Source organism: Quercus suber, unplaced genomic scaffold (assembly GCF_002906115.3).
Source record: "Quercus suber isolate HL8 unplaced genomic scaffold, Cork oak 2.0 scaffold_288, whole genome shotgun sequence".
NCBI classification, from domain to species: Eukaryota; Viridiplantae; Streptophyta; class Magnoliopsida; order Fagales; family Fagaceae; genus Quercus; species Quercus suber.
Window position 1 is genome coordinate 661,486 of NW_027069744.1, and position 56,157 is coordinate 717,642.

Genomic DNA, 56,157 nt, shown 5'->3' on the forward strand with positions numbered 1-56,157 from the left:
TTGCAATAACCCTTGGATGATTGTGTTATATGTGCAATCAATAGGGGTACAACCATTCCCATCCATTTTCTCAAGCAGCTCACTCTTTTCATCTATTAGTCCCTCTTTGCAAAGCCCTTTAAGCATTATGGTGTAAGTTCGAACATTGGGTTGCAATCCTTTCGTAGGTAGACTATAAAAGAGTTTTCTTGCAACAATAAGTTTCCCAGTATCACACAAACTATCAATCAATATGTTGTAAATCACAATATCATTGACCAACGTTTTGCCTTCCATCCCCTGAAACAATTTTATTGCCTCAACAATTTGTTTGTTTATAAAGTCCATCCATTAAAATAGCATAGGTTTGGGGATTTGGAGGTTGGCCACAAGCTTGCATTTTATGGAATAGCTCTAGTGCAGCCTGGGGTCTCTTCACTCGACAAAACCCACCTATAAGACTGCAATAAAGGACAAAATTGGGAGCCACTCCCTTGTGGGACATTTCAAATTGAAGTTTATAAAAAAAAAAATAGAATATATAAATGATTGGAATAGAATCAAACTGAAGTTTATTCCTTTTTTGACACAAATTTTATGGCCATTTTAGGAGGAGAAATGCTATGTCCACAACACTTTCACAATAAATCTTTAGTGGCAAGTTGTTTTTGGTTATTACGAGTGAGCAAATAAGTAATTTAAGTGGTAAATTTAAATTAAAACCAATAATAAGTTATCACTTATGATTTTTTATGAAAATATTGTTGAAATAGCACTTTTCATTATAGGAGAGCCGGTCCCATTGTTCATGTGTGATATGGTTCCCAAGACCTATTTTGTATCTATCACAATTCCATAGAGAGTAAAGTTCGCCTCCCATCCAATAACTCCTTATGAGGGTCAACCAAATATTCACTTCAAATAAAACCTATTTAATTACAGATTTTATAAAATAAAATAAAAAAGACAAAAAGAAACAAAAATTTTGAAAGGGAAAAAACATCAATAAAATGAAAAGAAATACCACTTCATAAAAAGTAAATAACCACGTCCGACAAATATACATACACCTTATGGATTGACTAGCAAAGTCTAAATAAGTAATTCTTGAAGTGCTTTATCTGCTAGATTTGCAGATAGCAAGTTAACCAACATGGATGCAGTGGTTGCATTTGCTGAAAACCATTGTCAACCATTATCTTAATAAGTTCCATAGCCTTTTCTGTCTCACTCTATTGTAGCAACCCTTGGATGATTGTGTTATATGTTTGATCATTAGGAGAGAAATGGTTCCCATCCATTTTCTCTAGCTGCTAACTTGCTTCATCAATTAGCCCCTCTTTGCAAAACCCTTTGATCATTATATTGTAAGTCGGAACATCAGGTTGCAATCCTTTTGCAAGAAGACTACTAAAGATTTCTCTTGCAGTTGTAAGTTTCCCAGCATTGAACATACCATCAATCAAGATGGTGTAAATAAGTATCTCTGCTTATTTACTCTTGATGGCCCCCAATTTTGATTATGCTGGCTTCTTGGAAACTGCTGACGAGATCATTTGCAGCAACATATATTTGTGTCAAATGCATCTAATTTCCTTTAGATATATCTTAAGTACATGCAAATAATAGTAGTTTGAAAGAGTGTCTATTTGGAATCAAACAAAATGCCTATATATTTTAGTATCAACTATACAGCATGAAGGAAGGAAAAAAAGAAAGAAACTATACAACAGGAATAATTTGAACTGTAAATTTAACGCTCTGTTTATTCCAACGTAAAATATTTTCAAATGTAAAATATTTTACTATAAGTCATTTGCAAGTGTTTGGTGAGTGTTGTGACATAAACATTGCAAGTATAAATCAGCCATCATCACCCACCACCAACCATTGCAAAAACACACCCTATAATCCCATCCCATCGACAACCGTCATCCACCTATCCAAACACCCAACAGCCACTAGAATCACCACCAACCACCAAATCACTACCAACCACTCAAAAAACAGCCATCAAAACCACCACCAAAGATTCAAAAAACTGCCCCCAACTACAAAAAAAACAACCACCAACCACCCAAAAAATAACCACCAACAACCCAAAAATCCATATCAAGAAGACAAAATGACCCACAAAACTAGATTAAAAACCTGAAAAGAAAACCCACGAACAAAGAATTTAATCTAAAAATCCAATAACCCAGTAAAAAAAATGCAAAAACGATTCCGTGAGAGAGACAAGAGGAGGGAGGATGTGTGGAGTCGGTCTGTGGGTGGCGCTAGTCGAGGGTGGATGCAGGTGGACGGGTGGCGCTAGTCGGTGGGTGGTGCCGCCGGTAGGTTTTTGGTGAGATGGATTAAGGGTTGAGAGGAGGAATGTTGGGTTTTGACTGTGAGAGAACTGAGAGTCTGAGAGCGAGGGATAGCGTGAGAGGGAGGGTGAGAGTTATCGGGATGAGAGCTGGTTAGCAATTGTAAAATGTTTTACCTAAATTTTAAGGGTAAAATATTTTACACAAATTTGCTTAGGTTGGTTTGATTTACTGAAAATATTTTATTTTTGACTAAAAATTTTACTGCAAAACAAACATTGTAAAATAAGAAAATATTTGGCGAAACTACACTATTAGTCCCTAAAGTTTACCCTATAAAACCTTCACACAAACTTAAGAAGCAATTCTTGAATGTTCTTATCTACTTGCCTAAATGACAGCAAGTCAACCAATATGGTTGCAATCATCGAATTTGCTAAAAGTCCCTTGTCGACCACTATTTTGAGATGTTTAGTTGCCTTTGACATCTCATTGTGTTGCAATAACCCTTGGATGATTGTGTTATATGTGCAATCAATAGGGGAACAACCGTTCCCATCCATTTTCTCAAGCAGCTCACTCTCTTCATCTATTAGTCCCTCTTTGCAAAGCCCTTTAGGCATTATGGTGTAAGTTCGAACATTGGGTTGCAATCCTTTCGTAGGTAGACTATAAAAGAGTTTTCTTGCAACTATAAGTTTCCCAGCATCACACAAACTATCAATCAATATGCTGTAAATCACAATATCGTTGACCAACGTTTTGCCTTCCATCCCCTGAAACAATTTTATTGCCTCAACAATTTGTTTGTTTAGAAAGTCCATCCATTAAAATAGCATAGGTTTGGGGATTTGGAGGTTGGCCACAAGCTTGCATTTTATGGAATTGCTCTAGTGCAGCCTGGGGTCTCTTCACTCGACAAAACCCACCTATAAGACTGCAGTAAAGGACAAAATTGGGAGCCACTCCCTTGTGGGACATTTCAAATTGAAGTTTATAAAAAAAAAAATAGAATATATAAATGATTGGAATAGAATCAAACTGAAGTTTATTCCTTTTTTGACACAAATTTTATGGCCATTTTAGGAGAAGAAATGCTATGTCCACAACACTTTCACAATAAATCTTTAGTGGCAAGTTGTTTTTGGTTATTACGAGTGAGCAAATAAGTAATTTAAGTGGTAAATTCAAATTAAAACCAATAATAAGTTATCACTTATGATTTGTTATGAAAATATTGTTGAAATAGCACTTTTCATTATAGGAGAGCCGGTCCCATTGTTCATGTGTGATATGGTTCCCAAGACCTATTTTGTATCTATCACAATTCCATAGAGAGTAAAGTTCGCCTCCCATCCAATAACTCCTTATGAGGGTCAACCAAATATTCACTTCAAATAAAACCTATTTAATTACAGATTTTATAAAATAAAATAAAAAAGACAAAAGGAAAAAAAAATTTTGAAAGGGAAAAAACATCAATAATATGAAAAGAAACACCACTTCATAAAAAGTAAATAACCACTTCCAACAAATATACATACACCTTATGGATTGACTAGCAAAGTCTAAATAAGTAATTCTTGAAGTGCTTTATCTGCTAGATTTGCAGATAGCAAGTTAACCAACAGGGATGCAATGGTTGCATTTGCTGAAAACCATTGTCAACCATTATCTTAATAAGTTTCATAGCCTTTTCTGTCTCATTCTATTGTAGCAACCCTTGGATGATTGTGTTATATGTTTGATCATTAGGAGAGAAATGGTTCCCATCCATTTTCTCTAGCTGCTAACTTGCTTCATCAATTAGCCCCTCTTTGCAAAACCCTTTGATCATTATATTGTAAGTCGGAACATCAGGTTGCAATCCTTTTGCAAGAAGACTACTAAAGATTTCTCTTGCAATTGTAAGTTTCCCAACATTGCACATACCATCAATCAAGATGGTGTAAATAAGTATCTCTGCTTATTTACTCTTGATGGCCCCCAATTTTAATTATGCTGGCTTCTTGGAAACTGTTGAGGAGATCATTTGCAGCAACATATATTTGTGTCAAAGGCATCTAATTTCCTTTAGATACATCTTAAGTACATGCAAATAATAGTAGTTTGAAAGAGTGTCTATTTGAAAGGAATCAAACAAAATGCCTATATATTTTAGTTTCAACTATACGGCATGAAGGAAGGAAAAAAAGAAAGAAACTATACAACAGGAATAATTTGAACTGTAAATTTAACACTCTGTTTATTCCAACGTAAAATATTTTCAAATGTAAAATATTTTACTATAAGTCATTTGCAAGTGTTTGGTGAGTGTTGTGACATAAACATTGCAAATATAAATCAGCCATTAGCACCCACCACCAACCATTGCAAAAACACACCCTATAATCCCATCCCATTGGCCACCGTCATTTACCTATCCAAACACCCAATAGCCACTAGAATCACCACCAACCACCAAATCACTACCAACCACTCAAAAAACATCCATCAAAACCACCACCAAAGATTCAAAAAACTGCCCCCAACTACCAAAAAAACAACCGCCAACCACCCAAAAAACAACCACCAACAACCCAAAAATCTATATCAGGAAGACAAAACCACCCACAAAACTAGATTAAAAACCTGAAAAGAAAACCCACGAACAAAGAATTTAATCTAAAAATCCAATAACCCAGCAAAGAAAATGCAAAAACGATTTCCTGAGAGAGACCAGAGGGGGGAGGAGGTGTGGAGTCGGTCTGTGGGTGGCGCTGGTCGAGGGGTGATGCAGGTGGGCGGGTGGCGCTAGTCGGTGGGTGGTGCCGCCAGTAGGTTTTGGGTGAGATGGATTAAGGGGTGAGAGGAGGAACATTGGGTTGTGACTGTGAGAGAACTGAGAGTCTGAGAGCGAGGGATAGCGTGAGAGGGAGTGAGGGTGAGAGTTATCGGGATGAGAGCTAGTTAGCAATTGTAAAATGTTTTACTTAAATTTTAAGGATAAAATATTTTACACAAATTTGCTTAGGTTGGTTTGATTGACTGAAAATATTTTATTTTTTACTAAAAATGTTACTGCAAAACAAACATTGTAAAATAAGAAAATATTTGGCGAAACTACGCTATTAGTCCCTAAAATTTACCCTATAAGCGTAATTGGTCCCTTAAGTTTCAAATGAGTGATATTGATCCTTTAAGTTTTTAAAATGAGTTGTATTAGTCCTTTTATTAACTATCGTTAGTAGTATTGCTTACGTGGCTAACAGAATAATGTTTTGGCAATTTTTTAAATGTTGTGGCATATTTTAATAGAAAATTTCAAAAACTATTTTACACGTCAAAACCCTTTATCCCAAAATACTTGACCTGGCCATTCCCCCATTTGATATTGAGAGTCTAAAACGCATGGGAAAGCAAGGTTGCCTAGAGGGGAGATCATTGCTTTTCCATGGCTGTCTCGAGTGTTGCACCAATCCACCGTATGGCACCATCCGCAATGACGTTGCAATCAATCCATGGTTTTAAAATTGTGGACAAAACCTTATGGGTATTGAGATTCAATCACGGTAAACATATATTGTATATCGTGGAGCGAAGAGTGGATTGCAATGGTTGTTTGCATTGCTTGCATTTGTTTTTGGGATATATAGATACGCATCAGAGTTGGGGGATGTGTGGGTTTTTTTGGATCTAAAATAAAACAAATGTGAAGTGTAGAATTCATTGATCCTTATGTATTGTAGTGGTTTAATGATCAATATATCTCATTTGTGAACCTTTGCATTAGTATTTGTCAACCGTTTGAGTTTAAAACTAAATGATTGATTAAATTATGGGTCATTAGCAATGGGTCTTGCACAGTTTCAAATAAAAGAAGGTTATGGTGGGAATACAATTCTAGATCTATGGATTGCGGATGGCGCCATTCCGGTGGATCGGTGCAACTCTTAAGATAGCCATGGAAACCGACAATAGTCTTGCAGGCAACTTTTCTCTCTTGTGCGTTTCAGAAACTGACAGTGAAAGGTCAAATGACTTAGATCAAATATTTTGATATTGGTTTTTGAAATTTATTTATTCAAAAATTCCACATCATTAAACAAAATATGACAAGTCATTATTCTGTTAGCCACATAAGCAATACCACTAACTTCAGTTAATAAAGGACTAATACTGCTCATTTTTAAAAATTAAGAGACTAATAGTGTTTACTTGTAACTTGGGGGACTAATTGCGCTCATAGAGTAAACTTCAAGGACTAATAATGTAGTTCTCCAAAATATTTTCCTACAAATATTTTACATTGAAACAAACAGAGTGTAAAACTATCTTGACATTAAGACAGAGTTTTGATTGAAATTAACAAAACCCACTACAGGCTCCAAACCCATCAATCTAAAAGAGAAGACACTCCCAAACAAAACCCTAAATCATATTTAACAAGGAAACTTATAAAACAAAATTAGAAAACTTACTAGTAATAGTGTCTAAGAAAGACTAGTCTCTGACGGTGGTAAAGTCCCTCGTATTTTTCTCTCCATCTCTGCCATAATAAAAATAATCACAGAGTTGGCCTAATTTCTAAGCTTTTCTCTACAGCCAACGACAACAACTAAAAATGCAAAAAATTGCAAATCATAAACTCAAACTCAATACCTAAACGGAAAAACACAAAAGAATTAACCTCAAAATTTTAAAATACATAGAAAATAAAATTGAAGTATGCCTCAACTTGATATACAAATCTTGTAGATATCAACGGCTCGACATCTAACAACTCACCATTAAAGTTGACGGTGGCCTTGAACCTAAAAAAAATAAATAAATAAAAAGAAATTGTATACCTTTGTTTCTTGAAAACCAAAAAAAAAGAAAGAAATATCTAGAATATAGAAAACATAAAACAAATTGGAAAGTAAAATGAGAATAAAAAACAAATTGTATTTGGTTTACGGATGGTTCTAGGGCTTTTATGCTTTGAAGTTGTGTCTCCAAAACCAAACACAACAATAAAAAAACAAAAAAGAAGAGATCAAAAAAAAAAAAAAAAAAACAGATCACTATAATTGAAAGGGAATAAGTTGAAAAAAAAAAAAAATATATATATATATATATATAGACACACATAAAGTGGTTACCCACTGAAACGGTGTGGGGATTTCAAAAATAATTTGTTACAATTTCCTTTTTTTTATAATTTATTTTTAAAAATGCTTATTTGCTGATTTGTTGCTATTTTAAAAAAGTTTTTTTTTTTCCCTATAACTACTGCCCAAACGAAAAGACATATTGTTTTGGGGTTTTTAGATGTAAATGTTTCAATCATTTATGTAGTCACGTGGCCCAATGAAACGCGGTCAACAAAAAGTCAAACATTTTGACTATTAATTATTATTAGCTTTTAACCCGCACAATGCACGGGGTCATTTTATGTATTAATAAACTTTACATTCAATATAAACTTATTTCTCATGCTTCCATTGCATGCATTCAAGTATATATGTTGCATTTATAATTTGTTTTGCTATTAAATTTCTGTGGCCAACAATGCTTAGCTTCATTTAAAGTCACACATAACCAAGTATATATGTTGCATTTATAATTTCCCTCCTTTTTTGTTTGTTTTTGGAAATGAATTTTTTTTCAAAAGATAAAAGAGGTGAAAACGATAACCTCTGTATAATTGTAAAAATGGTTTCATTAGAAGTAATAAAGTTAAAAGAATTTGATATCATTATGTTTCTTTATAATAAAATAAAATAAAATAAAAAGTGAAGAGAGGAGAAGAAATGGAAAGAAAAATTTAGATTGTTATATCTATATATCTAAACCATGGCATACTGTTTCAGAAAACAAAGTGTCTTAACTTATCATATTTCTTGGGTAAAACACCATGGTGTTCCATTAAGCAATTGAGCATGCATTCAACTACTCAAAAGATTTTCTCAAAAAAAAAAAAAAAGCCCCTCAATAGAGGATGAGAAGAAAACAATAGCCTATATAATATGACATGCAATACCAAAACAACTTGTATAAGATTATCAAACTTCTGTATCAAGATTGTACTTTACTGCTTTAAAAATTTACCTTGAAAATATGAAAAAACTGGCAAACCATATTTGACATCACTACATTATAGTCATGATAAAAATTCTTATGCAAAATTCAATAGACATTATAAGGAAATTTTTGATGCATTCAAGCAGATATATAACTAATCCAAACAGCCACAATACAATTAAATACACAATATTGACTTAGTCGAAAAATTAAAATAACTAAAAACATGGTAATCAAAGATGAAATAAATCCATCCACTTTCAAGCTACAAATTCCCTCTCAAACTTTGATTTTGATAGTAAATCTTGAGTTTGGTACCAAAATGAAGCTGCAAACAAAGAAAAGAAGAAGTTCAATATTATTTATCCAAGGAAGAAGAAAAAAAAGAAGCCTGAAACTGGGAAAACAATTCCAAATGACATATTAAACAGTCTACATAATTCTTTTAAGTAATTCAATATTAAATCCTAATTTATGGTCAAGTGCAAATTTCTTCTTGGCATTCTCTGTTCTTTAAAAAGACTTTTGAGAGAGGGCTTGGTTTTTTGTTCTTTTGAGTCAAAGTAGTGTAAATCTCATTCACAACTCTAATACGAGTCTGATTGACAACAATAATCAAACACATTCAAGGAAATTCATCAAATGACAAAACACCCAACTCACATTTGCACCAAATCTAAGCAACCTAACTCACTAGCTTGAAGAAAGAAAGTCCAAAACCTCAGCTGAAATTTTTTCACTACAAAGAGGCAAGTACATTTAGCTGGAAAAAAATAAATAAATAACAACTCTTCCCTAACCTATATAAAAAAGAGAAAAAAAAAATGAAAGAAACATTCATCAAAGTATCCTTGACAGTAAGAAAGTCCAAAACCTCAGCAAATTTTTTTTTTACTACAAAGAGGCAAGTACTTTTAGCTGAAAAAAAAAAAAGAAAAGAAAATGCAAGTCTAAAACTCTTCCCTAACCTATATAAAAAAAGATTTAAAAAAATGAAAGAACGTTCATCAAAGTATCCTTCACAGTAAAATATATTTTATTGCCCAAAGAAAACACACACACACACACACACACACAAAAAGCTTCATGTGAGGATTATACTTAATTATTCTTTAAAAATTAAGGTGATCACTATTTGGTCACTTAGGTACTGAGCACCGAGCACATAGACTTGTTGAGTCTATATTCCACCGCAAAAGTTCTTATGTGATTATTTAATATTAAAAAAGTCTATACTAACATACCACTTACAGCTTCATTACAAACCTAAACTAACTTGGATTTGGTTAATCACCCAAACCAAAATGAATTCTACACAACATACCTTAATCAAAACCAATCCAACAGTACATTACATTACTCCAATATTTCAGAAACCAAACACAGCCAGCCCAACATGAATGATATGTAAGTTATTACATAAGGAATCTAGGCTAGCTAGAAAAAAAAATCACAATCAATTTTTTTTTGGGTGAAAAACAGTGCTTTGGGTAAAAAATTGCAATAATAAGATGAAAAAACTACTTGATGAGGGAACATTGTTGCCACCACCATCATCATTATTGTCATACCCAACTGCAAACATGTCTTCTTACATTGAAACTCCATTCAAAATTAACACCCATTTATAACAAAAATTACTTCCTACTTGAATAATTAAAAATTTTCCTTCACCACCTTGGCAAGCTTTATAAACATGCAAGAAACATTTAGAAATCCTACTAAAAAAGAGCTAATCTTCACCACCTGTTTTACAATGCATGTCAAACCTTGCTTGAACCCTTTGACATTCAACCTGTCTTTGTCTTTTCTATACTTTCTTTCTTCTAAAATATATTGGACAATCTTGACTGTGAACAAATAAGTAAATCACAGCCACAATAACTGAGCCGAAGACCTCATCATTTTTTCTAATATGCTCAATTTTTTTCCAAATTAGCACTCTTTTTCTTACTAAATTTTGAGATCTAGTCTTAGGTATCCCACTCAAGCATTGTTTTATTTTAATACTCTTCACATGTAAGCAATCACTCAAACTCGTTTTCATAACTCTCAGCTTTCTTAGCCCTACAACCCATTTTTTAAAAAAAAAAAAAAAAAACCCTTTACTGGTAGTGGCAATTTTTTTGGATATGGGTTCTCATTTAAACTCTAATTTTTTAATTTCCTAAGAAATGCTTCCTTATCTGTACATATCTAATTGTGTTTTCTGGATAAGCAATAAGTAGTTCAAAACTCATAGTTATCATGCTTTTCATAGGAATAACCCACCAAATTGTTCAAAAAGTTTTTCATAGAAACAAACCTTAATAGAAAATTACAAAAGCAGTAAATGATAATAAACCAAAATACAAAACTCAAACAATATGATCCATACAAACAAAGAACTACAATAATTCTTTACATCAGAATGGTGGTTAAGCATAAGAAAATAAATTAATAGCTATAAATAATTATAGATATAAACACATTCAAAACTTTGTTTTTAAATAATTCAGTGACAGGAAATTACAAAAGGCCACAGATATAACAAAAATGAGATGATGATCATTTAACAAACCCAAATTTTTTTACCAATCATATAGAAGAAGTAAATTAAAAGGAAGCAAAAACTTACAAAAGGATTTAAGTTTGGCAGCTTTTCAATAGCAATTGCATGATGGCAATCTTGCCTACCATATCTTTGGGTGTTTAAAACTTTTTTCTACACCTACACATCAATAATACTATCAATGTTAAATTTGGAGCAAATAGCAGATCACTAATTTTGTCGGTCCATGATTGTAAGAATTTACAAAAAAAAAGATAACAACTGAACTTCTAGCTTACTATTGTCATAAGGTAAGGCAGTATTTATAACATTAGAATTAATATCAATATCAATCGATTGTTTTTATTACTAATGTCATAAACGATGACATGGTTTGTCTTTATAAAGGATGGAAGAACATAATTCTTTAGTATGCAGCTCCTAATCTACAATTGAAAATATCAACTACAAAATAAGATCATTCTTATCTGATTAAAATCATTATAGAAGGAAAAAAGAATATTTGTTTATAAAATTTAGCTTTCTACATCAAATAGGGAAATAAACACCAAACAACAAATTTATTTTAGAAAACAACAAAGATTCTATGAGGAATTCCATAAAACGTACTCTAAATTTTCTAGATTTAGCCTATCAACTACTCAAAACACATAGATTTTAGAAATATATATATATTGGGCAGTGTTGGTGTAGTAGCCAAATGAGGTGCTAAAAAGTCAGATCCGATAAAATGTGGGGGAAAATATGTCATTGTAAATACAAAATTCCTGAGAAGAGTCAACATAAATGAGGTGCTAGAAATTGAGATCCTATAAAACATATAATTGTGTGCCAGGTAATTAAGTATAATTATCTAAAATTAAAAAACATCACAAGTTTATATAAATGAACCATTACAAATTTTGAACGTGTATAAATGCCAAGCTTAAATTTAACAACATAAAGAAATATTTTATGCTCAATTTTGTATATAATAATTCAATAAAATAAAACATAATGGTTATAGTTAATTTACTACAATAGCAACTCAAACATTACAAACACTGGTGGGAAAAATGCAAGAGACGACAAACCATATATAAAAACACCATTTGAAATTGAAACTCTCATTTACAGAGACATCACCAATCACAATTGAAATCCCTTAAGAGTCAAGAAAACTTAATCTTTGGGGTAGACTGAAATCTAAAACCATTTTCAGTCATATGCAAGGTTTGTTGCAAGAGGATCATAGATTAGTTCGTGAACAAAGCAAAAGTGCTTTTGGCTTTCAGTCAATTTTTGCTCTACCTAAAGCAATTCAATGCCTTAGTTTTTTGGCTTTAGAAATTTCCAGGTTTTGCCATGTGGCACATAGAGTTGAAAGGGCTCTCTACAATCTTCTAGGGAAGACTCTTTCCCATACATTTGATCATTTTGCAATTAACTAATTTGGCCTAAAGTATAATGAACAATATAAAATGAAATTTTAGAATAAAAGCAACATTATAATTTTATCAAACAATTTGTAAGCATGTAACTAAAATTTAGTTACCATTACCATTAGAACAATATTTTTAACGTAAAGATCATCAATTACATACAGTTGGGTTGATGTTTGGGTAAGAAATGCCTGAGAAGTTCTTGGAGGACTATTGCTTATTCATCTGAAATTGTCTGCAATAAGTAAGCACATCATCACATAGCTATGGAAAGAAAGAAAAAAAAAAAACTATGTACATGTTATGTAATATTACCAATTGCATCACATTTGGTTCATAATTCATTTTATCTACCATGCTAATATCTTCTACACTTTATCCTTCTAAACTTTTGTTCATATTCATTGTTGATAAATGAATAAATCATTTATATTTATCATGATATGGGGTGGGGAAAATCAAACCCAAACATCACATATTAAATCTAAGAGGGATTTCATTGAACATGTGGAATGCAATAAAAACAAATATGTAAAACAGTGCAAATTTTTATCTGCATTCAAAGAAACCCAAAAATTCAAATCAAGTCCAACTAATAACATCATAGGTACAATAGCTAACAACTAAACACATATTGCAGGATTTGAATATGTATATGATCTTAACAATAAAATCTATTGTGGCCCAATTAATTGTCGAACAACCCCATCGTCGAACAACCCCATCATTGAATTTTTTAAGTCGTACAGTGGCGGGAGAATGGCCTGACAATGACAGTGGTCTTCAGATTTTTCTCTCTCTACTAAGCCAAAAAACTCGCTGACCCTCTCTCTCTACCAATTATTCTAGAAGGCATAATAACCTTTTTTTTTCTATGGTAAGCCAAGGATCAATATTTGTTCAATGAAAGATATAAAAAAATGCATTTTTGGAAATTTTGAAGAGGCAAAATTGGTTTGCGAATTTTGATTTTCTAGAAAGGAACATGCAAATGGAAAGAAAGTGGGCTGAATTTGGTAAACTACACAGAAAGAGTATCCGAAACAGGAAAATTAACAACGTTATGCAAAACTTGTGTATACGGAGTTGCAGAAACGAAACAAACAAAGCACGAAAAGGTGAAGAGTTTCCTTTTCTTTTGGCCATTTTTGTTGAATGAATGGAAATAGAGGACGATAACTTTTTTGTTGAGGTACAAGTGTACAACACCAAATTGATCCATGAAGATCTGAAGAGCAAAGACATACACCCAAAATAAATTGAACCCAAATATCCCCCCCCCCTCTAGGAATTCACAATCTACATACCACAAAATGAAATTACAAAAGCTCCAAAAGAATCAGCTCTTTGTGTCCATGAAATGTAATTAATCACTAACAAATGAACCATTCTTCAGCTATATGATCACAAGTTGGGAGTTTCCAATTCATTTCATTTACTTTAAATCATAAATGCCAAAATGATTAAACCATGAAGTTAATTTTGTATTGACAATATTAGCATTAATTTAAATAAGAAAAAATTTTGAAACAACTATCCAGTAAAATAGGTTCCAACTTCCAAGAAACGACATGAGTGCACAATGAAATCACAACAAAAGATAGAACAGGTACAAACAACCATGCATACATAAATGAAATTGAAAATTCATGAAAAGAATCATCACTTCACAAAAAGTAAATAACCACTTCCAACAAATATACATACACCTTATAGATTGACTAGCAAAGTCTTAATAATGAAGTAATTCTTGAAGTGCTTTATCGGCTGGATTTGCAGATAGCAGCGTTTGCATTTGCTGAAAAACCTTTGTCAATCATTATCTTAATAAGTTCCACAGCCTTTGCTGTCTCATTTTGTTGCAGCAACCCTTGGATGATTGTGTTATATGTGCGATCATTAGGAGAGAAATGGTTCCCATCCATTTTCTCTAGCAGCTCACTTGCTTCATCAATTAGCCCCTCTTTGCAAAACCCTTTGATCATTATATTGTAAGTCGAAACATTAGGTTGCAATCCTTTCGCAAGAAGGCTACTAAAGATTTCTTTTGCAGTTGTAAGTTCCCCAACATTGCACATACTATCAATCAAGATGTTGTAAAACACAATATTGTGGTCCAACTTTTTGTCTTCCATCTCTTGAAACAATGCCATCGCGTCCCCAATTTTTTTGTTCTTACAAAGGCCATCCAACAAGATAGCATAGGTTTGGGGAGTTGGAAGTTGGCCACATGCCTGCATCTTATGTAATAGGTCTAGTGCAGCTTGGGGTCTCTCCACTCGACAAAACCCACCTATAAGAGTGTTATAAGTCACAATGTTGGAAGCCACTCCTTTGTTGGACATTTCATCAAAGAGACTCCTTGCTTCATCAATTCTTTTATTTTTGCAAAATCCATTGATTAATATGTTATAGCTAAACACATCAAGTGAACAACCCCTCTCATCCATCATATTAAATGTTTTGACTGCATCATCCATTTTGCTTTGCAAACAGTAACCATCAATTAGAGAATTGTAAGTGATTGTGTTAGGCATGATTCCTCTTTCAATCATCACATCAAAAACTTCTTTTGCCTTTGTAAGCATTCCCTCTTTGCAATATGTGTCCACCAATATATTGAAGGTCCTCACACTTTGCACGATCTTCCTTAGCTCCATCTCATTCAACAGAGTAGTAGCCTCTCTCCACCGGCTGAAATTGCATAGGCCTTGAATTAAGGAATTGTAAGTGACAAGGTCCGGCTGAATCCCTTTACTCATCATTTCAGATAAAAAGTTCAAAGCCTCAGTTACCAATCTATCCTTACATAAACTATCAATGATTGTGTTATACGCTGTCAGATCAAGCTCAAAATTCCCTTCTTCCATCTTCCTAAGCAAGCTAATAGCCATACTAGTCTGTCCAATCTTACACAGACAATTTAGTATTGTTCCACAAGTAATTGCATTAGGCTTATACCCATTCTTCTCCATTTCTTCTACCAACTTCACAACTTCAGCAATGTTACCTTGAAGACAAAGCACCTTGACAAGGGTGTTCAGAGTAATAAAGTCTGGGTGATAACCAAGTTTCAAAATTGTGGCCAAGACAGAAAACCCAAAATCTAGACGATTCAAATGGTAGAAGCAGTTAATCAAAATATTAAGAGTATAAACATCAGGAGAGATACCAAGTGATTCAATTCGTTTAATTAGAGAAATGACTACTGGGTAATGCTTCAATCTTGCAATGGCGCCCAACATGTGATTAAAGTCGTCAATGGAAGGCAAAAGGCGCATGTGAAGCATTGTATCAAACAGGTCTAAGGCATGATCAACATTCCTAAAGCTTCTAGATCTACGCTGATCTCTAACAGATTTCAAGAATTGATTTTGATTCTGATTGTGATTGTGATTCAGGTTTTTTTTAGCACTAGCAATACTAGCAGCAGTAAGCGTAGAATAACAATAAGAACGAAAACAAGTGTGGGACAAAAAGGCCAAGCGAAGGCTCGAACCCGAGATCAGTTGACCAAAATACACTTACTACACCACTAAACGCCTTAAAATAACACAGTCTATATAAATATATATATATATCTAAAACTATATATATATATATATATATCTAATTCGAGATGGGTTCAAGTTACACCTAGTGTAACTCAATAAGAGTTACACCTTTTTTAAACCTTAGATTTCTAAAAGATCAAACAGTTAAAAGAAAACACTATTGTTCATCATTATATCATTAATTACTTACCAAATTAATAGCATCCTCATTATCTCTTTCCTTATTAATTGCTCTCTTTCCTTATTAATTGCTAATTGTGTTTTTTTTTTCCTCTCTCTTTAGTCTTTATTAAGTCCTTTCACTGTAATCTTTTTTTTTTTTCCTTCTCCTGCAATTCATCTAATGTTTCTAATATATCACAAGTGTGTATCTTAAGCACTGGAATGAAACAAGTCCACCTCTTTCCAAGGCCTATAATAGCATTTCTTTGTGCCATTTTCTTTAGATTATATGGATATACTACACCAACACCATCAGCCCTCAACCACGTCTTCTTCAACTTCATCACATGCACTTGGAAGTCCATGGATGCAGTTTTGTCACTGTGGAAAAATTGCACCAGTGAAAACATCATGGACTAGTGAAAACATAGGGAGGAGGCAAGGGCGGAGCCAAGAATTTTTGTTTGGGGGGCCACATATATACAAATGTTTTTTTTTATTATTATATACACTTTTTTTTTTATTTGATAAGTTCTATATATACACACACCCAAAAAAAAAAAAAAAAATTTATACTTGACCAAACATGACATCACTAAGTTAACCTTGTGTATTTCAAAAAGATTGGTTTTCTTTAAGCATAACATCACTAACTAAAACTAAGAAACCTAACCCAAGTTAGCCTAGGAATTCACAATCTACATACCACAAAATGAAATTACAAAAGCTCCAAAAGAATCAGCTCTTTGTGTCCATGAAATGTAATTAATCACTAACAAATGAACCATTCTTCAGCTATATGATCACAAGTTGGGAGTTTCCAATTCATTTCATTTACTTTAAATCATAAATGCCAAAATGATTAAACCATGAAGTTAATTTTGTATTGACAATATTAGCATTAATTTAAATAAGAAAAAATTTTGAAACAACTATCCAGTAAAATAGGTTCCAACTTCCAAGAAACGACATGAGTGCACAATGAAATTGCAACAAAAGATAGAACAGGTACAAACAACCATGCATACATAAATGAAATTGAAAATTCATGAAAAGAATCATCACTTCACAAAAAGTAAATAACCACTTCCAACAAATATACATACACCTTATAGATTGACTAGCAAAGTCTTAATAATGAAGTAATTCTTGAAGTGCTTTATCGGCTGGATTTGCAAATAGCAGTGGTTGCATTTGCTGAAAAACCTTTGTCAATCATTATCTTAATAAGTTCCACAGCCTTTGCTGTCTCATTTTGTTGCAGCAACCCTTGGATGATTGTGTTATATGTGCGATCATTAGGAGAGAAATGGTTCCCATCCATTTTCTCTAGTAGCTCACTTGGTTCATCAATAAGCCCCTCTTTGCAAAACTCTTTGATCATTATATTGTAAGTCGAAACATTAGGTTGCAATCCTTTCGCAAGAAGGCTACTAAAGATTTCTCTTGCAGTTGTAAGTTCCCTAACATTGCACATACTATCAATCAAGATTTTGTAAAACACAATATTGTGGTCCAACTTTTTGTCTTCCATCTCTTGAAACAATGCCATCGCGTCCCCAATTTTTTTGTTCTTACAAAGGCCATCCAACAAGATAGCATAGGTTTGGGGAGCTGGAAGTTGGCCACATGCCTGCATCTTATGTAATAGGTCTAGTGCAGCTTGGGGTCTCTCCACTCGATAAAACCCACCTATAAGAGTGTTATAAGTCACAATGTTGGGAGCCACTCCTTTGTTGGACATTTCATCAAAGAGACTCCTTGCTTCATCAATTCTTTTATTTTTGCAAAATCCATTGATTAATATGTTATAGCTAAACACATCAAGTGAACAACCCCTCTCATCCATCATATTAAATGTTTTGACTGCATCATCCATTTTGCTTTGCAAACAGTAACCATCAATTAGAGAATTGTAAGTGATTGTGTCAGGCATGATTCCTCTTTCAATCATCACATCAAAAACTTCTTTTGCCTTTGTAAGCATTCCCTCTTTGCAATATGTGTCCACCAATATATTGAAGGTCCTCACACTTGGCACAATCTTCCTTAGCTCCATCTCATTCAACAGAGTAGTAGCCTCTCTCCACCGGCTGAAATTGCATAGGCCTTGAATTAAGGAATTGTAAGTGACAAGGTCCGGCTGAATCCCTTTAATCATCATTTCAGATAAAAAGTTCAAAGCCTCAGTTACCAATCTATCCTTACATAAACTATCAATGATTGTGTTATACGCTGTCAGATCAAGCTCAAAATTCCCTTCTTCCATCTTCCTAAGCAAGCTAATAGCCATACTAGTCTGTCCAATCTTACACAGACAATTTAGTATTGTTCCACAAGTAATTGCATTAGGCTTATACCCATTCTTCTCCATTTCTTCTACCAACTTCACAGCTCCAGCAATGTTACCTTGAAGACAGAGCACCTTGACAAGGGTGTTCAGAGTAATAAAGTCTGGGTGATAACCAAGTTTCAAAATTGTGGCCAAGATAGAAAACCCAAAATCTAGATAGTTCAAATGGCAGAAGCAGTTAATCAAAATATTAAGAGTATAAACATCAGGAGAGATACCAAATGATTCGATTCGTTTAATTAGAGAAATGACTACTGGGTAATGCTTCAATCTTGCAATGGCGCCCAACATGTGATTAAAATCGTCAATGGAAGGCAAAAGGCGCATGTGAAGCATTGTATCAAACAGGTCTAAGGCATGATCAACATTCCTAAAGCTTCTAGATCTACACAGATCTCTAACATATTTCATGAATTGATTTTGATTTTGATTGTGATTGTGATTCGGGTTTTTTTTAGCACTAGCAATACTAGCAGCAGTAAGCGTAGAATAACAATAAGAACGAAAACAAGTGTGGGACAAAAAGGCCAAGTGAAGGCTCGAACCCGAGATCAGTTGACCAAAATACACTTACTACACCACTAAACGCCTTAAAATAACACAGTCTATATAAATCTAATCTAATACCATAATATTAGAAGCTTTAAAGAGTTGCGGTAGGAAAAATGACCAGTTAAAATTCTGCCACGTATAAGTTAATTCTTTAAAAAACCGTATGGTGCGTACGAAAGTCTCACTTTGATTTAGGTTTGGAGATGGCAAAGACAGAGAAATAAGAGAGAACGTACGTGAGTTCGTTATTCGGAAAGAGCATTGTTAACAAGAGAAATCTGACATCTTCCTGTCAGAACTCCAGAAACCTTTATCGGTAAATTTTTTTTTTTTAATATTGCTTTAAACGTTTGAGTTGGTTTAGTCTTAGGTTTGGGTATTTAATTGATTTTGATTTTGATCTAATCATTCTCAACCCCATCCCTTCTCTTTAACAATGTATTTCGAAGGTACGCACTGATTTCCCTGGAACTTCTCACCAGTGCTCTTTCGTAGTCGAATTTGAATTAAAATTCTGCTGTTTATTCTCTTTCTTTGGATGCTTTGGTCTTCGATTATAATCTCTGTTTTACCTATTTTAATAACATTAGGAAAGTTGCCCTTATTTAACGTTTTATGCTTTCAAATCTGAAAGTTTAGTGTACAATTATTGAAAGTTTAGGTATTTGGGTTACGTTAGGTTTTGATTTGATTTTTTGGTTTCTCTCAAAATATGTCTTTCTCGATTTAATTTACAAGAAGCCTATTAAATCATATTTGCTTTTGTTATGTTTTATTGTATTTCGAAGGTACGCACTGATTTCCCTGGAACTTCTCACCAGTGCTCTTTCGTAGTCGAATTTGAATTAAAATTCTGCTGTTTATTCTCTTTCTTTGGATGCTTTGGTCTTCGATTATAATCTCTGTTTTACCTATTTTAATAACATTAGGAAAGTTGCCCTTATTTAACGTTTTATGCTTTCAAATCTGAAAGTTTAGTGTACAATTATTGAAAGTTTAGGTATTTGGGTTACGTTAGGTTTTGATTTGATTTTTTGGTTTCTCTCAAAATATGTCTTTCTCGATTTAATTTACAAGAAGCCTATTAAATCATATTTGCTTTTGTTATGTTTTAAAGATTGCTACAATTGATTTTTTTTTTTTTTTTTTTTGGGTTTTCACTGTAAAGAAACTGAATGCTTACTAGGTTTCAGGTTCATTAAAACACTGATTTCAAGTTTCTCAATATAAAAAAACTAACCGATGCAGAATTCTGATATGTGACTATTTTTATTCAGTATTTTCAGTAATGGGTTTGTTTTGAATTCGTCTCTTGGATTTAAATCATTCAATTTCTTTTTCTGCAGAGATGATGTGGAATCTTTCTACAATCTATAGCCTCTAATTTCATTAAAGCAGAAGCAGAGTTAGAGGTATTAATTTCTTTTCCTAATATTCTCTTCAATTATGGTTTGTTGTCAATTTAGGAATTTTGACTCATAACCCTTTTCCTCCCTAGCTGTTGAAATCAATGGAAACACCCACCAAATGAAATCCTACATGAGTTTTAATGGTTAGTAATCCTTTAAACTTAATCATTTCACTTTAATTGTCGAGTTTTATTTTTCCTCTTACCTGTTTTGTTATTTGTAAAGGGGGTTGAAATTCTTGGATTTTGAAATCTGAAAGTATAATGTTCTTTAAAGAAAACTTTTTTGGATGAAGTACAGTTTGTCTTCTTTTCTTGGTTTGGATGGAATTAGATTTTTGTAGTCTAAGTCTAAGATAACCTAGATTTTTTTTTTTTTTTTTTGGGTGTGGAATTACAGATTTTTTAAGGCAAAGATACATATGTTTATGGAAGTTAGCACAGTATCCAGTTACAGCTATAACTCCTACGTTGTTGGTAGTAAACTTTGGACTATTTTCAATTGACAAGTAGATCATTAACATATACGTTATTTGTGCTTGATGAGATATATATGTATTGATTGTGATTTTCATGTTGCGGAATGATTAATAGATTTGAAAAAAAAAAAGAAAAAAAAAGGATGAGTGGGAGCCACTGAGAGGAAAAAATCCTTAAAATTGCTTCAAATATTGCTGCATTTAGATGATTTAAAAGTTATATAGGAATGGCTTTATGCATAAATTTGTGGTGTTTCTTTTGTTGCTTTTAAGTGTTTGACATCTAAGTTTTCTTGAGTAAATGATCTATTGGTTTTTTCTCTTTGTGTATGTGTGTGCCAATCTTCTGTATTATTCAATTCTAAGATGCAAACGTTGCATTTTGTTAATCTCATAGAAGTCTAACACTAATCATCTTGAATGCCATTTGATTTTCTGGCACATGTTAGTCTTTTGGTTAAATATTTTCATATTTAAGCTTCTATTGAGAGATGATGTCTTTAGGAAATGTCTTCGAAATACATATCCACAATCCATCTTTTCTGAGTGAGTTATTTTCTTAAAACAATGCTTACTCCTAAATCAGTTTTATATATGTTCATGATTATTGATATGCAGATTATTTACAGGTTTAAGTTAAAAGACCTGACGATACATCGTTTCAGTAATCTTAAAATTTTAACTCTTACTGCTACAACATCGTTTGAAAGCCTCTCACTATAAATTAAAAAAAATAAAAATAAACTACTTAAATTACAATCAAATGCTTGCTGAACATTGAATTTACATTTTAAACCAGTTTAGTCTCAGTCCTATGAGCATTCAACATTACAAGCCTTTTTTTTTTATGCTTTTCCCCAAATTCTGCACATGCATGTTTTTGCTGCATATTTCAAAATTTTAAAAGTGAAAGATATGGAGTTGTAGATATAAAGGGAAGGAACCAAATTATTTCAATAATGCTCCCCTGTTATAATACTAACAATTAAGCTGATGGTTTATGTAAGGTTGAAATTTATCAACCATCTTATTGGCTTTATTCTGTGCCAATTTGCTTGTAATTTAAGCACTTAGTAACCCTGTATTTAGGTGGGATTATTGTAAGGGTAGTGTGTGAGAAGATGTGAAGAAAAGCTCAAGTATGTACAAAGAAGCAGAGCTTCACGGCTAGGACTCGCGGGTGGCTCGCGGCTGCAAGTCGCCAACTTCAGGCACGTGAGATGCACGTAGGGAAGCTGAAGGGTCGTGCCAGCTGTCGCACTACAGGACAAAAGTCCCAGACTGGCCAAGCCGTTATGTCGCGACTTGATTTCGCGACTTGGACAAGCCGCAAGACCAAGCCGCCAATTTACCCTGTTTGGCAAATATTTGTCTCTTCGTATTCTCATCTCACCTCACTATATATAGACCCTTATACCCACTAAATGGAGAGAGCTTCCAGAGAGAATTTTGTGAGAGAAAACCCTAGAGAAAAAAAAGATTGCCTCATCCCCAATCTTCATCTAAGAAACTCTACAAATTCCTCTACTCTCTTCCTCTCCATTGTCATACCCTTGAGAGGTCTTTTGCCAAATCCGTATCTCACCACACCCACGTCTGTGAGAAGGTTTATTTGGTGCTGAGCGAAGCAGTTTGGAAGGAACCAATATACATTGGTTGATGCTATGGTCAAGTAGCGGAATCTGGTAAGCTAGAAAAGAAAAAGATTCGGCACAACCTCGTTGGAGCAAGAAGCTTGGAGGGCTTAGGTACCTGGGTAGATTAGGCTTAGAGGGTTTATTACTGTTCATGTATCCCAACTATATTTTCTAGTGGATTATTGACCACTTGGAGGGCGGCGGAGAGGTTTTACGCCGAGGACTTCGATTTCCTTTTCGATAACACATCATGTGTTGTCCATGTGTTTGCATCTTTCTTCCCTTTATCTTTGCCTTATATTTACTGCTGTGAATGTGTGTATATTTGGCTTAGATTGTCTATCAATTCTGTTATAAGCTTATTATCATGTTCCGCACATTAATTGTTTGATATAAAGCTTGAATTGGTATTTTTGTAATTTAGGGTCTAAACATTCAAGGGTGTTTCATACCCGTATTGAACTTTCAGTTTATTAAAATGTCTCATGTTATGCCAAGTAGGATAAATACCCACTTAAACTAATACCACATATACAGTTAAAAAAGCTAAAAACTATACTGTAGATGAAAAAACATGTTATTTCGCTTAATGTAATAGTAAGTTAACAAGTATTTCCTATTAGCGTAGGGAGCAGAGAGTATTTCTAGGAATGGTTCTTTTGAATTCGTGTCTTTTGGAAATCCAAATTCTGATTTGTGATTATTATTATTAAATCTTTTTTTTTCTTTTTTTTTCTTTTTTTGTCAACGGGTATCTTTTATCATTTGGTTTTTGTTAAATTTCTGATTCAAAATCTTGGTTTCTTTGTTTATGCTTACCTTTTGATAGGGCTTCCAAATTTCCTTAGACATTGATTTCATGGCTAACATTGAAAATTTCATTGCAATGTGGCAACTGTGGAATGACAATGGTTAAACACAAATGCAAAGATGGATTTAGCCCTTTAGATTTTTTTTTTTCTTTTTAATTGCTTGATGCAGTTATTTCCCACCCTCTTATTTATGATTCTTGGTTTTTCTTTAGTTTTTTCTTTTTGTTATTTGATGGAGCGTGAACTCGTCAGTCAATGTGGTCGGATGAAGCCAATCTGCAGCCTCTTGAAAGGGTCACCAGTGTGGTGCCTGCCACCACGCCTCCGATGCCAAAGTTAGTATACAAGAAAATCTCTAAAAAATGGATAAGGCAAGAAATAATAGTTCTCTTTTTTGTTTTGTGTGTGTCCCTTGTTCTTGACAATAAGAGGGCTTTATATGCATACCTTCATGGCTTCTAGCCGTTGAAGTAGTTATGGAGATCTTAATGCTCCTCCTCGTAACGTCTGGTCTGGTGTAATGTGGCTTTAATGTGTTACAACGGCCCATACAGTTGGCTCTATGACCGTTCTGAATTTAATTGTGCTGTAATGAATGTCTTGTGATTCCCTCGTCAATGATGTGGAAGTAAGCTATGCTCGTCCAAGCATTCCTTCGTCTGTATCGTCTAACCTCGTCACTGAACGACTTCCTCGTCATGATGTTACTGGTTTCGTCAGTCCCATCAGTTGCCCCCGGATTCCAAGGTCGTCATGACGTGTCATGTTGGCCGTGGAAGATGAAAAGTCTCCTGAGCCAAAAGTGCCTGTTGGGCTTCCGTGCCGTATTAACTGCGTAGTGATGGCGTTCTCTGCGTGGTTGCCACGTGTTGTGTTGTGGATTGGTGGGGTTATTTTCGTGACCCTTGGGTTTCCCGCTGTTTTTCAGTTGCCTTAGTTTTTGGGTTAAAACTTCTCCACTTTGCACCTTTTCATTTCTCAAAGAAAAAAACTTTTGTTGAGTGTTCCTTGGCGAGCTCCATTCTGCAATTTTTCTTCAGACTGGTGCGCCGTGCGTTGGTGTTTTCCGCCGTTGCTTGAGGTACGTTTTTCTTTCCCTTTTTGAGTTTTCCCTTTTTTCTTCTGCCTTGCTGTGGTTTCTGATTTACTCTTCTTTTTCTTCTCCTTTTTTTTTTTTTTTTTTTTATATATATATACTCGATTTCTTTTCCTTTTGGGTTCTTAGCAAGTGTCATTTTCTTCTTGCATTTTTGCATTTCCATGGTCCGTAGTTCTGAAGTTAGGATAGACTGCCCCTCCATTTCCTTCCTATTCGCGCGATTAGGAGGGTCTTTGGGGAATTTCCCACACTTAGAAACTTTCGTTTTTGAGGGTAACTGTTTGGGTGTTGCATTGGCTGATCTATTGCCTTTGCTTCGTCAATCGGTTGATTGGTTCGAGGGTCTAGTGAGAGAGGGGAGAAGCGATGTCTGAAGTTAGGTCTAGCGACCTTGAGACTGGATTATCGTCAAACGGTGATCCAGCGGAGGGAGGTTCAGTCGTCTCCTCCCCTCGAGTGGTTAGGGCTTTTCACGCCCTCGGGGAGGCGTGTGGTTTGGACGCTGATAATGTGGCTAGGTTTAAGGATAGGTTTCAATTTCCAGAAAGGGTGCGCGTTCGTCTACCTAGTGACAAGGATAGGGCTTGTCACTTCTTTCCGGGTGAAGTGTGTTTTTATGAGTCAGCCTTTACCTGCGGGCTTAGGTTCCCCGTCCATCCGTTCCTGATGGAACTTTTGGATCGTTTTGGCATTGCACCTGGGCAGCTCATGCCCAATTCGTGGAGAATAGTGGTGAACTGTATGGAGATATGGTTGGCTGCTAATGGAGATATGATCAGGATAGACGAACTCACATATTTATACCACTTGAAAGAGTCCAAGGAGTATGGATATTACGAGTTAGTTCCCTGGGCGAGGAATACTAGGATCGTCAGGGGTTTGCCTTCGTCCTTCAGGTACTGGAAATCCAGGTTTTTCTTTGTGTCAGGGGACGATTTTGAGACTCAATCCAACGCGGATTGAGGTGATATACCTAGGTTGCATCGTCGGTGGGGAACCCCGGCTTTAGGTGCGTCAGTCTTTCTATTCGTCGTTTTCAGTTTTGATGTTTTCTGCTATGTTATGTTGCTGACCCCTTTGCCCCTTGCTGTGTGCAGTTAAGAGACGGCCTAAGCTCAAGAGCAGGCATAAAGAGCGCGTTGAAACCGCCCTTGGATACGCCCAGACAATAGAGAGCTGGGACGATCTGGTAGACCCACGTACTTTGGCTTTTTACCATCTCGGGCCAGACCCGTCACCTTACGTTCTACGTTCCATTGGTATTGAAGGCAAGAAAAGTAAGTACTAACCTCGTCAATATCTGCTTTCTTTATGCATGTGGACTTTTTCCTAACCATTTCCTTCTTGAAGAGATGACGGTCAAGTTTAAAAAAGACATGTACGCGAAGATGAGAGACAAGAAGGACGAGCCACTATCAAGCATTGGGAAGAAAGCAGTGCGTGTCAAGGGGATGGCTACTCCTGCCAGCCCAAATGTCCCCGTCAACGCCATAGTCTCCGTCACTGAACCGACGAGGACAGCCTCTCCGGCTACTTCGATCGAGGAGATCCCCACTCCGGCCTCGAAGAAGCAGCGAACGTCAAGAAAGGAGAAAGCTGATTCACGCTCGTCCACAATATGGGATGATGAGAGATTAGTCATGGACAGGGCCCACGAGGTGTTGACGGCGGATGATCTTAAGGTCTTCTCAGGTGTGCCTTTCAACGAGGTCGCCTCTCGTCATATTCAGCGACTCGTCCAGGTAGAGTGTTCTTTGCATTGTCAAAAGAAAACTTTTTTTTTTTTTTTTTTTTTTTACGTCCTCACATTCCTTTCCAAGTGTTGGGGGAAAGTATTCACATTACCTCTGAGCATCTTACACAAGAGGCTAGGGTGGCATCCTTGACCTCTAGGATGGAGGCTTTGGAGAAGGAGAACTCGGAGCTGAAGAAAAACCTTGTTGAGTCCATGGACGCGGCCACCTCTTTAAAGGAGAGGGTCAAAATTTTGAACAATGACCTGAGGGCTGAGCGTCAGCTGACTTCGGAGAAGGACGAACAGCTTTTGAATGCTAAAGAAAGTCTGAAGACTATTGCTGCGAGGTCTGTGGAGGCTTTCCAGACTACGGACGAGTACCAGACCGTCTTGTTCAGCTGGTACTTCAAAGGCTTCGAGCTCCTTAGAAGATACCTCGTCAAGCATCCTTCCGAAGTAAACATGGACAATTTGGATCTAGAAGAGGTGGATCAAGAGATGGCCGCTGACGAGGCCGCCCATCTTCTGCCGTTCAAACTGACGCTCCTGGAGAGGTTCCTGCTGGTGGTGATGCCCATGAGGATGCTCCTGATGACGATGCCGCTATGCGAGACTGACACTTAGTTTTTTTTTTTTTTTTTTGGGATGCCCTTCATGTTTTTTGGGCAGTTATGTAAATCTAATTTCTGAACAATTTTACTTTCTGTCTATTTTGGGAACAAAAGGAAAGAGTTTTTTTTTTTTTTTTTTTTTAGGATGCCCTTCATGTTTTTTGGGCAGTTATGTAAATCTAATTTCTGAACAATTTTACTTTCTGTCTATTTTGGGAACAAAAGGAAAGATTTTTGGCCCAGTGTTTATGGGCTTTTAGTTGTAATGATGACTCAGTCTATTCCAGGCTTTAATTTAATATCACTTACCTGTTTTTTGAAGTAATTACCTTCGTTGTGATACTTAGCCATTTTTTTTATACATATCCTTCTATTGAATTCGTCAGTAACTTACATCCGTCAAGGCGGAATTTTGTTACTCAGCCACTTTTGGCTTTTAGTGGCTTACACCCTTCCCAGGGATATTGCCTTCGTCAGTAACTTACATCCGTCAAGGCGGAATTTTGTTACTTAGCCACTTTTGGCTTTTAATGGCTTACACCCTTCTCAGGGATATTGCCTTCGTCAGTAACTTACATCCGTCAAGGCGGAATTTTGTTACTTAGCCACTTTTGGCTTTTAATGGCTTACACCCTTCTCAGGGATATTGCCTTCGTCAGTAACCTTCGGTTGCATAGACCTGCTCATAGAGTAATATTGGCTGAATGAATTCTTTATTGATTTTGATAACAAGTACATTTGATTGTTACGTCCATTGATGGTACTTCTTTAAGTGTTCAATGTTCCATGGCCTCGGGAGTCTTTGTCCGTCCAGCGTTTCAAGGTGGTAACTTCCCTGTCTGGAGTAATGAACAATCCGATACGGTCCTTCCCATGTGGGGCCAAGTTTCCCTTGAGTTGGATCTTTAGTCGCCAGAGTTACTTCACGCAGGACGAGGTCACCGATGTTGAGCCGTCGGAGTTTCACCCTTTTATTGTAATACTCTGTCATCTTTTTCCTGTAATCCGCCATCCTGCTGCAGGCTTTATCTCTGACTTCGTCCAGGCAGTCCAGGTTAACTCACAGGCGATTGTCATTGTCTTCCTCGCTAAACATCTCTCGCCTGGTGCTGGTTACTCCGACCTCGACCGGGATCACTGCTTCAGTCCCGTAAGTAAGCCTGAACGGGGTCTCTCCCGTCGGGGTTCTTGCTGTTGTTCTGTAGGCTCACAAGACGTTGGGTAGTTCGTCTGGCCAAGCACCCTTCGCATCGTCTAGTTTTGTCTTTATGATTTTGAGTAGAGTTCGGTTCGTCACTTCTGTCTGTCCATTAGCTTGAGGGTGGCCTGGCGATGAGAACTGGTTCTTGATGCCCAGGCCAGAGCAGAAGTCCTTGAAGCCTTGGCAGTCGAACTGTCGCCCGTTGTCTGATATGATCGTCCTTGGAATCCCGAACCTGCAGATTATGTTCCTCCATACGAAGCTCCGGATCTTTGCTTCAGTGATAGTTGCCAATGGCTCTGCCTCAACCCACTTTGTGAAATAATCTATAGCGACGAGTAAGAATTTTACCTAGCCTTTGCCCAAGGGTAATGGGCCGACAATGTCAATCCCCCACTGTGCGAATGGCCAAGGGGACGCTATTGTCGTCAATCTTTCGGCTGGCAGTCGTTGAATACTCCCGAATCGCTGGCACTTGTCACACTTCTTGACGAACTCCATTGCGTCCACCTGCATAGTAGGCCAGAAATAACCTGTTCGCATAATTTTGCTCACCAAGGATTTAGGGCCAGCGTGATCCCCGCAGATCCCTTCATGGACCTCTCTTAGGATGTACTCAGCGTCTTCTTCGTTCATACACCTTAAGTAGGGCATGGAGAAGCCCCTCTTGTACAAAGTGTCATTAAGAATTGTGAATCTGGCAGATCTCTTCTTGATTTTCCTGGCTTCATTTGTGTCTTGAGGGAGGTGCCCATCCCGAAGGTAAGATACAATGGGCGTCATCCAGCTACTTATGTTCTGGATTGCGAAGGTTGGGACTTCTTCTATGCTGGGGTTCTTCTGTACTTCCATCATCAAGTCTGCATTCGACCCCGTTCCTTCTGACGAGGCTATCTTCAATACTTCGTCTGCTGCCCTATTCTGGCTTCTTGGAATCTGGACGAACTCTACCTCTTCAAACTCTTGAGTCAAGTGCTTGGTCAGCCTGAGGTACTTCTGCATTCTTTCTTCCTTTGCTTCGTATTCTCCCTTGATCTGCCCAATTACTAGCTTTGAGTCGTTCTGGACTAACAGCGTCTTAGCTCCAAACACTTTCCCTAGCCTCAACCCCGTCAGAACCCCTTCATACTCGGCTTCGTTGTTGGTCACCGGGAATTTCAGCTGAACTCCATACCTCAATACTTCTCCGTCAGGGGTGGTTATGACGACCCCTACTCCTCCCCGCTTTTGGGCCGACGAACCGTCGGTCTGTATTACCCAAGGTTTGCCCTTACTGGCAAGGTTTTGTTCGTCTGGGAGGGAGAACTCAGCGATAAAGTCTGCCAGAGCCTGTGCTTTTATGGCCGATCTGGGATGGTATTCTATATCAAATTGGCTAAGCTCAATCGCCCATTGGACCATTCTTCCTGCTACCTCGGGTTTGCTCATGGACTTCTTGATAGGTTGGTCCGCCATTACCCAGATCGGATTTGCCTGGAAATACTGTCTGAGCTTGCGTGAGACTATTATCAATGCGAACGTGATTTTTTCGATTTTTGGGTACCTGCACTCAGCCCCCTGGAAGGCTTGGCTGATATAATAAACTGGGAGTTGTATTCTGTTTTCTTCTCGTATCAGGGCTGCGCTGACGGCTGTAGTTGAAACAGCTAGGTACAGATACAAATTTTCACCTTCCTTTGACGGGCTTAGGAGAGGTGGATTGCTCAAGTAGCGTTTGAGTTCTTGGAAAGCTGCTTCACATTCGTTAGTCCAGGCGAAGGCTTGCTTAAGGGTCTTGAAGAAGGGGAGGCATTTATCCGTTGCTCTAGAGACGAATCTGTTGAGGGCGGCGATCCGTCCTGTGAGCTTTTGGACCTCCTTGACGGTCTTGGGTGACGCCATGTTGATTATGGCTTGAACCTTCTCAGGATTTGCTTCTATTCCTCTTTGTGACACCATAAATCCCAGGAATTTTCCTGAGGCAACACCAAAAACGCATTTACCAGGGTTCAGCTTCATCTGGTATTGTTTGAGTGTTTTGAACGTCTCTCTCAGGTCGTCCAGGTGTGCAAGATCTTCTTTGCTCTTGACAAGCATGTCGTCAACGTACACCTCCATGTTCCTGCCTATTTGGTTGACGAACATTTTATTTACCAATCTTTGGTAAGTTGCCCCAGCGTTCTTCAGTCCGAACGGCATCACATTATAACAATAGAGTCCTTGACTCGTAATGAAGGCGGTTTTCTCCTGGTCTTCGTCAGCCATTCTTATCTGGTTGTACCCCGAGAACGCGTCCATGAATGTCAACAGCTTGTGTCCAGCTGTAGAGTCCACGAGCTGGTCTATCCTTGGAAGAGGAAAGCTGTCTTTCGGGCAGGCCTTGTTTAAATCCGTGAAGTCCACGCACATCCTCCATTTCCCATTGGCTTTCTTTACTAGGACGACATTTGCAAGCCAATCTGGATAATATACCTCCCTGATGAAGCCTGCTGCCAAAAGTTTGCTCACTTCGTCAGTGACTGCCTGGTCTCTTTCGGGTGCAAAGGTTCTTCGTCTCTGCTTGATGGGTTTCTTTCCTGGGTCCACATTCAACCTGTGTTGGATGATTTCGGGTGATATGCCCGGCATATCATCATGGCTCCAGGCAAAGACGTCCAAATTCTCTCGAAGAAACTGAATGAGCTTCGCTATCATCTCAGGGCTCAGGGTCGTCCCTATTCTGGTTGTTCTTGTTGCTTCCCCTTCGATCAGCTCCACTGTTTCCAGCACTTCTGTTTTTTCTTCCTCTTTTTCTTCTACCATCCACGTGTGGTCTTCTTTGGCTGCAAACACAGCCTGGTAACACTCCCGAGCTAGAATTTGGTCCCCTTTAACTTCACCGATACCATTTTCTGTTGGGAATTTTACCTTCAAGCAGTAGGTGGATGTGGACGCTTTCCACTTGTTGAGCGCTGGCCTCCCAATAATGACATTATATGACGAGGGACAATCCACTACCAAGAAATCCATCTGTCGAGTCAATTGCCTCGGGTATGTTCCTACCGTCACAGCCAGCGTTACTATGCCTTTGGGATATACTCTGTCACCGCTGAAGCTGACGAGGGGGGAGTTGAACGGACGCAGTCTTCCTGGGTCCAGTTTCAACTGCTGAAATGCAGGAAAGTAGATGATGTCAGCAGAGCTGCCGTTGTCCACGAGGATCCTTTTGGTGTTGAACCCTTCTATAGTAAGCATTACAACCAATGGGTCATTATGAGGCTGTTTCACTCCTCTAGCATCACTCTCGTTAAAGGTCATATCCTGGTCAGTTCGTCTGTACTTTGGTGGGAGCTCCATGTGGACGCTATTTACCTATCGTTGGTGTGCTTTCTTAAGTGACTTGAATGAAACTCCCGTGACAGGCCCCCCTGATATCGTCTGTATTTCCCCGATCACATTTTGGGTTGGTTGGGACTGACGACTTCCGCTTTTGGACGAGGATTCATGTTGGCCTTTGTTTTCATCTCGGAATTTGCTATATTCTCCCTTCTTTATAAACTTCTGCAACTTCCCTTTTCGTATCAATTCCTCTATCTGCTCTTTGAGATCCCTACAGTCTTCAGTGAAATGGCCATGATCTTTGTGGAATCGACAGTACTTACTCCTGTCGCGGACGCTAGGGGACGAATGTAATGGCCGTGGCCATTTGAGGTAGTGTTCATCTAGAATCTGTGTCAAAATCTTGTCAACAGGCATAACGAGAGGGGTGAATTTTACCGTGCGTGGACTTTTTTCATCTTTCCTTTTGACTCCGTCAGTATTTCGACGATCTGAACGATCTCGCTTTTGCCCTCTACGGTCGTCTTCCCTTTTTCCTTTGTCTTCTGTTCTACCCTCGTCCCTGATAGCAGCCAAAGCGTCCTCCGCGTTCATGTATTTCTGCGCTTTGAGGAGCATTTCAGCCATCGTCTTTGGGGGGTTCTTCGCGAGAGAACTGACGAGCTCCCTGGACTTCAATCCTGCCTTGAAAGTTGTCAACTGTACCATATCGTCAGCCTCGTCTACCTCTAGTGTCTCCCTGGTGAAGCGTTTCACATACGACCTCAATGTTTCCTTCTCTCCCTGCCTGATGGTGAGCAGGTGATCCGCGGTTCTCTTTGGTCGTTGTCCTCCAACAAAGTGTCGCAGGAAGGCGTTGCTCAGCTGCTCGAATGTGTCGATGGACGACCTTGGCAATTTCGTGAACCATTCCCGGGCAGCCCCCTTAAGTGTTGTTGGGAATGAACGACACAATATTTCGTCTGGTGGCTGCTGAAGAACTAGGGTTGTTTTGAAGGTATTCAGGTGATCTTGGGGGTCCTTCAGTCCATCGAAGGGCTCGAGCTAAGGTAACCGGAACTTCGAAGGCACTGGGCAGTCGAGAATTGCCGTCGTGAATGGCGAATCCATCGCTCGAACCAGCCGATCCACACTCCGCTCTGTCTTTTCTTTGATGGCATTCCTTAGTTCATCCATCTCCCTCCTCATCTCCCGAAAAACGTCTGAGTTTTGTTCGGGGGGAGTGTTTGGCCCCCGATGGTCACTTCTTCTGTTGCTATCCCCTTCACCTTCCTGATTTCCCTTCGAACGATTTTCTTCCTGCTGGAGTCGCAGCCTCATTTCCTGGTTTTTCCTAGTCAGCTCTTCAACTGTGGCTGCAAGGGCCTGAACTTGTTGAACTAGGGCTGCGGAATCTTGATTGGACTCCATCCTAGGAGAAACAAATGTAGGAAGCTTCTATTTCGAGTTTGAACCCAAAAAATGTCGATCCCCACAGACGGCGCCAAATTGATGGAGCGTGAACTCGTCAGTCAATGTGGTCGGATGAAGCCAATCTGCAGCCTCTTAAAAGGGTCACCGGTGTGGTGCCTGCCACCACGCCTCCGATGCCAAAGTTAGTGTATACAAGAAAATCTCTAAAAAATGGATAAGGCAAGAAATAATAGTTCTCTTTTTTGTTTTGTGTGTGTCCCTTGTTCTTGACAATAAGAGGGCTTTATATGCATACCTTCATGGCTTCTAGCCGTTGAAGTAGTTATGGAGATCTTAATGCTCCTCCTCGTAACGTCTGGTCTGGTGTAATGTGGCTTTAATGTGTTACAACGGCCCATACAGTTGGCTCTATGACCGTTCTGAATTTAATTGTGCTGTAGTGAATGTCTTGTGATTCCCTCGTCAATGATGTGAAAGTAAGCTATGCTCGTCCAAGCATTCCTTCGTCTGTATCGTCTAACCTCGTCACTGAACGACTTCCTCGTCATGATGTTACTGGTTTCGTCAGTCCCATCATTATTAATTTTTCAATATGCCTAGACAGCAAAGAGTAGATGAGAGAATCAAAAGCATGTCCAACAAAGGTTACTAGAAGATCTATGAAGCAAAAAACTCATTCCAAGTTTGCTGTATTGGACAAGTTAATTGAAATATGTTCTAATTTGAAAGAAATCAGTGACTCAAATGTGTTGGCGCCACACCAGATCCGAGATAAGTTCAAAAGGATGGCTAGAAGAAGAACGAGAAGACTATATCTAGGTAATACTAACCGTTATGCTCGCATCTGAATTGGTTATGAATAAATAGTTTAGAAGAAGCTATAATTTTCGTATATATTAATAATAAAAAATTTTATAAACCTGAGTGGTTTCGTCATCTGTTACTTTGATTTGGAAACTTGATCCTATTGATACAGTTTACTAAATGCATTTGACTACATTTGTTTCTCCTAAGTGGTTCTGTTTGAAAAAAATCTAAAGGATTTGTCACTTTGTTAAAACTGTGAAATTTGAAAGTATAATATTATTTACTTTTAGGTTTTGATAGAGATTTATTTCTTAAGATATTTTTAACTATTGATTTGATTGTTTACAATGCTCAGTTTTATAGTTTGATTTTTAAGATATTTTTAACTGTTGATTAGATTGGCAATCTATTTAGTGCTAAGAATTAAAAAGTGAAACAAAGGTAACCAGTTCTCAATTTTGTTTCATCGTACCCTTTTGTTATTTACTTTATTTTTTGTTTTCTTTTAGATTATGAGAGATTTAATATTCTATATTTAGGTTATGGTTTTATAATTGTTGGAGGATTTTTGTTTTAGTTTATTTATACCATATTTTTCATTCAATTTTTGGTTTTGTCATAGGATATTCTGAGTATCCTAAAATTTATATCAACATGAAATTCAAGTGATGTAATATTTGTGATTCTAGTTTTGAACCCAGTTGTAATTTTAACCTAATGTTTTTTGCTTAATTGTAGCTATGGTTAGGGGTTTTTTAGGTAGATCTTGCTTACATCTCAATGTGTTAATATGTCATTCTTTCCATCTTATCATTTTCTCTGTGTCTTTGTTCAATTGAAGAAAATTGTAGTGCAAAATGGTATTAGACAAATAACAACTGACTGCCATGAACAAGGAAAACATTTGGAGTTGAGAAATTCAAAATGCATCATTTGTAGGAGATGACCAACTTTTCAAAAACTAAGGAAAGCTGTTAATCTGTTGTGGTTGGTCCCCACTTTTTCTTCTTTTTAAAACTCTAAGTTGTTTAAGTATTAGGAAAGTCGTTAATCTGTGAAATAAATAAAAAGGAATAGCATAATCTCAACATATATTCTTCATTCTAATTTTATCACAGACAAATTAGATCAGTTGTTGTTTGCTTGAATTGCATCTATTATTTTGTAAATTTTACAGACTCAAAGAAGGAGGGGATCGGACCTACAATTAGAATTTGTCTCCATCCAAACTGATCAAATATGATTACCACACAAACATTCATTTTAAACTCTCTTTTTTTCTTCTTTTCTTTTCTTTTTTTTCTTTTGGTGTTTGTGTAGGTGATTTTGCAGATTTGCCTACACCTAAGTATATCTTACATGCTCACATTGCCTTTCATAAACCAAGAACCCATGCTACAAATAAATAAATGCCATGAACAGAATGTTAACGTTGTTCTAGATGTAAGTAGAGCATTGTATATACATAAATACTTCATTCTATTTTTATTACAAATAGATCAAATCAGTTAATGTTTGTTTTGTATTGCACGCATTTATGATTTTGTAATTTTTAGACTTGAAGCAAGAGGTTAAATACATTTAAAATTCTTCTTCGACTAAATAGAATAGTTATGATTACTACATAATCATTCATTTTAAATTCTCTCATTTTCTGTTTTTGTGGAGGTGATTTTGTAGATTTGCATGCCGATATTGCCTATCATGGACCAAGAACCCACAATATACACTGTAGTCTGTGGATTAGGTTTGGATCAAATACCCCTTTTCCACAAGTTTGCAGACCATGCTAAGATCATTGCCTATGTTGTTTTATACGATTGTTTTAATTTTAAATTTTAAAATTAATTTACTTTTAAACTAAATTCTTTTTCTTTAAACGGTCCATTGTTATATTGTAAATAAATAAATTATAGTTGTAAATATTATTGTTCTATAAAATGAATGGATGTACTACATTACCCGGATTAATTTTATTGTATTGTTTTGTTAAGTTGATGGTATTTCAAATATGCATAACGTTCTTGAGCATTGCGCAAGTTAAATGCTAGTCTATATATATCTAAAAGCTGAAGCGTAGCAATTATTGTTGCTAGGCTCCAGTTAAGCCACATCAGCACCATGTCATCATTTATTTTCTTTCTTTCTTTTTTATTTTTTGATTTACCTATTGACATTTATTGAATCTCTCCTTAAATTCAAGTGTTACTCTATCTTCAATTCTTCCATGTGTCTCTTCATTAACCTGGACTCTTCCCATGCCGCTAGTATATGGAATTCAGACGGACACCAATAGATTACAACCTCCTCACCTCCTCACCTATCATGGTTTTTCTTTATAAATTTTCAATTGTTCTCAGAGTGTATGAACGCAAAATGAGTTTGATTTTTCATAGCGAATGGTGGTTCCAAATAAGGCTGACTTTCACATGGAGAGAACGTCAAGGTATTCTCCCTACAAATACTCCTTTATTTGCAATGAAAATTGGATCACACATTGAATGTAAGGTTTGTTTCAATGATACAGAGTCCATTGTCCATTTGCAATTCAGATGTGGAGTGCTACTTCTATCTATGTACATAAGGATTTTGATAATATAAATCACTTTGAGGTACTGATGGATTTTATGCTTTGATAGAAGGGGTTCATTAGTGAAATGGGAGTGCGTCAAGATATAGAGATGACTGACATGAAGTGGAGACTTCCCCCGCATGGTATTACCAAGATAAACTTTGAGGGTTGCCATAATCCAACGACCAGATCAGTGGGAATTAAGTTGATGATCAGTTATTCTCAACGTTGGCAGTTCAATCTCATAGGGGACGCAATCATGATGAATTGAAGGTTGTTTCGGTGATCCAGTTCATTTTACAGGCGAGTTGGGGTTCCGTCAGGTGGTTTTTGAAGGAGATAGCAAACTTCAAATAGCAGCTCTTAACTCCGCTAATGTGTCTTGGACTCTTGGGAGTGCTGGGCATCTGCTGGATGAAGCCAAAATGATGGCTCTACAGTTTCTTTTTGTAGAATTTCATTAGTCACATGTATATTGTATTGGGCTGCCCATGAGTTAGCTTTGTACGCTTGAAACAGTTCATTTGAATGGAAGACATTCCTTCGCCATCACCATGGCCATGTCCATTATTAATTTCTTATAATTGAGAATTTTTCTAATGTATCGCTTCTGATATATTATTCAAACTCTTCTTTTCTTTCAAAACATAAATAAAAATTTTGTCAGTTTGGTCCATGTTAGAGGCTTGGCTCAAAATTTATAATCTGGAGTCCTAGCATAGCTTAACATGTCCCTCTAACTCATACACTTAACTATGGACCAAATTGCTTATAAGTTTTTAGACTCGAGTTGAGCTCAAACTAACTTACAATCCCAAATTACAACTAGATCCAATCATATATATATATATATATATTGTTACTACATCAGTGTTGTGTTATCAGTTATTTCTTTTTCTTTTTTTCTTTTTTTTTGATTTACCTATTGACATTTATTGAGCCTCTATTTAAATTCAGGTGTTACTCTGTCAAGTGTTACTATCTTCACATGCCACTATTATATGGAATTCTGATAGTCACCAATAGATTACAACCTCCTCACCTCTCTTTTTTTTTTCTTTATAAATTTTCAATTGTTCTCTCTCCACAAATTGATCAGTATGGTCTTCAATGGGATAATTTATTGAGCGTTTTTTCCATTCTTTCAGTCATGACTCATGTTTGTCTACCAAAACCCAATCAAATTAGTACAAGAGATAGAGAGTGACTCTATAGCTTGCAAACGAAGCTAAAGCACATGAGAGGCAAACATTAGCAACCTAGGTCCAAATTGTATGAACTCAAAATGAGTTTTATTATTTGTATTATTCTTATTATTTATTTCCATCTCATTACTAGAAAAAAATGTAATTCAATTTTGGGATTTCATGATGAATTAATGAGTTTGAGTTTTCATAGTCTCAAAACTATTCAAATATGTTTTTGCATTTTCAAAATTGATTTGAATTGAGCATTTGATCATGTTTGTTATAAATTGCTTTATGATTGCCCTTCTCTAGATTGCAAGAATATTACTCTCAATATGTTTGCCATAATGTTTTTCTGTCTAATCAATTAACTTCAATGTAATGTTTTTGTTTTGGTCTTTGTTTTATAGTAAGAGTGTTTTTCATTTTTATCAAAGATAAATCGTTATTGTTCTCCTTTTCCTATCGTCTTATATGCTCAACTAAATTTCATTTTTATCTCTGTTCCGTTTGTCAATTCCTCGGCAAATATCAACGATCAAGCCTCGCAATCACAAGAAGCTTTTTATTATATTGACGGTTATACCAATCAATTGGTAACTATTTTTTTCTTAGAACCTTTTGAAGGAAAGAGGAATAAATTTGTTGTTTTTCTTGTCTATATATTACTAAAAGCTGAAGCGTAGCGTTTAATGCTGCTACTCTCACGTTGCGCCACATCAGCTGCCATGTCATTCTTTTTTTTTTTTTTCTTTTTTAAAATATAATTTCCTACAATTTTAAAATGATTTTTACAATTTTCAGCCCTATAAATGCAGCCTACTACTTATTTATTTACTTCCACTACTTATTTACACTTCTCCAACCTTTCTCTCTCCCTTACCATTTCATCTCTCCACTACTTCTTCAATTTTTCTCCCTCTTTTATCTTTTCATCTCTCCACTACCCTTTACATTAATATCATTCTTCCTCTTTCCCTTCATCTTCCTTTATTTTTTTCTCTTCTTATTCACAGATTCTTACTATAAATTTGTCACTATCTCTTGTATTATATGCATAGTCTTCCCTCACAAAAAAAAAAGATTCCCTCTCTCTCTCTCTCTCTCTCAATTTTTTGGTGGATTTTTTTTTTTTTTTTCCTTGCATCTCTACTTTAGATTGATAATTTTTTATATTCTTTGAAACTCTATTTTGGGTTAATGTGATTTAGTTTAGTTTTTTAAATTGTGATTTAGTTTAGTTTTTTAAATTGTTGTTGTTGTTTTTTATATTTATTTTTTATTCTCTTTGAATGTTAAATGTTATCCTATTGCATTCTAAAGAATTAAATATAGCATATAAAAATATAATATTATTCTATTACATAGCATGATTAGGATAATTTGGTATTTATTCTGTTACATAGCATGATTTTTTATAGTACTCAATTTAGATGTTAAACTATGAGACTTTACTAATTTTTGTTTATTTTCTAATCCTTTGTGGTGGACAAAATACTCTTAATAGTTGCACTAGAAGTACTTAATAATGCCATTTATTTAAAGAAAAGCAAAGGTTAGCCAAACAAAAATAATTGGATAGGTGACAAATTTTAACTTTTGCAATTTTATTTTAATTATTATTATTTTATAACAATGCATGTATAGAAATTTAATTCTTAGATTTTGCTAATAATTGTTTATTTCATAATATATTTTGAGCGACCGAAATTATAATTTCTACGAAGAAAATAACCTTAATAGATTATCAAAAACAAAATTTTATCCTAATATTGGTTCAATTAATCATGGTTAAGTTTTATTAATTTTTTTTATTTATGTTTTTTTGGTGTTTTGGACTGATCCTATATTACATTTATGATTGTTCTTATAATAAATAAAAATATAATTACGAAATACATTACTCATTATTAGATTAGTTTAAATTCTAAAATTTTTTTTTAATAAAACCACCATAAAAATAATTATCACGCGCAACGCGCGGGTTCGCGGCTAGTATATATAAAAGCAGAAGCCTTCCCCTACAATTAAAGATGTTGCGACATGTTGGAAAAAAGGCCATTTAAAATTCTGCCACGTGTAGAGTTTAATTGTGAAGAGTCATACTATACGACACAATCAATCATCCAAAAAAACAATGCAATTAGTAATTCTTAAATAAACGGTTTAAAACACATCACTTAACCCATCGCTTTACTTAGTGTTTGTAACAAAAGCTAACCGGCTATTTAAAATACCATTTCACTTCCTATTTTACGAAAAACAGTGATTGATAGAGAGATCAGGCAAAGAGAGAAACATTTGATGACTGCCATTACCACCATTCTAGCCTTCCACGAGAGACCCTAACTTGCTGTCAGTAAGTTTTGATTTTTTAAAACATTTTCTACTTTTAGAGAAAGAAATTGGCGTGAACTATTATTTAGGCTTAGGATTGTACTTGCTATGCGAATTTGGCTGACATTAAGGTATTTTGATTGTTTTTGCTTAAACCTTATGACTGACAACCTTTCGCTGTTTACTCTCACAGTAATATATTACACTGAACAAAGAATAACTATATAAAACAAAATAAAAAGTTCAACAATAGGAGCCATCAACACCAGATGGTCAAAACTTCATGGCCTTCAGCACCCCAAAAAAAAAAAACAAAACCAAAAACAAAAACAAACAAACAAACAAACTTCGTGGCCTTCAACTTGGATATTGGTCAAATTCATGTACCATAAGCTACAATGATCAGATATGAATCTCTTTCAACACCAAGTGATACAAATATCTTAACTCAAATCTAAATGGGTGACCCTTCTGGCCTTCTCAATGTTTCAGTATGGCATATTGGCTCACCAATTCAACAAATTTTGCTCAACAATGCAATTTTGAGAAAAGTGATGCAAATATCAGAGCTCTGACTCAAGATGTGATGCATTCAAAATTTACTTGGCCTCAGTACTAACAGCAAGTGCAAATACTAACAATCCCAAAATAATATAATGATATATTTGTAGAGATAGAGAGTTGGAAAATAATTTTAGAAATAATTCAATTTTTTAGGAGCAAACTATCTTCAATAAATTTTAGATAATAAATTATGAATTGTATCATATTACAAAATATATATTCCCACGCATCGCGCGGGTCTGCGACTAGTATATATAAAAGCAGAAGCCTTCCCCTACAATTAAAGATGTTGCGACATGTTGGAAAAAAGGCCATTTAAAATTCTGCCACGTGTAGAGTTTAATTGTGAAGAGTCATACTATACGACACAATCAATCATCCAAAAAAACAATGCAATTAGTAATTCTTAAATAAACGGTTTAAAACACATCACTTAACCCATCGCTTTACTTAGTGTTTGTAACAAAAACTAACCGGCTATTTAAAATACCATTTCACTTCCTATTTTACGAAAAACAGTGATTGATAGAGAGATCATAAGGCAAAGAGAGAAACATTTGATGACTGCCATTACCACCATTCTAGCCTTCCACGAGAGACCCTAACTTGCTGTCAGTAAGTTTTGATTTTTTTTAACATTTTCTACTTTTAGAGAAAGAAATTGGCGTTAACTATTATTTAGGCTTAGGATTGTACTTGCTATACGAATTTGGCTGACATTAAGGTATTTTGATTACTTTATTTTGATTGTTTTTGTTTAAACCTTATGACTGACAACCTTTCGCTGTTTACTCTCACAGTAATATATTACACTGAACAAAGAATAACTATATAAAACAAAATAAAAAGTTCAACAATAGGAGCCATCAACACCAGATGGTCAAAACTTCATGGCCTTCAGCACCCCAAAAAAAAAAAACAAAACCAAAAACAAAAACAAACAAACAAACAAACTTCGTGGCCTTCAACTTGGATATTGGTCAAATTCATGTACCATAAGCTACAATGATCAGATATGAATCTCTTTCAACACCAAGTGATACAAATATCTTAACTCAAATCTAAATGGGTGACCCTTCTGGCCTTCTCAATGTTTCAGTATGGCATATTGGCTCACCAATTCAACAAATTTTGCTCAACAATGCAATTTTGAGAAAAGTGATGCAAATATCAGAGCTCTGACTCAAGATGTGATGCATTCAAAATTTACTTGGCCTCAGTACTAACAGCAAGTGCAAATACTAACAAATTGTTGTGGTTGCTGTATACAAGATGCTCTCCCCACAGTTGGAATACAATTCTTTTTATCTGAAATTTTATAAAGACCCCTAGCTATTGAGATGTAACCAATCACTTGTTAACCTATTAAGGCTTCAACAACAAAATCTTTGTGCATTTAAACAAAATCCTGATGGTTATAAATTAAAGTTTCAACGACTTTTTTTTTTTTTAACTTTATGCATTGAAAAAGGACCCATGGTGGACAAGAAGATCAAATCAACGGTCCCATATTCAAGCCCTAGAAACAAAAGTACCACTTACTACCACTATTCCGAACAAAGAGATTGATGACACGTAAAAGATTATCATCAATGGATCTTCAAGCACCCATGCAACTTCACCACATAAGAGAATTGACCTTTTCATCAAAATGAGAATTAGGGGGAGGAGAAACTATTACAGCCATATCCATTGAAGGAGAACCAAAAGCAAGGGTATCTCAAAATAAGCAAGGTTTAATCATATCTATGTACTGTGAATCATGAATTATTTAGAATCTACAAGGCAAATGTCAATTTCTATCATATTGTAACAATGATCTAAACAAACAGATACATTCTCAAGACAATATCAAATGTAAAATGCATAAACACCACATAACGACAAAATCCCCTTTGACAGAGATTGCAGCCCAAAAAAGTAAATGAAGATTTATGGATCTCCTAAGCCTGCAAGAACCAAATAGAAAATATTAATTAACCAAACCATAACCATATCGAAGATTATCACTTATGTTGCATGCAACAATAGAGCCTAACCTTGTTAGCAATATTGTTGGAAAGCCAGTCTAGTCCCTCATACAGCCCTTCCCCTGAAGTGGCACATGTGCTCTGGATATACTTGAAATAGAACCCAAAGTAATGGCCCCAGTCAGTGGATACCAAATTTCCTACACATAGGGTAAAACATGAGAGAGAGAGAGAGAGAGAGTGTGTGCGTGTGTGTATGTTAATATACCAGTGGCGTTGACGGAGGGAATGAGACCAAGCTTATCAGTTATTTTAGCAACATTCATGGCATTTGGAAGATCCTGCTTGTTTGCAAATACAAGCAGCACAGCCTCCCTCAATTCATCCTAGGCATTCAACCAGCAATATTATTATGCACAAGAAAATTTTAAACAAAACTCAGAAATGGTAAGTAAAATGAGCTATTGGCAGTAAGATGTACAAGGGGAATATATGTTATTAATACCAAAACAGTTGAATTAGAATACTACAGAGACTAACAGTATTACAAAGCAATGTCTGTAATAAAATGATCCAACTAATTATGTGAATTGTTAATTATGTTTAATTGTGTTAGTTTCTAATAGGCTAGTAACATTAAAAAAAATAAAATAAAAATAAAATAAAAAATCAATAAACTTTTCCAAGATCTAACTAAACTAAAACATTACAGGTTCCACTCAGTTTATAAAGATGGAGCCTTTAGTTACCTCATTCAACATCCGATGCAACTCATCCCTAGCCTCAACCACACGGTCACAGTCATTGCTATCAACCACAAAGATAAGCCCTTGAGTGTTTTGGAAGTAATGTCTCCACAAAGGTCGAATCTATACATGCACCATACAAGACTTAGAAAATGGACAGACGATAATGCCTAAGGGAAAGTATAGCTCTCAATAAATTTAACTTGGTGTATCACCAACAACACATTAATAACAATGGATCACCCATAAGCATGCCAGTTTCAAAGTATGGAAAGTACCTATGTTAACCAACTAATGCATAATACAAACATACAAGCATTCAAGTATACACATGCCTAATTGCATGTGTATGTATGTATACATACATACATATATATATATATATAATTGTTTGTATAGATTATGTATGCCACAACATGAATAGTTGTCCTCACATAGAATAAGGAAAAACTGAAAATATAATGTGGCTTTCAATGTAGCTTATGAATATGTTATGTGCTGATGCAATAACTAATCAGCACATAAATCACAAATGACTGCACACGCCTAACACAAAAACATACTTCCTCTTAAAACTAAGGAAGAAACTAAAAGACAAGGTGGCTCAAAATAATATACATACATTTTTTTATGTTGCTTGCTAATGGACAAGCATCTAAATAGCACAAGGCCAGACATATGCACATAATAACAAACAGCAACTAAACATAAGTTATCAGATACTCGTCTGAAATGTCTACCACAAGCTAAATAGCTTTTCCCTAAATAGACAAGGAAAAATTGAATCAGAAAGTAGCTAGTAGATGTAGCTTATGAATTTGTTGTGTTCTAATGGTTCAATATCTAGTCAGCACAAGACCATCCATAAGCACTAAAGAAACTAGGTGCACATGACAATTACAGAAACATGATATAATTAACAATATTTTCCTGATTTCACATTTATGCTTAAAGCTTCAGTTGTTATGAAACTTAAATACTAAGATCACATACCTTGTCCTGGCCCTCGACATCCCAGACAGTGAAGCTGATGTTTTTGTATTCCACAGTCTCCACATTGAAACCTAAGTAAAATGCAAATTGTATCAATTGCAAAAATCTAATGCCAAGCAACAAAATAAAATTGGTAAAATCCAACTACCTCTAACTACAAACTAGCAGCACATCTATACAACCAAACAATTTTGAAAAAAATAGAAAAAGCATACCAATTGTAGGAATAGTGGTCACAATCTCTCCAAGCTTGAGCTTGTACAAAATGGTGGTCTTACGAGCCGCATTGAGACCCACCATTAGAATTCGCATCTCCTTCTTGGCAAAGAGCCGACTGAAAAGCTTGGTGAAAGACAGCCCCAACTTTTATCTGAAGCTGAATCCCCAAAATTCTAAGTCAGATACCAAATTAATCTAACATAAATACACTCATACCTACCTACATACACATCACATAACTCCTAATTGTATAGTACACACAATATTCAAATCCATGATTATAATGACTTCTACATCAAACTGTATGGTATAAAATATCTTGTTTATCAACTCATAGTTATGATATTATTGGTTTTTCAAGCATTGACCAAAGAAACCTACATCAAATTAGCCCAACAGTCTACATATATCACAGAATCAAATTACCAAAGATCTAAAAGAAACAACTTTATCTCAAAAATGAGATCATATACAATTCTCATTGACCAAACCCATCTAAAACACAAATATTTGCATCCATCAATAACCATATTTATCTTACACCATAAATCAAATTTATGAAAAAAAGAGATAATATTTTTAAAAAGACCTATTATTTATAAATAATAAAGATGACATTTTTATGGAAGACAGCCACTGATTCATGTTTCATCAATTTTCTACAAACACAAAACATGCTATGGAACAAAAATCAAAATGGGTTCCGACAAATTACATCTAAAAAGGTCCTAGATGTAACAGAGGGAGAATGTGCAGAATAGCGGTGCAAAAGCTTTGTATATAGTTAGTTAGGCAACGTTTGAAACTATAAGGGAAACTAGACATCTCGAGTTTTAGAAACTCGAGATCCATATTCATAGATCTCGAGTTTTACAAACTCGAGTTCCATGCAAAAAAAATTTTAGTTTTATCACCCCTATAGTGGCGTTTTTAATTCCTATAGTGACGTTTTAAAGCCCTATAGCGGCGTTTTCCTGCAAAAATTTTTCATAAGTGTTAATACCAGGTTCAGGAAGCCCTATAGTGGCGTTTTTAAGTCCTATAGTGACGTTTTAAAGCCCTATAGCGGCGTTTTTTTGCTAAATTTTTTATAACTCCATTTTTAAGCCCTATAGTGACGTTTTTATGTCCCTATAGCGGCGTTTTTCGAAACTCGAGTCTTTAAAATTCGATTTTTACTTGAATTTTTTTCCGCATCGAAGCAATCCGCTTACAAAGCGAGACTTAAAAACTCGAGTTTTATCATGGAACTCGAGTTTTAGACACTCGAGACGCTACTTTTCAACATTGTTTTGAAACGTGACAACTATCTAAATTTTTTTATATTTATTGTTAAATGGAAATAAAATTCTGTAACAGATCTATGAGAAACCTCAAAAGCAAAAAGGAATAAAATAATTAGAATAATATAAAATAATGTTTGTCAAAATTCACATCCAATAAAATGATATTGAGTGGAGTTATAGCTTTAGATTACAACTAATTTTGTTGCCAACTTTTTCCATATATAAATATATAAAAATAATTAGAATAATATAAAATAGAAATTATTTCCCTAAAAATACTTATATTTTTATGGAAAGTTTTAATAAAACCTTGAACTCACATCCACTTTGCAAACAAACCTTTTTTCTTTTTCTTTTTTGAGAATAGCTTTGCAAACAAACCTAGTCAGCTTTAAACTAATTATTTGTTTTAAAGTTCTAATAATGTCTAATAACTTTTCTCTAATACAACAAAGCTTCCCTAATAGATGGATAATGTTTAAGAACAAAATTTAAGCACAATTCCTTACATTTATTAGGTTCTATACCATTTGAAGGAAAGATATTTCTGTGGTAGTCATAACTGCCAAAAGTTTAGCAAAACCTTCAACTCCTCTCTCCCAACTTCTTTGGTAAACAATCACATTCTAGCTCTCAACAAAATCTGTGTTAGTTTGCAGGTCATTTGGATGCTCCTTGGCAAACATCCTGGCTGATAGAATTGATATTACTTTTATGTCCCTTATTTTCAACCCGCCACTCTGAGTCTTTCCATGCCATTAGAAAATGCATCTTGACTTCAAGTTTGACTGGAAAATTAGGGCCTCAGACATTAACCTCTCCAAGTATGCACCTTGGATATTAGCTGTTGCCACCAGCATCATTAAAGTACCTATGTTAACCAACTAATGCATAATACAAACATACAAGCATTCAAGTATACACATGCCTAATTGCATGTGTATGTATGTATACATACATACATATATATATATATATAATTGTTTGTATAGATTATGTATGCCACAACATGAATAGTTGTCCTCACATAGAATAAGGAAAAACTGAAAATATAATGTGGCTTTCAATGTAGCTTATGAATATGTTATGTGCTGATGCAATAACTAATCAGCACATAAATCACAAATGACTGCACACGCCTAACACAAAAACATACTTCCTCTTAAAACTAAGGAAGAAACTAAAAGACAAGGTGGCTCAAAATAATATACATACATTTTTTTATGTTGCTTGCTAATGGACAAGCATCTAAATAGCACAAGGCCAGACATATGCACATAATAACAAACAGCAACTAAACATAAGTTATCAGATACTCGTCTGAAATGTCTACCACAAGCTAAATAGCTTTTCCCTAAATAGACAAGGAAAAATTGAATCAGAAAGTAGCTAGTAGATGTAGCTTATGAATTTGTTGTGTTCTAATGGTTCAATATCTAGTCAGCACAAGACCATCCATAAGCACTAAAGAAACTAGGTGCACGTGACAATTACAGAAACATGATATAATTAACAATATTTTCCTGATTTCACATTTATGCTTAAAGCTTCAGTTGTTATGAAACTTAAATACTAAGATCACATACCTTGTCCTGGCCCTCGACATCCCAGACAGTGAAGCTGATGTTTTTGTATTCCACAATCTCCACATTGAAACCTAAGTAAAATGCAAATTGTATCAATTGCAAAAATCTAATGCCAAGCAACAAAATAAAATTGGTAAAATCCAACTACCTCTAACCACAAACTAGCAGCACATCTATACAACCAAACAATTTTGAAAAAAATAGAAAAAGCATACCAATTGTAGGAATAGTGGTCACAATCTCTCCAAGCTTGAGCTTGTACAAAATGGTGGTCTTACCAGCCGCATTGAGACCCACCATTAGAATTCGCATCTCCTTCTTGGCAAAGAGCCGACTGAAAAGCTTGATGAAAGACAGCCCCAACTTTTATCTGAAGCTGAATCCCCAAAATTCTAAGTCAGATGCCAAATTAATCTAACATAAATACACTCATACCTACCTACATACACATCACATAACTCCTAATTGTATTGTACACACAATATTCAAATCCATGATTATAATGACTTCTACATCAACCTGTATGGTATAAAATATCTTGTTTATCAACTCATAGTTATGATATTATTGGTTTTTCAAGCATTGACCAAAGAAACCTACATCAAATTAGCCCAACAGTCTACATATATCACAGAATCAAATTACCAAAGATCTAAAAGAAACAACTTTATCTCAAAAATGAGATCATATACAATTCTCATTGACCAAACCCATCTAAAACACAAATATTTGCATCCATCAATAACCATATTTATCTTACACCATAAATCAAATTTATGAAAAAAAGAGATAATATTTTTAAAAAGACCTATTATTTATAAATAATAAAGATGACATTTTTATGGAAGACAGCCACTGATTCATGTTTCATCAATTTTCTATGAACACAAAACATGCTATGGAACAAAAATCAAAATGGGTTCCGACAAATTACATCTAAAAAGGTCCTAGATGTAACAGATCTATGAGAAACCTCAAAAGCAAAAAGGAATAAAATAATTAGAATAATATAAAATAATTTTTGTCAAAATTCACATCCAATAAAATGATATTGAGTGGAGTTATAGCTTTAGGTTACAACTAATTTTGTTGCCAACTTTTTCCATATATAAATATATAAAAATAATTAGAATAATATAAAATAGAAATTATTTCCCTAAAAATACTTATATTTTTATGGAAAGTTTTAATAAAACCTTGAACTCACATCCACTTTGCAAACAAACCTTTTTTCTTTTTCTTTTTTGAGAATAACTTTGCAAACAAACCTAGTCAGCTTTAAACTAATTATTTGTTTTAAAGTTCTAATAATGTCTAATAACTTTTCTCTAATACAACAAAGCTTCCCTAATAGATGGATAATGTTTAAGAGCAAAATTTAAGCACAATTCCTTACATTTATTAGGTTCTATACCATTTGAAGGAAAGATATTTCTGTGGTAGTCATAATTGCCAAAAGTTTAGCAAAACCTTCAACTCCTCTCTCCCAACTTCTTTGGTAAACAATCACATTCTAGCTCTCAACAAAATCTGTGTTAGTTTGCAGGTCATTTGGATGCTCCTTGGCAAACATCCTGGCTGATAGAATTGATATTACTTTTATGTCCCTTATTTTCAACCCGCCACTCTGAGTCTTTCCATGCCATTAGAAAATGCATCTTGACTTCAAGTTTGACTGGAAAATTAGGGCCTCAGACATTAACCTCTCCAAGTATGCACCTTGGATATTAGCTGTTGCCACCAGCATCATTAACAGGAAATTTGTTGCTCAAGTTTGCTTGGCAATGGACAAGTGTGCACCGTTAGCTTTCGATTGAAGTTATTCCATGCAAAAGATAGCCTTTCAAAAGAGTATTCTTTATCAGTACCATACTAATTCTTTGAATTATCTAAGAAGGGCCTCTCCGTTAATAGGTTCAACTTCAATGAAACATCATTTCCCTTGATTTCAATTGGGAATACTGCAAACTACTCTGCTAGTGCTGACCTGGAGAATTCAAAATATTTCAGAATGGTTCCATGAATTCTTTCAAAGTACAAGGATAGATTTTTTTTTGTGAAACCTTATGGGATGACACTGGAATTTTTTTAGAACTATGTAGAAACCATTATGATTGAATCCATTACTGATTTTAGCTCCAACTGCTCGTAACCATCAACACTAATAAGTGTAGAAGATGACCCAAAGTTTGTTACTACATCAGATCAACAGACTAAATAAATTTCTAAACTAATTCTCTTCAAATTAGGCACCGATACCCAAAAATAAAAATAAAAAAAACAATTTCTTATGATATTCAAAAAAAAGTAATTAAATTATGAATGGAAATGAAAACAGCATCTTTGGCATTGGTAATGCTTGTAAGCATAGGCTGAGATATTATTAATTTATTATATTAATCTAATGGAGGATGCACAGGTTAGCTAATGTTAAGAGAGCACAATGGAATACTTTATCTCTAAGTCCACAAACTGTACAATTGCACCATTGTCAAGACTCAGGGCTATATTATGCTCCAATCCAACCATTTCTAGATACTTTATTAGGTGATCAATCACACTTTAAAATATCATTTCAATTCAATGGTGTCAACCATCCAATTTAGATCAAAACATTGGAGAATCTTACAAAGTATATAATAATTGCTGTCTCCGATAAACAATGTGATGTGAGTGGTACCTTGGTCAGGAACCCAATTTTCCAGTCCTGCCTTCATTCCTCAAGCCAATTTGAGTTTTGGGTTGAGTTCCTTTCAAACTCCATAGAGACTAAAGTTCTCCTTCATAGTTCTCTCATCCAACAATTCCTTATAAGGATCTACCATGAGGTACACAACGCTAGTTAAGTTTATTTTTAGAGTCAAATTTTCAATTGCTTCTACTTGGAAACTCCAATGACACCCAAACCAAGTCATTCCTAGAAGTATATACCTTTGCTATAAATGAAGTTCTAAATGATTTAATTAAGGGCAACAACTTGAGCCAAGATTAATGACAAACTCATTCGACCCAAATAATTTGAGAGAATCTTGCTCTGTTAAAAATCCCAACAAAAACATATTTTTGAAGGAAAGTTAACCTAAGCATTTGTCTTTCTGTTTTAGCTAGAGAAAAGTTCAAATATTTTTTAATCATAAATTATTATAGATACATTTTTAGATGTTTGGATAAATTAATTAATTATTATGAAAATAAGTGTCACCTGCAAAATTCTAAGCAACAAAAGAATTTGTAAAATCCAACTCCCTATAACTACAAACAAGCAGCACTTATATAATAAAACAATGTTAACAATATAGCAAAAGAATACCAATGGTAGGAAGGGTGGTCACAATCTCTCCCAACTTCAGCTGGTACAAAATGGTAATCTTGCCTGCTACATGAAGACCCACTTTAGAATATGCATCTCCTTGGCAAAAGGCCAGCTGAAAAGCTTGGTGAAAGAAAACCCCATCTTTTATATCAAGACAGAAAATTAACAACGTTATGCAAAACTTGTGTATACGGAGTTGCAGAAACGAAACAAACAAAGCATGAAAAGGTGAAGAGTTTCCTTTTCTTTTGCCCATTTTTGTTGAATGAATGGAAACAGAGGACAATAACTTTTTTGTTGAGGTACAACAACAAATTGATCCATGAAGATCTGAAGAGCAAAGACATACACCCAAAATAAATTGAACCCAAATATCCCCCCCCCCCCCCCCCCCATCCCACCACCCAAAAAAAAAAAAAAAACCAAATCTAAGATAGATAACTGATATTAAAAACTATTATAAACCAAATTCCTTACTCAAAACCGAATCCAAGTCAAAACCTAAATTCAATCCAACCTAACGAAAATACCGAGACCTAAAGCATATTTGACCCCAAATTTAAAGAACCAAAAAATAGAAACCATACCAGTGGAGAGTACGGGTTTGATGGAGGTAGAGGCGTGACTATCTTCTTAGTTTTTTCCGCTCTCCACTTTCTATTTCTGACTGGATTTCTCTCTGACGTTCGCTCTCCAGTTTCTATCACAATTCGACACTCCCACGTTTAGATTAAAAAGAACACTCCAATGCCAGATAAATACACTATAATTTATCTAATAACCCTCATTCTTCTCTAATGACCCAAATAGCAAGCCAAAAAAAAAAATCAAAACAAACAAAATACGAAACTGAAATTCAATAAAGCAAAGGAACAAAACCTAGAAACTAAGAATTCCTAAAAACAATTCAATTAGAATTTGATAAAAAAAAAACCCAGAAATAGAAAATTCCTAATAACAATTCAGTTAGAATTTGATACAAAACCCAGAAATAGAAAATTCCTAATAACAATTCAGTTAGAATTTGATCTTCTACGTTGTTTCCCTGATTTCAACGAAATCCATAAATTGACAGCAAACATAATTGAAGACAATAGGATAAGAGGTTAGTTGAAAATTACCGAGAAAGAATAGTCTGATATCGAGAGTTCCTGGGAAAGGGGTTTTTCGTGCTTATGCTGAAGGCCGCTTCATCTTCCTTCCTCCTTATTTCGGGGAAAAAATAGAATGAAAAACATCTCTGTATGAAATCAGAAAGTTTCAAAACACAATTTATCTCTCTATTTCTTTCTCCGTATCGCAGCCAAAATCACAAGTCAAAGACCAAATCAACCTAACAAGAAAACTCTCATACATACATTCACATCACTTAGTTCCAAATAGTACACATTGTACTCAAAACCGTGAATATTGGAATTGGACCAGAAGGTGGAGATACAATAAATATCTCATTATAATGATTTTGCAGTAACCTACAACACGACTTTTATAAACCTTGCTGTATATTTCACAAGACCTATGGGATTATCTATCTTATACTTGACCAAACATGACATCACTATGTTAACCTTGTGTATTTCAAAAAGATTGGTTTTCTTTAAGCATAACATCACTAACTAAAACTAAGAAACTTAACCCAAGTTAGCCTAGGAATTCACAATCTACGTAGCACAAAATGAAATTACAATAGCTCCAAAAGAATCAGCTCATTATGTCCATGAAATGTAATTAATCACTAACAAATGAACTTATTCTTCAGCTATATGATCACAAGGTGGGAGTTTCCAAATCATTTCATTTACTTTAAATCGTAAATGTCAAAATGATTAAACCATGAAGTTAATTTTGTATTGACAATATTTAGCATTAATTTAAATTTAAAAAAAATTGAAACAACTATCCAGTAAAATAGGTTCCAACTTCCAAGCAACAACATGAGTGCACAATGAAATCGTAACAAAAGATAGAACAGGTACAAACAACCATGCATACATAAATCAAATGGAAAATTCATGAAATGAATACACATCACTTAAAGATTGACATGTGATGGGTAAAATATGAAACTTGTCCTTGATGTTGAGAAACTAAAAAACCTACACACAAGCTTCTGGAGAAATTCTTGAATGTTCTTATCTACTTGATTGACAGCAAGTCAACCAACATGCTTGCAACTGCCACATCTGCTGAATAACCCTTGTCAGCCATTATTTCAAGATATTTCATTGCCTTTGATGTCTCATGGTGTTGCAGTAACCCTCGGATTATTGTGTTATATGTGCGATCATCAGGTGAACAACCACTCCCATCCATTTTCTCAAATATCTCACTTGCTTCTTCTATCAATCCCTCTTTGCAAAGCCCTTTGAGCATTATGGTGTAAGTTCAAACATTGGGTTGCAATCCTTTAGCAAGTAGACTATAAAAGAGTTCTCTTGCAACTGTAAGATTCCCGACATTACACAAACCATCAATTAAAATGTTGTAAATCACAATATTGTTGCCCAACGTTTTGTTTTCCATCTCATGAAACACTTTCATAGCCTCAACAACTTGTCCATTCTTACACAGGCCGTCCAACAAGACAACGTAGGTTTGGGGATTTGGAGGTTGGCCACAAGCCTACATCTTATGAAATAGCTCTAGAGTAGCCTTGTGTCTCTCCACTCGACAAAACCCGCCTATAAGAGTGTTGTAAGTCACAACATCAGGAGTTACTCCCTTGTTGGACATTTCATTAAAGAGATTCATTGCCTCATCAATTCTTTTATTTTTACAAAATCCATTAATCAATGTGCTATAGCTAACAACATTAGGTGAACAACCCCTCTCAACCATCATGTTCAATGCTTCGATGGCATCGTTCAATTTATTTTGCAAACAGTATCCATCAATTAAAGAATTATAAGAGACTATGTCAGGCTTAATTGAATCATCTTATCAAAAACTTTTTTTGCCTCTATCAACATCCCCTCTTTGCAAAATGCGTCCACCAATATGTTGAAGGTCTTCACACTTGGCACAATCTTCCTCTATGCCATCTCGTTCAACAAAGTAGTAGCCTCTCTCCACTTGCCGAAATTGCATAGGCCTCGAATTAAGGAATTGTAAGTGATAAGGTCTAGCTGAATGCCTTTACTCATCATTTCTATCAAAAGGTTCAAGGCCTCAATTACCAACCTATCCTTACATAAAATGTCAATGATTGTGTTATATGCCCCTGATTTAAGCTCAAAATCTCCTTCTTCCAATTTATTGAGCAACCCAATAGCCATATTAGTTTTACCAATCTTACACAGAGCATTCAGTATCATTCCACCAGTAAATGCATCAAGTTGATACACTTTCTTTTCCATATCTTCTACCAACTTCACAGCTCCAACAATGTTACCTTGAAGACAGAGACCCTTGACAAGGGTGTTTAGAGTAATAGCGTCTGGGTGATAACCAAGTTTCAAAATTGTTGCTAAGACAGAGAACCCAAAATCTACTCAGTTGAAATGGCAGAAGCAATTAATCAAAGTATTGAGAGTAGGAAAATTGGGAGCAATTCCTGATGAGCCCATTTGTTTAAATAGAGTAATGACTAATGGGTAATGCCTCATTCTTGTAATGGCACCCAAAACGCGATTAAAGTCATCAATGGAAGGCAAAGGGCATATGTGAAGCATTTTATCAATGTCTAAGGCATCATCAACATTCCTAAAGCTTCCACATTTACACTAATCTCTCATTGATTTCAACAACTGATTCTGATTCTAATATGGGTTTTTTCTACTAGTAGTAGTAAGAGTAGAATAATAATAAGAAGAAGAAGAAAGAGCATGAAATGGAAATGGAAGGATTGGATTGGAAGCACGAAGCATACCCATTTCCCTTCCCTGAAGATTATTCGGGTTCCAGCTAACAATTCGGGTGGGGTTTTGGTGCAGTTAGAGATGGAAGCGATGAGTTTGAAAACTAAGAGAGAGAGAGAAGGCAATACCAGTGGCAATGTACCACGGCAAAATTGGCTGAATAGTACCGTTTTAGAAAAACATGCTAAATCAAAGAAAGAGAATGGCTCCTATTCTCTTATTTCTTTTTTTCTTTTTTTTTTTGATTTTCTAATTTTAAAACAGTTTAAGAATTTTTGAAATAATATAATCAAATTAAGTATCTGTTTGGATACTGTGGTTGCATTTAGATACCGCTTATTTTGCTGAAAATTAAAAACTTAAAACAATAAAAAAATAATTTCCGAATTACTGTTCACTGCTAAAAACACTGTAGTTTTGCCTTAATGCACTGTTCATGTCCAATGAACAGTGCAAGAGCCGTTAGTCAAAAAAAAAAAGGCAAAATGCTTAGAGGCTATTTGGATTTGCTATTTTCATAACTCATAACTCTGTTTCCATAACTCATAACTCAAAAATGGTGGGACCTATGGCTGAGAAGTCCATTTGGATTTTCTTTCCAGTTTTTGTTTCTATCACTCAATTCTCTAATTTTTTTAATGATGAGTTATGAAAACTGAAAACACATTTTAGATGTTTTCAGTTTCCATAACTCTGTTTTCAATGGCATTTTTGTAATAAACCTATTGTTCAGCTGCAATGTTGGATTTTTTTGGTTTTTTTATTATTATTTTTTTTTTTTGAAACGTAGCCTAGCCACAATGTTGGACTTTTTTGCTTTTTGTTTTTATTTTTGAAACAAAGTAACGCAAAACTGGGTGATGAGTGCCAGACAGATGGGATTGGGGAAGTTGGAGTATTTTAAGTGATGAGTGATGAATGATGAGTGACGAAAATTGAGTGAAGAGTGATGAGTGATGAAAAAAAAAAATCCAAACAGGGCAACGTGGACGCTGGATGTGGGATCCAAATGGGTACTGGGTTTCACACAGTATCCAACGTCTGCATTTTCTTTTTCTTTTTCTTTTTGGGGGGGGGGGGGGGGGGGGGTTGGGGGGGGAGCGTTTCAGCACTTCCAATGGGTCCCATGCACTGTTCATAGGACCCACAAACCTCTTTTTTCAGTAACTTTTTCATTAAAAATGGGTCTCACGGCATTATTTACATATTTAAAAATTATTTTGCTACAGTGTTTTTAGTTTTCAGCAAAATAAGTAATATCCAAATTCACCCTAAGTATCTAAAATCTCCTCAAAATATATATATATATATATATGTGTGTGTGTGTGTGTATATATATATATCTAGTAGAGAAATACTATGTTCAGTGGTTGAAATTAAAATAAGTAACAACTTATCTTAAAATTTGTTGTGAAAATATTGTGAATATAGCAATAATTATTTTTTTAGAAAGTTATATAAAATTAGGGCTAATTACCCACTTGTGACTTGGCTGAAATTTAAATTGCCTACTTGTGGTTTAAAATTTGGCACTTTACCACTTAAGGTTAACTCAGATAGGGTTCTGTTGCTCACCTTAAAATAGGGTTAAATATGTATTTTTGCTCTCTTTTATGTCTATATCCTCTTAAAACATAAAACATTAAAATAAAATAAAATAAAACAAACAAACAAACAAAAAAGTGCACATCCGTTTAGGAGCTCTCACTACCAAATGCACATTCGTCCTGCTGTCTAGTTCCTACGCTACGCCCCCTTTCCCTTTACAAAAGGTTATTTATTTTTTGCTGGAAGGTTATAATTATAAATTATATTATATTCCTTTTCTTCTGTATCAAGGAGCCATATGAAAAATCTAATTTAAGTGTGAGTTTATTGTGAGATATTATTATATGTGGTAGGATGTATTGAGTTTTAAGTAAAAAACTGATGTGACAATCTCTTATTGGATAATGAAAAATATGAGTTTTATACTTATTTTTATAAAATTTGGATTCTATAAGAGAAGGTGTGCATCCAACTCGGATTGTAATTTTGTTTTAAGTCTCTGGTGGGTTGGGTTTAGGTCGATAGTTTTTCAACCCATATGACCCAACCCA

The 56,157-nt window shown here is 35.3% G+C and overlaps 4 protein-coding genes and 1 long non-coding RNA gene across 15 annotated transcripts; 1 reads left to right on the forward strand and 4 right to left on the reverse strand.

The window, feature by feature from the left end:
• Window positions 1–2,635: 2,635 nt before the first annotated feature.
• On the reverse strand, window positions 2,636–3,064 carry LOC136071132 (putative pentatricopeptide repeat-containing protein At1g12700, mitochondrial). Its single transcript, XM_065782052.1, has one exon. The coding sequence runs from the start codon at window positions 3,062–3,064 to the stop codon at window positions 2,636–2,638; it is 429 nt and encodes a 142-aa protein (XP_065638124.1).
• Window positions 3,065–14,068: 11,004 nt separating this feature from the next.
• LOC112030361 (putative pentatricopeptide repeat-containing protein At1g12700, mitochondrial) lies at window positions 14,069–16,389 on the reverse strand. Its single transcript, XM_024063048.1, has 2 exons — window positions 16,262–16,389; window positions 14,069–15,731 (listed from the first exon to the last, which is right to left on the reverse strand). Exons 1-2 carry the CDS (start codon window positions 16,387–16,389, stop codon window positions 14,069–14,071), a joined length of 1,791 nt encoding a protein of 596 aa, XP_023918816.1.
• Window positions 16,390–17,183: 794 nt separating this feature from the next.
• LOC112011884 (putative pentatricopeptide repeat-containing protein At1g12700, mitochondrial) lies at window positions 17,184–18,788 on the reverse strand. Its single transcript, XM_024044218.1, has one exon. It carries the CDS (start codon window positions 18,786–18,788, stop codon window positions 17,184–17,186), a length of 1,605 nt encoding a protein of 534 aa, XP_023899986.1.
• Window positions 18,789–20,438: 1,650 nt separating this feature from the next.
• LOC136071137 (uncharacterized) lies at window positions 20,439–35,163 on the forward strand. Its single transcript, XR_010632450.1, has 3 exons — window positions 20,439–20,481; window positions 33,226–33,440; window positions 35,109–35,163. It is a non-coding gene; the product is annotated as an uncharacterized LOC136071137 (long non-coding RNA).
• A 6,668-nt stretch (window positions 35,164–41,831) lies between these two features.
• LOC111994791 (ADP-ribosylation factor 2-like) lies at window positions 41,832–51,715 on the reverse strand. Of its 11 annotated transcripts, XM_065782075.1 has the most exons (10): window positions 51,323–51,715; window positions 50,789–50,901; window positions 50,199–50,264; window positions 48,285–48,875; window positions 47,104–47,264; window positions 43,798–43,868; window positions 42,808–42,927; window positions 42,321–42,444; window positions 42,128–42,203; window positions 41,832–42,037 (listed from the first exon to the last, which is right to left on the reverse strand). In XM_065782075.1, the coding sequence occupies exons 5-9, from the start codon at window positions 47,198–47,200 to the stop codon at window positions 42,157–42,159; spliced, it is 459 nt and encodes a 152-aa protein (XP_065638147.1). In that variant the 5' UTR covers window positions 47,201–47,264; window positions 48,285–48,875; window positions 50,199–50,264; window positions 50,789–50,901; window positions 51,323–51,715; the 3' UTR covers window positions 41,832–42,037; window positions 42,128–42,156. The 11 variants fall into 11 exon arrangements, with proteins under 11 accessions (XP_065638147.1, XP_065638137.1, XP_065638141.1 ...); XM_065782065.1 differs by lacking the exon at window positions 50,199–50,264 and having other exon boundaries at window positions 42,128–42,258; window positions 42,327–42,444; window positions 51,323–51,711; XM_065782069.1 differs by lacking the exon at window positions 48,285–48,875 and having other exon boundaries at window positions 42,128–42,258; window positions 42,327–42,444; window positions 50,199–50,261; window positions 51,323–51,711.
• Between the last annotated feature and the right edge of the window lie 4,442 nt (window positions 51,716–56,157).

What these genes read in the sequence shown, in the direction of transcription:
- LOC111994791 (XM_065782070.1), bottom strand. Translation starts at nt 47,200, where the DNA reads ATGCGAATTCTAATGGTGGGTCTCAATGCGGCTGGTAAGACCACCATT. An exon ending in TGCATCGGATGTTGAATGAG is followed by an intron (nt 42,445 to 42,807) that starts GTAACTAAAGGC and finishes TTGAATGCCTAG; the next exon opens with GATGAATTGAGGGAGGCTGT. An exon ending in TCCCTCCGTCAACGCCACTG is followed by an intron (nt 42,259 to 42,326) that starts GTATATTAACAT and finishes CCCTATGTGTAG; the next exon opens with GAAATTTGGTATCCACTGAC.
- LOC112030361 (XM_024063048.1), bottom strand. Translation starts at nt 16,389, where the DNA reads ATGGACTTCCAAGTGCATGTGATGAAGTTGAAGAAGACGTGGTTGAGG. An exon ending in ATTATAGGCCTTGGAAAGAG is followed by an intron (nt 15,732 to 16,261) that starts GTGGACTTGTTT and finishes TACTGCTGCTAG; the next exon opens with TATTGCTAGTGCTAAAAAAA.
- LOC112011884 (XM_024044218.1), bottom strand. Translation starts at nt 18,788, where the DNA reads ATGAAATATGTTAGAGATCTGTGTAGATCTAGAAGCTTTAGGAATGTT.
- LOC136071132 (XM_065782052.1), bottom strand. Translation starts at nt 3,064, where the DNA reads ATGGAAGGCAAAACGTTGGTCAACGATATTGTGATTTACAGCATATTG.